Source organism: Coenobita brevimanus, chromosome 104 (assembly GCF_032717465.1).
Source record: "Coenobita brevimanus isolate Jiangsu-jjx chromosome 104, ASM3271746v2, whole genome shotgun sequence".
In the NCBI taxonomy this organism is placed as follows: Eukaryota; Metazoa; Arthropoda; class Malacostraca; order Decapoda; family Coenobitidae; genus Coenobita; species Coenobita brevimanus.
In genome coordinates, this window is record NC_137057.1 from 8,491,784 (window position 1) to 8,556,151 (window position 64,368).

At 41.4% G+C, this 64,368-nt stretch overlaps 1 protein-coding gene across 1 annotated transcript; it reads right to left on the reverse strand.

The window, feature by feature from the left end:
* Positions 1–32,371: 32,371 nt before the first annotated feature.
* LOC145415977 (hemicentin-1-like) lies at positions 32,372–57,851 on the reverse strand. Its single transcript, XM_080285080.1, has 5 exons — positions 57,764–57,851; positions 50,421–50,581; positions 41,081–41,291; positions 33,218–33,514; positions 32,372–32,547 (listed from the first exon to the last, which is right to left on the reverse strand). The coding sequence occupies exons 1-5, from the start codon at positions 57,849–57,851 to the stop codon at positions 32,372–32,374; spliced, it is 933 nt and encodes a 310-aa protein (XP_080141206.1).
* Positions 57,852–64,368: the final 6,517 nt, after the last annotated feature.

A 64,368-nucleotide genomic window follows, 5' to 3' on the forward strand; every position in this document is an offset into this window, starting at 1 on the left:
CTGGTGGTTTAGTGAGCAATTATTGCACTCCAATCGGATTGAGCCGGTGAAGGTTTATATCCAAGGGATGGTTGGGGTTGATTGCTCATGTAATGCCACTCAGGGATGAGTGAGGCTGGTCACTCTCATCTTAAATGTCGGGACCAACTGCTTAGCCCTGGGCTCTTACGCTCCTCATGGGGAAATGTAGGATTGGATGATGGATGGATGGATGGATGGATCATCATTATCTTTATTATTATGATTATGATCATTATTATTATTATTATTATTTTTATTATTATTATTATTATTTTAAATATTATTATCATTATTAGTATTATCATCGTTATTATTGTTGATGTTATTGTTGTTCTTGTAGCTGCTGCTGCTGCTGCTGTTGTTTTTGTTGTTGATGTTGTTGTTGTTGTTATTCTTAATTTTATTCTAGTTTCTTGTAGAAAATTTTTATTCGGGTGTGGAGAGACTTTTCGATCTGGCATGGTTAGAACGGTCTCCATTAGTCCCCTCACAACCTGAGTCTCTCTCTCTCTCTCTCTCTCTCTCTCTCTCTCTCTCTAAAGTTGAAGAAAATCGTCTGAAAGTTGCAAGAAAAAATTGAAAAATGAATGTCACCGAACTGAAGGTATTAAGACGTATATCAGTGAGTTTAAGAGAATGCGGCCAGAAGACAACACGAACTATACGCCTGCAGTGAGTATAATGGACAGTGAGGTGGTGGTGCAATGGATAGAGAAGTGAGCTGGGGACAGTGCTGTTAATGCTGCCAGAAGACAACGCCTGCAGTGAGTATCATGGACAGTGAGGTGGTGGTGCAATGGATAGAGAAGTGAGCTGGGGACAGTGGCATTATGGGATCGACTAGTTTGGGAGTGTTTTTGCGTCTATAACGCTGTGTTCTTTGCCCTTTTACACGATGCCATCGACGTGTCACACAAAAAAAAAAAGAACATCGTAACAATGGTCTGAATGACAACCCTAGCGTATCACAATAATGATGGTGGGTATTAGTGCATCAGTGGTGATGTTAGAAAAGGTTGCTGGGCATTATCCCTCGGATATGTAATAACTGGGCTATTGGACCCCACAGACCAACTTCCTGACCTTTGTTTTGTTTATTTATTTGTTTATTTATTTATAAATATAAGTAGAAGTGTATGCATGTATGCATATTTATTAAAAGGAGAAGAAGGAACCAAAGGCCCAAAACCAGAGAGTTGTTCCTTAAAAAAAAAAAAAAATCCTTTGATTTCGAATAGGATTAATTAAAAAAAATGTATTTGTTAGTTTCCCTCATCAAAACAATGTCAAAATCTAATGGGACTTGGCCCAGCTTGTTAACAGTAACAGTTATAATGGTCGATGCTGCACTTCACAAGATGGAAGGATGTCATAACCTAATGAAATCTTGCTGCACCACCACCAACACCACCTGTTACCACAATGACTATTACTTCCATCTCTTCTAGTGCTGCTTCTGTAACTACCATCATCATCAACACCACCAGTTTTATACTTATACTTTACTTATGTTTCCACCATCACCACCACTATCATAACCACCACCACCACTATCACCAAAACTGTCACTACCATCGCCACCACCACCTGTTGTTGCTTCCGTTACCATTACCACTACCATTTTAACATTTATTCCAATATCACTACTATCATCACCAGGTGCACCATCACCAAATCATAGCTGCAACCACCACTACCATCACCTCCCACCGTCACAACCACCACCATTATCCCAATCAACACCATTATCACACAGCTACTATCATTTCACTACTATCTTACCAACTTCACTACCTTTACCACTACCACCACTACCACCATCACCGCCATTACCCGTTCTCCATACACCACAACAAACGTATCCCTGTTGACCCCAATCAACACATGAAACGTTGATACTCGTAAGCTTAAACCCCCTCGTCACAACACAGTATAACCATCACACAACTTAATCATCCATTCACTCATTCATCCAGCCCTTTATTACCTCACCAGGAGTGTAGGGGCCCGGGGCTAGGCTATTCAGTCTAGATAAACATATTACCCATCCGTCCATCCATCATCCATTCCTCTATGCCTTAACCAGGAGCGTAGGGACTCACGGCTAGGCTAATCCGTCCAGACAAACATTTTACTTATTCATCCACTCATCCGTTCAATCCTTTACTGCCACATCAGGAGCATAGGCGTCCAGGGCTAGGCTACTTTCTCAAGACATAACTCTTCAATGCGATTACGTATTAGTCTAGTCTGTTTTTTTTTTTTTTTTTTTTTTTGAGACGAATTTATTGACTCCTTGACTTCGATTACACATTTCTATTCACTTCTTGCTATCTGCAGACAGTTTTATACAGCTTAGGAATTCTTAGAGAAATTGAGAGGTTAGAGAAATAGAGTGGTAGGTGGGGGCGCACACCATCCACTCACTCGATGTAGTGCAGCTCTCGGGTGTCTGACCTTTCCTTTCCTCCATCCTTCTTTCCTCCCATCCTCTTCTGTCTCTCTTTCCTTCATTTTTTTCTCTTCCTTCTGCCTGTGAGTGACTCTACACTGAGTGACAAGCCAAATGGTTTCCTGTACATCAGGAAACCATTTACTACGCTGGGTGGTAGCAATATCACCAAATTTTGGCGCCTGGTGGTTTAGTTAGTAATTATAACTCTCCAGTCGGATTGAGCCGGTGAAGATTTATATCCAAGAGATGGTTGGGGTTTATTGCTCATGTAATGCCACTCGGGAATGAGTGAGGCTGGTCACTCTTATCTTAAATGTCAGGACCAACTTGCCTAGCCCCGGGCTCTTACGCTCCTCATGGAGCAACGTAGGATTGGATGATGGATGGATGGATAGACAGAGCCTTCATTATCTCCCACACCACAAATGATACTCGTTAAGTTAAATAAAAAAAGTTGGGAGCCAACAAGACTATAACGGAAAGTATGGGCGGCATCAGAAGTAAAATACAAAACTAAAAATAACTCATCACAACTAAATAATAACTAGAACACCGTAAAATTGTCCACCGACAGTTTTGATAAAGAAAACCTTCCAATAGCCATTGCGTACAAGAAGCCGAGCTATAAAGAGATCTTAAGGTTAAGGTCACTGCTCTGCATGTCAGCTTAGGCCATCACAGTCTATAAGTCCACTAAGTTTTGTGGCTTCAGCTTTAATCCTTCATGGAAAATTAGGTGATGTCCGGAAAAGTCCTAGCTATTTACCCCAGGCGATCTAGGAGAATAATCAACGGATTAGATCCATACTCCTTGCCAGACTGTGTCCGCCTTAAGGCTATATTGTAGTAAAATTTCAGCTTCCTTCCATGAGCGGTTCTTGACATTGCGAGGCTGTCTCACATTTCTGTGCTCCGAACAGTATCAGGAAATCCGCTTGATGGACTCCCACCATATTTGACCAAAAGAAGCCGACAGCTGTCTGACTACGCTGACCAAGTTGGAAGGCTCTAGGCCAAATAACCTTTGAAATACCACTGTTATAAAGTAAGTAATAATAATAATAACAACAAAAACATCAACAACAACAACAACAACAACAACAATAATAATAATAATAATAATAATAATAATAATAATCATAATGATGATGATATTAATAATAATAATAATAATGATGATACTAATAATACTAATAATACTAATAATAATAATAATAACTAGAATTCTGAAATTGCTGAAGAAATATTCAAACAAATCCACATTCCAGATGAAAATACGTCTACCATTGACGTCCTCGTATGTAGGGACTTTTAGTAGGACTCAAAACTTTTTTACGGATTTTGACTTGTGACCTTGAGACCAAGGTCAAAGTCATTCATACACGCATGTCCAACTACATTTTCACCGAGTTTGGTCAAAATTGGCAAAATACTTTCAGATTTAGCACTTTCAGGCATGAGGGAGCCATTTTATTTTTCTTCAATATAGACTATCAAAAACTACCTTTTGGGCATCAGTATCAATATGTAGATGCAACAGTATATGTCGACGACTATGTACTGGAACATTTCCAACGCAATCGTTACAGTAGTTTTTGCTGCGCAAGGGAGCAAAAACTAAAGAAAAAAAAAAAACAGAGAAGGAGCAAGTGCGGTGCTAGTGACGGGAAAATAAATTGCCAAAAGAAGCCTGCAACCGTTATACATCACTCCTCAAAATTACAAGTCTATCTTGGACGGCCTTGGAATGCCAGCCTTCTAGATCTCCCCCTCCCTCAAAAAAAAAAAAAAAAAAAAAAAAAAAAAAAAAAAACATTATCAATAACAGCTCAACAGATAAAGTGTGTAACAGTAATAATAATAATAATAATAATAATAATAATAATAATAATAAAAATAATAATAATAATTTTGACTGTAAAATGGTATCCCAGCCTTACAGAAGAGAGTTTTGGGATTCTGAAACATGTTTTTTTTTTTTTTTCCTCCGCAGCTCCACTAAAAACCTAGTTATAAAGGGCCCAGTTTTGAAAGTTTGCAGGTTCATGTGACCTCGACCTTGAGGTCAAAGCCAGCGATCTTGTGCTGGTGACTTTAAGTATCAGGGTCTACAAGTCCACCAAGTGTAGTGGCTCCAGCAGTATTCTTTCGTGGAAAATTATGCGACATTCAGAATATCAAGGAAAATCCCGATATTTGACCCTAGGCAATCTAGGAGGATATTTACCCGATTAAGATCATACTTTTTTCATATATGCTGCCCGGGAAGGGGCATATGCTAGATGAATTTCAGCTTTTTATCTTAAGTGGTTTCTGGGACTGGGTCAACAATTTGGTTTTCCATTTTCGGATAATATCAAGTCATGCTGTTAACCGATTTCCTTCGAATTTTGCAAGGTGAAGTGGCCAGCTGGGGGACTCAGCTGGTAAAGTTTGAAGGCTCTAGAGTCTAGGCTAAATAGCCTCCGAGTAATGAGCATTTACCTTTTAAGAAGAAAAATAATAATAATAATAATAACAACAATACTAATACTGATACTAATACTAATAATGATAATAATAATACTGAAAAAAACTGTGAAACTTCCCGCAGGGATGTGGAAAGTTTTAGTAATGTAAATGCTGATTCTAATGCTGCTGCTGCTACTGCTACTACTACTACTACTGCTACGACTGATAATAATAATAATAATAATAATAATAATAATAATAATAATAATGATAATGATAATAATAATAATAATAACAAAAACGATACTCTCAACCTACCGTATGTAATAGGTAGAGACTACTACTACTACTACTACTACTACTGCTACTGACAATGACAATAATATTGACAAGGACAATACAATACACCACTGGTGTGGTGTGTTATAATAATAATAATAATAATAATAATAATAATAATAATCATAATCGCCAGCAGGAAACAAAAATATAATGAAAATTATAGTAGGCGTCTGAAGTAAATGTAAATAAGTGAATGAATAAACAAATAAATAACTCGTCAGTCCTCATGTCTTTCCTGCTGCTCATTGCTTGGACTTGTGAAAACCAGTGTAGTGAATCCGTAACAACTGACACGGATGAGTTTATTTGGCCTCAAATCAGTATCTGTAGTATTAGGTGCTGTGGATTCACCAGACTGATTTTCAAAGCCCATGGAGAGAGAGAGGCGATTTTTGACGCCATATGTGCGTCATGGAACTGACGGGGTTAAATTAGGAAGCACATCTAGTATAAGGAGTTAATGAAGGCCATATCTAACCCATCCAGTTCGATAATTTGATCCAAAGAATAAAATAATCGTCTTAGGCAGCATGGGTAATGTAAATAAAGTGACTGCATTCAGTGGTCCAGGGACGGGTATTCTCGTCGGTTAACGAAGCTTTGTAACGCCTTTTCCTAAGCGACTTATTTTGCTTATTACACCTTATTCCCCTTGTCCGGGTTATATTCATCGTTGTACTATTGCCATACTCAACATAGAGACCATACAAAGGGATGTTAACCAGCCATATAAAAATAAGTCGCTGAGGAAGAGGTGCTAGGGAGCCTGCTTACCCGATGACAATACAGGCCAGGGAGTGACCAGCTGTTCCCCTGAGGGGCATCATATGAGTGATACAGCCTCAAACATCCTTGGACTTGAAAACCTTATGGGCCACATACAGTTAGAGCGCCTTGACCCACTAAACTACCAGGGGTCATTTGGTTATGTGATGACCATCCGCTGTAGCCAACAGTTTCCTGGGGTACAAGAAACCATTTGGCAAGTCACTCAGTTCAGTCATCTAAAGATAGCACTACATCAAGTGGGTGGACGTAGCTCCTCCCCCCAAACACAACTACAATGAAAAACAATATTGCACAGCATTCTTAGAAATAACCATCACAATACACTACCGTGAATGATGCAGACCTTGCGTGAAAGAGAGAGAGAGAGACAGAGAGAGAGAGAGAGAGAGAGAGAGAGAGAGATGGATGATTGGATGGGTAGACAGACAGACAGGTAGATAGAGAGATGGTCAGATATTGACAGACAAACATGTAGACATTTAGATACTCAAAATTCCAAAGTACTCCACCAACAGTAAATTCCATTACAACACACTACTTGGAATATTGCAATCCTTTCAGCGAAATACTTATATATCCAAAAATGTATGTATATATGTTAAACAACCGTGTGAGGTGTTGTGAAGTATGCAAGACGAAATGGTTGCCATCTGCTTTAAACCAAACTTGTGATGCATGTTAACTCCTCCACTTCACCGCTTATTCAGCTCAGTATAAATCTTTGTCGATATACCTATCTGTCTAAACTACATATCATCTCTATATATCTGTCCATCTATTAGTTTGTCTGTGTGTCTGCTTACCTGTCTCTATGTATTAATCTATCAGTCTCGATATCCATTATGTCAGTCTGTCTGCATAACTGTACGTGTATTTACCTTAATTACTGTCAACATAGAAACATCTGTAATCTCTCTCTCTCTCTCTCTCTTGGGGGCAGTGGTATTGCGCCTGACTGAAGACCGAAGGGTCGAGAGTTTATACCCCGCCCAGGTAGCAGCCGGGCTGGGAGGGGTAGCGCTTTCCCGTCACCCAGTGGAGCTATATGGTCGATCAAAGTCTATCTAGGGGAATTCATCTCTGTCTGTCTGTCTGTCTATCTGTCTCTCTGTCTCTGTCTGTCTGTCTCTCTCTCTCCAATTTTCACAATTATATCTTTCTCATTGCCGCTCCCAAACGAAGCAGATAGGCCTGGATAGATAGATAGATAGATATGTATTTGTATGCATATGTATGTGCATCTGTCTATGTATGTATGTATGTGTGCATGTTGGTGGCTGTATGTGTCTGCTGTATATATCACTAGTGCTTGCCCGACAAAATTGATTTTCCATCACAAAATGTTTGCAAATATTGTTATCTGTTTCCATATCGTTACTGACACCAAAGTGACAAAGTCTGACAAAAATGTCCATTTCTCTTTTCGCATAGTATTGCATGTCGCGCTTTCCGCCAATTTCGCACTGTCGCGTCGCACGAGATGGTCATTTTTTTTTTCTGCTACGTCCTGGACTTACCCCGACCTAATGCAGAAGAAGCAGGTCGATATCTATCACCGTTCTCCTGAAGGAAACAAACAAACTTACAGACAGACATTTACGCGTGTCGACAATTTCGTCCCGTGGCCTGAGGCGTGATCATTTTAATGTTTGGTAATTTTTTGATACTCTCAGGACTTTCTCCGAGCTAATGCAAAAAGAATTAGTTTGATATATACTACCTTTCTCGTGAAAGAAATACACACACACACACACACACACACACACACACACACACACACACAGCTTAACTTTAGTATTAAGATGACTTCACATTGGCTACTTATTAGTGTCCTAACAAACGCACTCAGTGATAGCAAGAGTATATCTGAGAGAGAGAGAGAGAGAGAGAGAGAGAGAGAGAGAGAGAGAGAGAGAGAAACATTAAGAATCAACATATCAGGTGTGAGTGGAATGGAAGGAGGAGGAAGAGGGGGAGGAAAAAAAGGATTTGGGGAGAAGGAAAGTCAACAGAAACAAGAAAGGAAGCGTTTTAGAAAGATAAGGATTGGAGTAAGAAGAGGGTAGAAGGAAAGACGAAAGAGAATAAGGAGATATAACAAAAGATAGAGTTAGATACATTAAACGTAATAATGGAAATTAGTAATGAGGAAGCAAGAATAAATAAATGAAAAGAAATAAAGTAACGATGTGAAAAAAGTAAAGAGGAAAAGAAGCTCGGTCATTATTTAAGTGTTATGGGAGAAAGAATCTAATGACTGATTAAAAGCCTGAATAAATGTGGGAAGAATATTAAAAATGCTGAAGTAGTGAAGGAAGTTGGATTCTCATAACGAAGCTAAGAAAGAGGGGGAAGAGGAAAGAAGAAGGGATCGAGGGGAAGGCATTCGGACGTATTAAATGAGAGGAAAGGATTAAAGTAAATAGAGAGAGAGAGAGAGAGAGAGAGAGAGAGAGAGAGAGAGAGAGCAAGGTGAATCTAGGACAAGAGAATGTAAAGAAGGAATGAGAAAAGGAGGGAAGAAGGAAGGGATGTAGAAGAGATGGGAAAAGGCAGGGAAATGGTTAGGGAAAAAAGAATGAATGAATGAAAGACGAAAAGCAAGAGGACTGAGACAAGCAAGAATGAAGAAAAGCAATGAAATATTGAATGAACGAAAGAACAAAAATGGGAGGAAGAAAGGGAATAAAAAGAGTAAGAAGGAACCCACGACCAGAGAGGAGGAAGGAAGGAAGAAAAGGAAGTCAGGCAAAAAGAATGAAATACAAAACAAACCGAATGAAGACAGCACGGAACGACGGAAGTGTCACTACGTTCATTAAAAGTGAATTTCAATTAACCAAGGAACAGAAGTAAGAGGAAAGAAACGTGCAGGAACTTAACAATTTAAGCTACATTATAGGAAAAATTTATGTCGCGAAGAGAAACTGTGAGAGAATAAAGGAAAGAATGGACGAAGAAATAAAGGTATACGGGAAGGAAGGCGAATCGTTGATGATGGGAAAAGAAAAATGCAATGTTTTAGAGGACTCATGAATAATAGACTGAAATAAGAAAGAGAAAAAAGAAAAGACAGGAAAGAGAGTAAGGAAAGAAGGAAGGAAGGAAGGTATGAGAGAGAGGATGCGAAGAACAAAGGAGGAAAATACAGAGACGGAAGAAGAAAATTCGAGGAAAATGGATAGGAAGATGGGAAGACAGGAGGATAGGAAGGTAGGAAAGCAAATATGATAAAGCAAATACAATGACTGCATGAAAGAGAGAGGAAAAAGTAAAACAAAAAAGAAAGGAATGAGGAGACCAAATAACAGAATATTTGAAAAGCATATGGAAAGAACATATAAATGTACAGAATGAAGGGAGAAAATGAACCAAAGAATGAATGAAGGCATGAAAGTAGGAAGGAAGAAATGAAGGAAGGAAAAATGTGAACCAAGGAGGGAACAAAGAAAGGAAGGAAGGAAGGAAAGATGGACAAGGAAAAGGGCCAACCACAGAGGGTGTAAAATGGAGTAACGTGAAAGCAAAATCGAGGCAGAGAGGGGCTGTTAAATTCCAGTCCAAGGAACATGGGAGGGAGGGAGGAAGCATAGGAAGGAGAAAGGGAAGGAGGAAAAATGTGAGGGAATAAAGGAGGAAGAGTGAAAGAGGAAAGATGAATGAAGGAAGGAGGAAGAAAGGAAATGAGGATGGAAGAAAGGAAGATGTTGAATACCTTCACGGCATTCAATATCTTCCCATTTACTCCATACTCTTTAATTTTTTTCACATTCTTTCTCTATCAACTCTCTTATGCTTTCTCCAAATCCATGAAGACCGCAAGCAACTTCCTTCCCATCTCTAGAAGCTTCTCGACTAAAGACCAAAGGATGAATATCTGATCTACACTACCTCTTCCTTTCCTAAAACCTTCCTGTTGTTCTCCAACTAACTCCTCTATTATTTCGCTAACTCTGTTAGTAAGTATCCTACCATACAGCTTTCACATTACACTAAGAAGACAAATGGCTCTTTGATTACCACACACTTCTATTTCGCCTTTCTTTTTCTACGGGGGAAAAACTATCGTATACCTGACTTCCAATCCTCCGGGTCTCTACCTTCCTCGCAGGCCAATCTGCACATCTTCCATATTCATCTTACTACTATCTTTTCGCCATGCTTCATTATTTCACCACACACTCCATCATTTCCTAGGGCGTTCAGCATTTTGATTTTCTTCATTGCTTCCACTACGTCCATCCTACTGATCTCTTCTTCCCTACTCACCTCCCTCCATCCTACTGATCTCTTTTTCCCTACTCACCTCCCTCAAGCACCTGGACAAACACTCTCTCTTTCACCTCATTATTCGCACCCCTTACATTCGTGTTTCAATCCGTACCATGTCCTTTGTCCGGTCCTTGGTCGTAACCTGTTCGTCTATGCTAGTCCAAGGCATTCTGTTTATATTGTTATTTGGTTGTTTTGCGGGGAGGGGCACTAACCCTCCGCCAACACACTTGACATTTAGGGAACATTATGTTCGTTGCTATATAAGATTACCACCCACTGTACTAAAAGGTTTCTTGGTTTACAGAAATTCTTTTGGCTTACAACTCAGTATAGAGTGACCCTGACATAAAGTATCACTACATTGGGTGAGTGGATGACGGCCGCCCCCTCCGATCACACAAACACGCCTGAAAAATATCTTTGACTAATGGCCAGAATGGAGGTATGATGATGAGGAGGGAGAGAATAGTAAATAAGTGAGAGAGAGAGAGAGAGAGAGAGAGAGAGAGAGAGAGAGAGAGAGAATTATATACCTATGACGGAGAGCAGACGAATGACAAGAAATTCTCAAAGAACAGGAGATGGAGACAGGAAAATAAGATCGATAATGAGGAGTGGAGGACAGGGAATGAAGAAATTACGGAAAACTAAGATAACAATGATAATAAAGAGGAAAAGGAAAGAACTGGGGGAAAATTGTGATATACATGATGAAGGAAAGGAGCAGAGGAGGATAAATGATATGGGAATGGAGGACAAGGAGGAGGAGGAAAGAGGGAAGAAAACTGTAAAATGTGCGAGAGGGACTTGGAGGAGGAGGGGCAGGAGGAGATGGGGGAAGGAAAGAACTGATGGGGGTAAAAGAGGAAGAGACAAAGGGAGGCGAGAAGGAGAGAGAGAATAGGAAGGAGCGATGATGATGATGGTAATGATGAAAGGAAGAGAGATGAAGAAGAAAGACGAGAGGAATAAGAGTAAACCCCGAGGGAAGAAGAAAGAATTTGAGAGAGAGAGAGAGAGAGAGAGAGAGAGAGAGAGAGAGAGAGACTGCAAAATGGCCCCATGGCAGGAGTGAGAGCGGGATGAGAAATGATTGGAGAACCGGGACAAATGGTGGAAAGATGGAGAGAAAGTGGAGAGATGGAGAGGAAATGGAGAATGAAGAGAAAAGAAAGCAGAGGAATGAAAAGAAGAAACGGAGGGTACGAAAGATGATGTGGAGGGAGAGAGAGAGGCCAGGATAAGAGAACAGGTGAATAACATGTAGGGGATGAGAGAAAGAGAGAAGAAAGCAGTAATGGTGAGAAAAGTGAAGGGAAGGAGGGAAGGAGAATAAGATTATGAATTAGGAGAGAAACAAGGAAAATACTGACGAGCTGGAGATATAGAGAAAAGGAATGATCAAGTGGACAAAGAGGCAAAGAGAAAGAGAGAGAAAGCTGAGAAACAGGAACTGACGAAAGAATAAAGAGAAGTGGAGGGAAGAGGAAATTTGGATGGAATAAGAGGAGAGACAATAAAGGGGAAAAGAGTGGAGGGAAAGGGAAGAAGTAAGGAGGGAGAGAGAAAATGAGAGAGGGAGGGAAGAGGAGGGGGGATGAAGAGAAGAGATGGGCCAAAAAAAAAAAAAAAAAAAAAAAAGAGGATTAGACAAATATGAAAAACGATCAGGGAAAAATGAAAGGAGAAGGGAGAAAGAGGAACAGAAGGAGAAAATAAGTGAAGGGAAAGAGGAGGAGGGTGAGAGAAGGAAGGAGGGAAAGACGGAGAACAAGAAGGTTTGGGGGATAAATTGAGGGGAGAGACAAATGGCTTAGTAGTAGTAGTAGCAGTAGAGAGAGAGAGAGAGAGAGAGAGAGAGAGAGAGATGGAAACTGCTGAGTAACTATACTGTATATACTTCACTACTTTCTCTGTGTGTACCTTTCCATTTTTTTTTTTTAAATCTGGAAAAATGTTATAGTGCTCTCGTCACGTGTCAACGTTTCCTATGATTTTGTTAAATAAAATCTTACCTAACATTTTTCCATTCTAACATTACACACTTCTACATCTTAATTTGGATTTTGTTAGCGTAGTGAACTAAAATTTTGAAAAAAAAAAAAAAAACTCTTCACTGAGATGATCACTTATCCTCGTCACCTCCAAAGGACTTTATTCTTTGCTACAGAAATTTAGTTCTAGCGTGACAAGGATCTGCAACCCCTTTCAGCTGAGGTGCTGGCGAATGCAGTTAGACTGAAAGTTAGATGTGACCAATAACCAAGGCGACTCTCTTCTGCCTCATAACTAAGGCTTACCAGATTTCATGCATTGTATCTTAAATACAGACAGAAGCCAATTTTTTCATCTTACAAGAGCAGGCTATTAGTAAAAGGGTGATTAGCCTACTTTCAGTATCACAATGTTTCTTTTTTTTCCTGGTCTACCAAGAGAAGAACTGACGCAGATAAGGGGAGATTCCTTCCTCCCCACCCCCTCCTCCTCCTCAACAACAACAACGAGACGAATCATAAGTACCATATATATATATATATATATATATATATATATATATATATATATATATAAGAAGGCGTACCACCAAACTCTCTCTCTCTCTCTCTCTCTCTCTCTCTCTCTCTCTCTCTCTCTCTCTCTCTCTCCTTGTCATTATTCATCATCCCCAGCATTGCATACTTACAGATTCCGCTCTTTTTAGTCTGACAAGCAAAGTCTGGTTGCTTGTACATTAACTGATCCCACAAACCTCAAAGAAATATGCTGGGAAGTTTTTCTCTGAGCCACTCTCTTTTCTCTCTCTCCCAATACTGTAATCGATTTCTGTGTTATGGTGTGTTTCCTCATTTTTGCTTCTGACATACAATTACATCAATAGCAAAGCCTTGTATTTTTTACTTTTCCTCATCTATCCATTTTCTCTTAAATTCAGCAACAGGGCAACCGATTTAATATATTGCTGTATCATCCTCCATTTTCTTTTTTTTTTCCTTCTTCGACTCCTCTTCCTCTTCCCCTTCCATTTCTTGATTTGAGGATGAAATTCATATCAATGTAGTTTTGTCATTCTTGTTACTTCGCAACCATTTTACTTAACTTTAAAACGGTCTCTTGTACTGATTTTTTTTTTTTTCGGCCTATCAACCATTGGGGCCGAAGCCCCTGGTTATTAAGGCCATATATATATATATATATATATATATATATATATATATATATATATATATATATATATATATATATATATATATATATATATATATGTGTGTGTATATACATATATATACAAACATATATAAATACATACATACACACACACACACACACACACTTCCATGCATACATACAGACACACTTTCATGCAAACGTACATATATATATAATGATTTTAATCTTATTTATTTATTTATTATTTTTTTTTTTTTCTTGTTTTTTTATTTTTTATACCTTATATTATAAAGAAAAACTAATCTAAAGACCCTAAAACTAATCACCTAACAGACAAATCGCTAACCTATACTAAATCCTACAGAGACAAATAGCTAGACCTACACTAATGGTAAAAATACCTCGACTAACAGAACACCATCGACTGCAGATATGTAATGCCTTTCTACATTACATACCTGCACTCATCACTTGGTGACTGTCAGTCGAGGCACAACCTAATATAGGGGACATCAATATATGAAAGGGAACCAGACGAGTCAGGAACATTTCCATATACGTCAGCTGTCGTCCCTAATTAGAATAACTTAAGCAAGATAATATAATGTATTTACATAATTTGTACAAAAAGTGAAGAACCTCGCCCAGCAGACCACCATCGACTGCAAGTGCCCAATACCTTCCTATATTGCACACTTGCACTCATCAGCTGGTGACTGTCAGGCGAGGAACTTGGCTTAATGTAGGGGACATCTATATTAGAAATAGATCGGTGGGAGGGGGAACTATTTAAAATATGTCAACTGTCAACCCTAATTAATATTACAATATATACATATTTACTGTTCATAAAAACCATAACCACGCAGTAAAAAAGTCACATCACTCTGATCAGTCCGGTCTCTCTCAAGAAAGCCATCAATTTATCAGTCATAACAATGTCCCCATCACCCAGGATGGTGGAAAGGGTGAAGGGGACGTCTACTGCGCCGCAGTAATTTATAAGTGAAGCACGTTCACGAATAAATCGCCGACAGCGCAGGATGATATGACTAATAGATAACACCGCATTACAGATGTCACAGTGCGGTGGGAAGCGTCTTTCCATATATGGTTTTATGTGGGTTAAAATGGTGGCATTAAGCCGTAACCGTGCCAACACTTTTTCTTCTAGGCGACTGGGACGGTTGGCAGTGTCCCAGTCGCCCAGGTACGGCTCACAAGTTGGAATATTTAGTCTGGTCCACTGACCTTGCCATAGAAGATTTATTGATTTCTTTCCGAGAGATAGACTCGACCGTAGATCACGAGGAACGTCCCAAGTCTCCTCGAGCTCTACAGCCGACTTTGCAAGTAAGTCAGCCTGCTCATTGCCGTAGATACGACAATGACCAGGCACCCAGATCAGCGTGAATGACTTGTTGCATGAATGCAACTTATTAACGATGCGGCCCTGGATCTCATGAGAGTCCGTAGTGCAAGATGCAATTGCCTGAAGGGCTGATTTTGAATCTGAAAATATGACAAATGAGTCATGCCTAGAACTGAGAGCATAGTCTATGGCTCTGTCAATAGCAAAAAGTTCTGAAGTAAACACAGATGTATGAGTCGGCAACCGATACATGAGGGCACATTCAGTCGACCACACACTTGCACCCACACATTCACTCGACTTGGAGCCGTCGGTGTACAATTGATGGGACCCCAAGTGACGAACAATGATGTTACGAAACAAGTGGTGGACCTCCGCCTCCGGCGCCTTGGCCTTTGGTGCTGGGAGCCATGTAACATCGACTGTAAAACCGGGTGGCTCCCAAGGCGCTATATTTTTAAGCACCAACTTGTCACAGTCACTGGGGTCCACATCAAGCTCCTGAGTCAGTAAGTGGAGGTGAGCAGCAAGTGGCCGACGCACCCCCCGCAGAAGGTGGTGGTATTGACGCAGGGGGGGTACAGGCCACATTGCCGATCTTACTTTTCCTTAACGTCCTTATGCCATAGGACAAGGCCAGGTGGTCACGGCGAATACGGAGGGGAGGCACATTCGCCTCCACTTCCATACGAGTCACACGGGTACACCGGACGGCTCCAAGACACATTCGCAAACATTTATTCTGTAACACATCCAAACCTTTCAGAGTGGCATCGGATGCCGAGCCATACACCTGTGCGCCATAGTCAAGCTTCGATCGAATAAGGGACTTATACACCATTAATAAAGATTTTCTGTTGGCACCCCAGGTAGTACCCGCTACGTACTTGAGGACGTTTAACGGTTTATCACAACGAGCAAGCAAAGTATTAACGTGAAGTTTAAATTCATTCTACGATCAAAATGTATTCCTAAAAACTTTACAGAGTTTTGAAAAGGTACCACCTGATTATCCAAAGTTAAGCACAAATTAGGTACATTACGATTAGTGAAAACTATAGCAGCACACTTACGTACGGAAAACTTAAATCCCCACTGCAAGGCCCATTGGTGGACGGAGTCAAGGGCTGCTTGAATCCGCCCAGCCGAAAATTGTGCATTACGGGAAGAGTGCCATATTGCACAATCGTCAGCGCAGAGCGAGTATTTAAGATTCCTCGGGATGGGAGCTGATGACAGAATATCATTGATCATAATACTAAATAAAGTAGGACTAGGCACACTTCCCTGTGGCACCCCGTTTTCCTGGATAAATATATCTGATGTTACGTTACGGGGCAATTTGACAGAGAAAGTTCTGTCCCTTAAGAAATTTGAAATAAAAACAGGTAAATTTCCTCTTAAACCATAAGCATAGAGCTTCATTAGTATACCGTGTCGCCATGTCATGTCATAGGCTTTATGGATGTCCAAGAACACCCCTATCATGAATTCTTTATTGGCAAATGCCTCTGCAATACAATGCTCCAAATTCATTAAATGATCTAGTGAACTTCTGTATTTACGGAAGCCACATTGTTGATCATTTAACAAATTCTTCGACTCTAAAACAAAAAGAAGCCTATTGTTAACCATACGTTCCATGATTTTACATAGACAAGAAGTCAACACAATAGGACGAAATGAAGTGGGATTCATAAGACGACCAGCCTCTTTGGGTATCGGTATGACGTGCGCAAAGTGCCATGAGTTTGGGAATGTTCAAGACGCCCAAATCTCATTGTATAATGCTAACATCTTAATCAGGTTGTCCTGATTAAGATGCTGGATCATACCGTACGTGATGGTGTCTGGTCCAGGGCTGGTGTCTTTACAGGATTTAAGAGCAAGGAGCAGTTCATCTAGCGTAAACGCTTGGATGTACGGGGAGTTTACGTCTTCTGTGGCAAAGTCTAATATCTGTAGCTCAGCCGTGCGTTTATGATGTTGGAAACGCGGGTCATAATTGGCTGAGCTACTTACATGAGAAAAACTCCTGGCGAGGATGTTAGCAACGTCCACGGGCTCGTCATAGATGTTATTATTTACGTGCAAGGTGGTGACTGGGAAATATGGGCCTTTATTATTTAATATTCTTATGGTGGACCAGACTTTACGTAATGGTGTTGTACGAGTCACCGTGGACACAAAGGACCGCCAGGAGTCACGTTTGGCCCTTCTTATTATTCTCCTTGCCTCAGCCCGTGCCTGTTTGTATGCAATAAAATTTTTGTCAGTGGGCTGACTATCAAAAATCCTGTATCTCCTATTGCGTTTTCTTAATGCTTATCGGCAATCCGGCGTCCACCAATGTGCTCTATGCTTTGCATGAACTGTAGAAGTCTTGGGAATAGCAGCCTCAGCTGCGTGTAATATGGAAGTAGTTATATTTTCGACATTAACATCTATGGTCTCCCCAGATATATCTAAATTGGCGATCCTTGAGAAGGATCCCCAATCTGCTTTCTTATAGTTAAATTTTGGAGGTGGAGGGTCAGAAATGATGTCGCGTGTATAAGAAAGACAGATGGGTAAATGATCACTTCCCAAGGAGTTGTCGTAAGGGTCTCATGAGAGATCTTGATGTATACCAGGGGAGGACAAAGATAAGTCAATGGCCGAAAAGTTACCAGTACGATCATCTACACGAGTCGCTCTACCATCGTTCAGAAGACAGAGGTTGGACTGTAGTATTAGGTCGGCTACTTGCTCCCCACGACCATCAATCCTCAAGCTACCCCGTTGATAGTGATGGGCGTTAAAATCGCCCAACACTAACTTATTCCCAGGGAGATGTTCCACTAGTGAATTTAAAGCATCACTATCAATGGGGCCATTTGGAGGACAGTACAGAGAGCAAATAGACAGATACGTGTTATTAAATTTTACTCTGCACGTGACGACTTCCAGAGTAGAATTTAGAATCACTTCCGTTTGTGGGTGTGATTTGTGGGTGTAAATGGCAACTCCGTGACCTTCATATCTTCTATACGAGTGGTAGTGTCTGAACTGTGGAGGATCAGGATGATCCTCCAGGCGCGTCTCCTGTAAACAAACAACGTCTGGCCTGTGTATTGACAGCAAGATTGCTATATTGTGTAACTTATTCCCGACACTTCTACAATTCCACTGTAATAGAGTGAATGCGGCGGTTTAAGATTTTCGTTGGGGGCCAGTGTGCTTCGTCTTTTTTTTGTCGCCCGCCAGTAGGCGAACGACTACCAGGGGACCTATCATGGTGCTTACTCATGGAAACCTCCATATTCTCATCAATGACAAGGCTCCCAGACTCCACCGAGGAAGAGCTATTCTTTCTCTCCCTTCCTGGACCAGGAGCGGGAAGGACATGAGGACGTGCCGGCTTGGTGAGGGTGGTCAGATTAATCTTATCAGACTTGTTGGGCTTCGATTTTGGCCGCACCGACTGCGAAGGAGCAGCAGCAGCCTGAGAGTAAGAAGTGGCAGCAGGGATGTCTGTAAGAGAGTTGGAACGTACAGGGGGTCTAGACTTAGAGGTAGGGCATGTGGCATGTGGAGCGAAGGTAAGGTCAGTCTGTGTCTCCACGGTGCACATCACGGGGACGGGACACAACCACCGATGCATAGGAGACATTAGGCTTGGGAGTTGCATGCAACTCCTTCACCTTCTTCCTAGCATCGTAAAAGGATATGCCCTCAGTCGCTTTCACTGTGCAGACCTCTTTTTCCTCCTTCCACTTGGGACAAGCCCTAGAGGAAGTTGGGTGAGCATCCTTACAGTGGAAGCAACATTCAGTCTCTGATGTACAGTGGTCAGCAGAATGTCCTACAGTTGCGCACTTGCCACATACTACGTTTGAAGCTCGACAAGCCTTTTCATGATGTCCATAGAGTTGACATTTTCCACAACGAAGGGGATTGGGTATGTAAGGTCTCACATTAACAATTTCATATCCTACTTTCACATTAGTAGGGAGAGATACTTTACCAAAAGTCAAAACTACTGTGGCTGTCTTCGTCCTTATGCCTTCCTGGAAACAGGTTATGAATCGGGCCTCAATTACATCTTGCTGAGCAAGTTCACTGATGATGTCATCCTCGTCCATGACCATGAGGTCCCTGCAGGTGATAACACCTTTACAGGAATTCATGGAGTGAGGGATCGTCGGCACAACATCATAACAGTGGAACTTACTCAACATCATCAAATCTTTTCCCTGACGCGAGTTCACTGTCTTTACTAGAAGGTCCCCACTAGCAAGTTTTTTCACCTGTTCCACCTCACCAGCACACCCGTCAATCACCTTCTTGATAATGAAGGGATTGAGGCTGGACAGGGGAGTGGAACCAACCGCATGTAGTAGGACAAAGGAGGCGTTATTTACGTTGATGTCTAGCGGGGTGCGTGTCTGGGGCCGTTCAGTCTGGGATCGGTCTGTCCGTGGTTCAGTCGGGGGTCGGTCAGGACCGCCTCCCCCCCTGAAGGGGGGGGAGGCAGTAGGGGCGTCCTTCATAGTACCACTCCCCCCTAACGGGAGAAGTGGGAAGAAGGTGAGAAGACAAACAAGGGACAAACAACCAGGGGCAAAACACCTAAATCTGAGGTTGCCCTCTCAAACCACTCCAGGGAGGCCCGACCGTGTCTTTTCACGCCCCAGAGCGATCAGTGGGTGGGACCCTCCGTGGGCGATAAGCAAAGGTAAACTCAGGAACAGACACAAACACCTATTGTATCTCTAAATAGGGAGGGGAGGAAAATGAATACTAGCTATCCTAACTTTATTGAAAAACGCCCTAGTGGCGAGCAAAACAAAGCTAACGCCGTCGAGGCAACCCTATGCTAGAGGAGAGCTCAGAAAACACGTCTGCTCTCTCCGCAACCATTCATGAAAGTCCCCTTGTACTGAAAATGAAGAGGTAGGCTGTATGTAACCCATCTGCATCCTTGAAGGTAAAATGACAATATGTAAGACACCTAATATGTTAATAAATTTCACTCGTGACTCAATCTTTCCTTCCCAGTGGCACATATAACACTCTCAACATAACAAATAAAAGCACAAAGTGGCATACAACAAATTACAGACACAGCAACTATCTGGTAGAAGTTGAAAAATACCTGAAATAGGTAAGCTATATTATCTTTACATAATAGACGAAAGGCAGATAGATAAACGGATAGTTTGATAACTAGATAGACAGATGAATATACAAAGAGAGAGAGATAGACAAATGGAGGTAGAGAGGGAAAGAGAGACAGGGTACCGAGGATAACACACACACACTCACACACACACACACACACACACACACACACACACACACACACACACACACACACACACACACACACACACACACACACACACACACACACACACACAAACACACACACACACACATACACACACACACACACACACACACACACACACACACACACACACACACACACACACACACACTCAAATATTCATACTCATACTTCGACAAACCCAGTATTATTCATCAACTCGAACAGCCCCCAAACACACACGAGAGAGAGAGAGAGAGAGAGAGAGAGAGAGAGAGAGAGAGAGAGAGAGAGAGAGAGAGAGAGAGAGAGAGAGAGAGAGAGAGAGAGAGAGAGAGAGAGAGAACTAAGGTGACAGTGAAAGATGTTGCTGTTGCTGTTATTGCAGGCTCAAATTGACAGAAAACCAATACATTGGAACGTATTGACAAGAACCAATACTTCTTCGCAAATCCCCCTGAAAATGCATTGTGGAAATGAATTTATCATTGTCATCATTATTGTAGTGGTCGTCATAGTCGTATTTCTGGTTAAAATCATCATCATCTTCATCATCATTGTATTAGCCACCTTTTTCATCATCATTATGATCATCATCATCATCATCATCATCATCATCGCCGAAGCTATATCTTCATTTTCATCCCTTTACCGTCATCATCATCGTCGTAGTTATTTTTGTCTTCATCTTCGTCCTCTTTGTTATCATTGCCATTACAATAATCACTTCTCTTCACCTCTCATCTTCGTCATCATCAACTCTACTGACATCACAAACATTATCGTGGTTGTTATCGTCGTCGTCGTTTTCGTTCTCGTCTCCAACACCATCGTCAGTATCATTACCATCAGTAAATCACCGTCCCTTCGTGTGTTGCCAACCCTTCCCAGATTGCTGATAGGTGGCCAGCTACAGATATACAGAAAGACAGGCAGGCAGATAGATAGATAGATAGACATAGATAAATAGCTAGATACATGCATTGATGGACAGATACATACAAACATACAGTAGACACATACATGCAGATATACATATATACAGATATATCACTGCGTGGGTTTGGAGAGGCACAACATTACTCGATGGCAATGAAACTTCCTCAGCTCCTTCCCAGCCTTTGGAAACGAGGATAGAGCTGTGTCAGCCAGCAGTCAACCGGCTTCACGTTCAGATGAGCCTGGAGCAACATTATTATCATTGTGTGTGTGTGTGTGTGTGTGTGTGTGTGTGTGTGTGTGTGTGTGTGTGTGTGTGTGTGTGTGTGTGTGTGTGTGAAAGAAACAATACTCTGACACTGGTTGATTGGAGATTCTGAGTTGGCATAAATGATGACATATGCTTGGCAAAGAAAACAATAGAAAGAGAAGAGGGGATAAGAGGAGAGGATAAGGGAAAAAGGAAAAAAGAAATGACCAACATATATATATATATGGAGCCGCGGACTGGGAGGCCCTCAGGCAGTACTTCTTTGATTTTCCCTGGAATAATTATTGCTTCCATGGCCGTGAGCCATCTGAGTGTGCCTTGCGCATTACGGAGGTTATTCTCTCGGGCATGGAGCATCCATTCCTTTCTCATATCCTTTGACTAACGCAAGAAAGCCTTGGTTTAATCACGCTTGTTCTAATGCTGTCCGCAACAAGGAGAAGGCCTACAAAAGGTACCGGAGCCAACCCACCCCTGAATCACATCATCTTTACGTTTCTGCCCGGAATCGTGCTAAGTCTGTTCTTCGCTCTACTAAAAATAATTTCATCCATACTAAATGCTCTCAACTCTCCAACTCGAATTCTTCCCGCTCCTTCTGGCACCTTGCCAAAAATCTTTCTAACAACTTTACCTCATCATCCTTCCCTCCTCTTTTCTACTCTGATGGTTCTGTAGCTATTTCTTCTACTGATAAAGCAGATCTCTTCACACAGACTTTCTCCTCCAATTCCACCTTAGACGATTCCGGTGCTGTTCCTCCATCACTTCCCCCCTCTGACTTCCTCATGGCTGACATTAAAATTTCTTCAGTTGATGTATTTTCTGCCATCACTGGCCTCAGTACTAACAAGGCATATGGGCCTGATGGGGTCCCTCCTGTTGTTCTCAAGAACTGTGCTTCTGTGCTTACACCCTGCCTAGGCAAACTATTTCGCCTTTGTCTGTCAACTTGTACCTTTCCTTCTTGCTGGAAGTTTGCTCTCATTCAGCCAGTCCCAAAGAAGGGTGACCACTCCCAACCCTCCAATTATCGTCCAATTGCTTTAACGTCCTGTATTTCAAAAGTTTTTGAGTTAATTCTTAATAGAAAAATTTTAAGACATCTTTCCTATCACAACCTTCTTTCCGATCGTCAGTATGGGTTCCGTCAGGGACGCTCCACTGGCGATCTTCTCACCTACCTTTCAGACTCCTGGTCATCCTCCTTTCGGGACTTTGGCGAAAGCTTTGCCATTTCACTTGACATCTCAAAGGCTTTCGATCGAGTCTGGCATAAATCTTTAATTTCCAATCTACCCTCCTACGGTTTCTATCCTTCTATCTGTGCCTTCATCGCTAGCTTCCTTTCTGGTCGTTCTATAGCCGCTGTTGTAGACGGCCATCGTTCTTCTCCTAGAACTATCAACAATGGTGTTCCTCAGGGCTCTGTCCTATCACCAACTCTCTTCCTTTTATTCATCAATGATCTTCTAAGCTGTACATCCAACCCTATCCACTCATACGCTGATGACTCCACCCTTCACCTTTCCATTCGGTTCCCGCAACGCCCGTCTCAACAGTTACTTCAAGAAACAAGGGATGAGGCTATGGCACACCTAATGTCTGACTTGGCTCATATCTCCGACTGGGGTAAAAATAATATGGTTGTCTTTAATGCATCTAAGACTCAGTTCTTACACTTATCAACCCGACAAAATCTTCCACAGGTATACCCACTAATGTTCAATAATATTCAGCTTAATCCTGCATCATCCTTGAACATGCTTGGGGTTTCATTTACTCGGGACTTATCTTGGAAAGATCATATTACATCTCATGTAAAATCTGCTTCCAAGAGATTGGGTGTGCTAAGCCGACTCCGCTCTTTCTTTACCCCTGCACAATTGTTGACTCTATACAGGGGTTTTATCCGCCCCTGTGTGGAGTACAACTCTCATGTGTGGGGGGGCTCCCCACATACAGCTCTTCTCAATAGGGTGGAGTCAAAGGCATTTCGTCTCATTAACTCTCCTCCTCTTACTGACTCCCTTCAACCTCTGTCTCTTCGCCGCTCTGTTGCATCTTTATCTCTTTTCTATCGCTACTTTAATGATCACTGCTCCTCTGAACTGTCTGCTTGCATTCCTCCACCTCTACGACGGGCGCGTAGCACCCGTCTGGCAGCTAACTCTCATCCCTTTTCTGTCCAGCTCTCTAATACAAGAGTTAACCGTTACTCCCAGTCTTTCATTTATGCAACAGGTCAGCTCTGGAACTGTCTCCCTCTGTCTGTATTTCCTGCTGCCTATGATCTCCAGTCTTTCAAACGTAGTGTGTCCAGGCATCTCAAAATGATCGGATCTTGAATTTGGCTCTCTATTGTATTTTGTTTTTCTCTTGGAGGGAACTGTTACTGCGGCTCATGGCCTTTGGTTCCTTCTTCCTCGCATAATATATATATATATATATATATATATATATATATATATATATATACACACACACACACACGCGCGCAGGGGGGGAGGGAGGGAAACAGTGGTAAATTGAGAAGAAGAAGAAGAAGAATAGCTACACAACTAAAAATCCATTATTTATATGTAAATGAAAACTTTTATAGACGTTAATCACAAACACACACACACACACACACACACACACACACACACACACACACACACACACACACACAAATGCCAGCGAGCTTCGATGAAACCAAATCAACCTCTCTCGCTTCACGAGCGCGCGTGTACTACTTTATTAGCAGAGATACGTAGTCCTGGACAGAAGACTGGCACAGTCAAGGTGGAGTTTACAGTCTCCTTTCCACCCCCCAACATGATCCGTTTAACAATCACTATGATATTTCTCGATTTTCAGTTTGCATTGGGAAATGTCAAAGCTTTCCATCCTGGATTAACAAAATGTTTACCTTTTCTTGTTACACAGTGTTTAAGATAATAACACAGATCATGAAATGATCATAACATTAGCTTTATTACTGACGCCTCAGTCTCAGTGGTCGGGGGTGTGTTCAGACTGATTCACCTAAGTGGTACACCCATGAGCAAAAGTTCGCCGACAGTCCCTGCAAGGCATATGTTTCCTCACATAGCCCACAGAGGGAGCTGCTCGTCCACCAGAGTAAGGGAGAAGGGAGGAGATGGAGAGGGGGAGGGGGAGGGGGAGGGGGAGGGAGGCAGAGAGACAGGGAAGGGAGAGAGCCTGTGGCGATGGCAAATGGCACATATCGGGTGTTTTATTATTATTATTTTATTTTTATTAGATAAGTATAAGAAACAAGGATCCAACTTTGGCCCTTAGAGAACGGCTGACGTCTTTTGCATTTTTTCTGACTAATTCTAGACGATTTTTCCTGTGTGACGGAAGCACTAGTGACGTCCAAAGGCTAAAGGTTTGATCAAGTCCAGCAACCCATAAACAACGGTTTGAATGTGAGCCAGACGATCAAACAGGCCACTAGAAAATGCCCATCGTTAAGGGTTAAGGAAGTAAGACATTAAATTTATCGTGTTAGGTAATGTGAAGGAGGACTGGCAGGAAGAAGGACGTAAACTAAGAGGAGAGAGAGAGAGAGAGAGAGAGAGAGAGAGAGAGAGAGAGAACAAGGCTTTTGCAAGTGAAGCACGTAAAGGGCAATGCCTAGTTTGGTAGTAAGTATTTGGGAATAATATAACTGCATACTTCAGAAATGAAAGAAGCTGATATATACACTGTTATGATAATTACTTTCCAAGGGATTAAACATAATAATCTTTATTATTTTGATGACGAAAAAGCAGGGTCAGTGCTGCAATTTACTTTACTGATGTTACACACATATATACTATCTCTAGTGGATCAATGGCGTTGCCATGCTGCGATGTGATCAACCAATCCCTTCCGTCGGAGTGCCAATAATACATAATATATGTCAACAATAAAAGTATTGTACTACCTTTCACCCTCCCATTTCTGAAGTATGCAGTTATATTCCCAAATACTTAATAGGCATTGACCTTTACTAGTTTCACTTGCAAACGGCTTTTCTCTCTCTCTCTCTCTCTCTCTCTCTCTCTGTATGCGCCAGTGTGTGTGTGTGTGTGTGTGTCTCTCTCTCTCTCTCTCTCTCTGTATGCGCCAGTGTGTGTGTGTGTGTGTGTGTGTGTGTGTGTGTGTGTGTGTGTGTGTGTGTGTGTGTGTGTGTGTGTGTGTTTCTGTCTGTTTGTCTGTCTGTTTATGCGTGTTTTATTTCTCTCTCTCTCTCTCTCTCTCTCTCTCTCTCTCTCTATTTCTGTCTGTCTGTCTGATTATCCGTGTTTAGTTCCTCTTAGTTTACGTCCTTCTTCCTCCCAGTCCTTCACATTACCTAACACGATAAATTTAATGTCTTACTTCCTTAACCCTTAACGATGGGCATTTTCTAGTGGCCTGTTTGATCGTCTGCCTCACATTCAAACCGTTGTTTATGGGTTGCTAGACTTGATCAAACCTTTAGCCTTTGGACGTCACTAGTGCTTCCGTCACACAGGAAAAATCGTCTAGAATTAGTCAGAAAAAATGCAAAAGACGTCAGCCGTTCTCTAAGGGTTAACGTTGGATTACGTCCTTCATTCTTATACTTCTGATAATACTGCAATAATTATAATAATAATAATAATAATAATAATAATGATCCATTCATCCATCATCCAATCCTAAGTTTCCCCATGAGGAGCGTAGGAGCCCGGGGGTAGGCAAGTTGGTCCGGATATTTAAGATGAGAGTGACCAGCCTCACTCACCCTGAGTGACATTACATGAGCAATAAACCCCAGCCATCCGTTGGAGATAAACCTTCACCGGTGTATCATTAAATCGTGGGGACCGTGAAAACCTGAGGACGAGGGCACCAGGCACACCCCAAAAATTCTCTTCTCGGCTAATTTTCACCATTCATAAGTGTATTCATCGCCAGAAAACCTACATCATCGTCTTTGTCGATGTTTTTTCCAGCTGATAAGCATGAAAAAAAGTGGGGGAAATCAAATACTAGCACCTTAAGGCGAGGAAAATATATACTCACGCTCAGTGTATTATTAAGGTCTTAGTATTTGATTTTCCCCCCCTTTTTTTCAAGCGCGGCTCGGAATATGACCCTGACCTTGACCTACTTTAACTAATTTCGAACTCGTAGATTTTCATCCGTACTACACACCCGTAATATTTTTTAATGATGTGAGCAGCTGCGAAATTATCGTGGTAACAGACACAGACCTTGGCCTACTTTCACCAGTTTCGAGCTCGTGATAGATTTTTCCATAATACACACCTGTAAAATTTTGTGATGATATCTCGAGCGGTTGCGAAGTTATCGTGCTAACACACACACACACACACACACACACACACACGCACACACACACACACACACACACACTGAAAGCAATACCAGCTTCGCTATCGCAGCTGGTAACAAATATTTGACGGAAAGGGTTAAAAACATGGCTTTAAGATGCTGCTTCACCACAAGGGACCTGAGGAATATCAGCTGGTAGTACTGTCGGTAGGTTTTCATCTGACTATATTCTCAGCGTGTGAGTCTGAAGTGTCGTGCCCTGGCAACCTACCCGTGAACAGTACATCCGATTTCGTGTATAATATGATACGCATGTGATTCACGTACAATATGTTCGAGTATAATAATTTTCGTGTATAATATATCCGTGTATAATATACGATATCAGAGGCACTGGTGACTGGTAGGTTGCAAGGATACGAGAATGACACCTTGAGACTCATGTGCCGCGTCTTTATAATATCATTAACCCCTGTGTAGTTCAAGTGATAGCCAAGTGTAGTTAGAGTGGAGGGTGGGTCTGACTATCAGCCATGGACATAAAAACTCATCCAATTTCATGCATTCATCATTATTTTCATATTCAACTTGCAAGAGTAATCTCAGTCCACCAGAAGATAACGAATCATCTGTATTAAGAATGTAGATAAACCGTGTCGTCATAGTGAAGCGATAAATAATAATGATATTACTACTAATATTACTACTACTACTACTACTACTACTACTACTACTTCCACCACCACCACCACAACTAGTAATACTACTACTACTGGTACTACTGAAAGTACTAATAGTACTACTACTAGTACTAATTATTATTATTATTTTTTAATGCTATTATTATAATTGTTTTACCTCTAGATTATTATACTCCAATTGAAATTGGCGGCTCATGCCACCCAAGACTTTTTGTTAATGTAATTGTGTTGCTTATATTGATGTCATTGTTGATGTTACTGTCATCGTTGTGGCTGAAGGCTATTGTGATTGTGAAACAGGTGGACTGCAGACCGCAACTGTCCTTCTCGTCCATTTCTTCTTCCTTCTATTGGGGATAGAGAAAGAACTGTAGGACGATTGTATAACATGGAAGCGGACCCGCCTCGTTATGTTAGTGGCACCGCGGGAAGGCGTCCCTCTCCAGCACCAGTGTAGTCTATAGTCAGCAATATTCTTTGTCAAGAGTCGGCTAACAGAGTTCTAAAGTGATGCACAGAGGCATAAGTGAACTCGTTATAAGTGCTATTAAACCCCTGGTGGGTGGAGGAATACTATGCCTTTGTACTTGCTTTCTTTTCACCTGACTAAACTGGACCACCTTCTTAACTTGAAATTTTATGATCCTTGGTTGTAAGGTTGGAATGAGTCTCCTTGGTTCCGTCAGATCTGTTTTCCAGCCTAACTACACATGGCCGTCAGTTGAGTATGAGGGTTAGCAGTCTTTGTCAGATTATTATAAACTCTGTGTAATGTTGTTCCGCCATCAGCACCACTGGATCCATCGCCACACATCACAGTGTATGAAATGGATGCCGTATCTCAGCAACCGGGCCATCTTTGTCTGTGCAGCTTTAATCACACATAATAAGCATATGGTATAGATGGAGCCTGTTGATTTTCAAGACTCCAGAGCTCCCCTCCTCCTGCTTCTCCTCCTCCTCCTCTGCATCCAGGCAAGTTTATGAAAGTCGTATCCTCATATCTGAACCATTTTGGATCTAGGTAACTTGTATTGCCACAATGAGATATCAGCTGATATTTGTCCATCCGTACCATGCTAGGGATCTAGCCACAGGCCGTCTTACTGTATGACAAATAGACGGATTGACACTGCACCACGATCAGATAAAATAAAAAAATTACATCTTACTGTTATGTGCTCCTTTTGGTATTCAAGGCGATAATAAACGGCGTTCTTGATGTCGACTGCTTTATTGCTGAACAGAACAATACGTGTTTCCCGTAGAAGTATCAGCCCTCAACTAAAACATGAACGGGATAGCGAAGGCTGCTGCTTACAGACGATCTTATTTAACACAGGAAATGTTTCTATAGTTTATTCCCTTTAACTTGACCAGAATTTAAACATCAATGGCAGCTTATATTTCGTAGCCCAATGTCAGAATGAGACAATAATACAGGTCCCTGGCCTTCCTAGAGCCATTCTTTGTCACTAACGTCGTTTTCTAGTGTTAATGTATTATTACCGCTTGGAAATCAAGACAGAGAGTCATTTTTCGCCTGCATGGGAGGATCCTGCATTGGCGGTATCTTGCCTACAGTTGACGGGTCTGCTCGGCTGGGGGAGGCGGTGGCTCAATCGGTAGAGAGGTGGCCTGCAGTTCTAACGGACCCAGGTTCGAATCCCGGCTGGGGCAGGGAACAGTTTAAGGATTTGAATTTCATTAAATCAGGCTTTACTGATCTACCAGGAGACCCGCCGACATGTCGTAAAAATACCCCCGCTAATACCAATACACCAGTCCTGTATGAGGCAGCCCTAGCATGTATTCAATATGGACGGTGGGTGTTAGCGCCGAAGTGGTGACATGTAGTGGTGCATGGTATGTAGGAGGACTGCTGGGCCTTGATAGCAGGCTGTGAAGCCTATGCCCACAGTCGGACACATAAAAAAAAAAAAATAAAATAAAAAAAGATAGACTGAGGTTGATCAACAAGAACAACAGATTCATGCAGGTGGCATACAACTTTTTTTTTCTTCTCTAAAAACTTTTCCACGAAACATCTCAGAACGAATATCTTATATTCACACCCAGCCCACTTCTAAAGCCCCTTTGTTCCCCACCAACTAATTCCATAAGTATCTACCCAGCTTTGACAACAAGGATCCATCCATGTATCTATCCTATCACACAGACAACATACACACCAATGACTGCCACACACTCTTCTCTTCCCTCTTTTGCATAGGGGAACCATTGTAGCTGACTTCCAATCTTCTGGAACTTCACCTTCCTCTCAGGCCAATCTGCACACCTATTGTTTGTTCAGTTGCTTTCTTTACCCTATAATATATTCGAGCATTTCGTCACACATTCCATCACGTCCTGGGGTTTTCACAATTTATAATTTCTTGAAGTCTCATATACTTCCATCCAACTGATCTCTTCCTTCATTCCCACCTCTTCTCTTCTTTCACTCTCTTGTGTCGTCTCTTAACCCCGCCTAGTACCTCACATGATTTTGGGAATTCATTACACATGCCTTCTGCCTCTTCCATCAGAATCAGATCATATCTGCCAGTTGCCCTTCCGGTTTTCTCTTGCTCCTCGCCTTTTATTCTTCCTCCGTCAGCTTTTCTACTCTCCTTCCAGCAAGCGCCATCTCCTGTCGCCCTCTGCCACTGTTCACCATCACATCTACTTAGGAAAATAACAGAAATTGCTATACAAAACCTTATATTCATGTAAAATGCTCAGTGTGTCCAACATTGTTCTAGAAACCTTGCTCCAGACGAGATAGTCACTCGGAGGCTTGGACCTGCAAAAAAGAAAAATATATATATATATTAACTAAAAATACGGTATTTCTGCATTCTTAAACACACACACACACACACACACACACACACACATATATATATATATATATATATATATATATCGTGGTAGGTGGGGGCGCTCACCATCCACTCACTCGATGTACTGGTGCCCTCGGGTGTCTGCTCTTTCCTCTCCTTCATCCTTCTTTCCTTCCATCCTCTCCTGCCTTTCTTTCCATCATTGTTTCCTCTTCCTTCAGCGTGTGGGTGACTCTACAACGACAAGCCAAATGGTTTCCTGTACTCCAGGAAATCATTTACTACTCTGGGTGGTAACCATATAACCAAATTTCGGCGCCTGGTGGTTTAGTCGGTAATTACGGCGCTCCAATCAGATTGAGCTGGTGAAGGCTTATATCCAAGGGATGGTTGGGGTTCATTGCTCACGTAATGCCACTCAGGGATGAGTGAGGCTGGTTATTCACATCTAATGTCAGGACCAACTTGTCCAGCCCCGGGCTCCTACGCTCCTCATGGGGCAACGTAGGATTGGATAATGATGATGATGAATTATATATATATATATATATATATATATATATATATATATATATATATATATATATATATATATATATATATATATATATATATATATATATTACTAGATAACAGAACGGAGGAAGGAAAAACAAATGGGTAAAAAAAATAATCCATACACCAGATTACTGGTGTCCTCTGTTCATAAAATATCTGTAACAGTTAGACTTGAACAGCTGTGGGTTGAAATTTGGAGGAAAACAACTCTGGGGAAGCGAGTTCCAGAGAGATGCAGTTCGGGGAATGAAAGAATTCTGATAAGCAGAAGTTCTGCAATATGGTTGAGTGACATTCCAGTCATGAGCGCTACCAGATGCCTGTGTAGCACGAGGGAAGGCATGGAGAGGTGGCACCATGGACGCAACTTCGTCTGAGCATTTGCCAAAAAAATATCTGTAAAATAATGCAAGGGAGGCAACATTCCTTCTTACTTGCAGGGGAGGTAGTTTATATGTAATGGCAAGGTTGTTAATGATTGTAACAGCTTTATTCTGAATTTTGTCTAGTTGTCTTAATGCAACCTCTCCACAACCATTCCACAAGGGTGAGCAATATTCAAGCTGAGAGCGCACATGACTCTTATAAATTATAGCTAACTGCTCATCGGCGAAGAAGTTACGGACTCTGTACAATAATCCAAGTTTCTTTGAGGCGGTTTTAGCAAGTGATCTGACATGAGAGGTCCAGCTGAGGGCACTGTTAAGTGAGACATATAAATATATATATATATATATATATATATATATATATATATATATATATATATATATATATATATAATTGTTTTTATTATTATTATATTATTATTATTATTATTATTATTATTATTATTATTATTATCAATCCACCGTGGCAAGAAGGTGTCATTTTATGTATCCCGCCCTTTACCACTACGCGAGATTCATCCTGTGTGTGTGTGTGTGTGTGTGTGTGTGTGTGTGTGTGTGTGTGTGTGTTTGTTTGTTTTTTCTAACTGCTCCTGGGCTATTTGGTGGATTTGAATTACTCTTTCCAGGTGAGTTCGTCTGGTTACTGGGAAGGTTTTTCATTATAAACAATATTGCAACTATGACTTTTATCGGGTCCAACCCCCTCACCAAATCAAACAAAAATCTCAGAAACAGTGAAAGGAGGACATACATGGCTTTGATATCTTAGTACCTGGTGTAAACCGGACTCCCATCAGTAATGCGACATTTAAGGAACGTGAACATCACAGTGAGTCTTTGGGGAAGTAAGCCCCCCTTCCCAAAAAATAAAATGTTCAGAAATAAGGAAATGAGAGCACATGGATTTCAAAGAAATCAGCATAAATAACACAGAACTGAGTCTGCAGTCTCCATGCTGTCTCTGAATGCAAAGGAAGATGCTCCACATCTTTGGTATTAAAGTAATGCAGCTAGTACTGCCTTTCGTTAATTCTTCTCAGTACGCATTCCTGTCAATCAGTCTGTTTGCTTAGGCATTACAGAATTCCTCACCTGTGTTAAACAACCTTAACCTTCCCATGCCATGCCTCTCCCTGCTTTTCCCTGCCTAAAAGTCGGAGGGTGCTAAGGCACGGTATGACAGAGACAGGGCAGAGTGCAGCTCCACGCTGGCGTGACTGAAGGAGGCTCCGTGAGCAGCAGCAGTAGGGTGGCGGAGGCTATTAAGTAACAGGCCAGGCTGGTGGACAGGCATAGTGGGCAGGAGGTGTTGTGGTGCTGCATGGCGGCCAGTTCCTCACCTGAAAATTTCTTCATGCAGTGTGGGCAAGGTAAGAAAAACACTTTGAAGGCTTCCAGAATATAAGACAAATTATTGACGTCATAACCCTTCCTTTACAGTGAAGCCTTCCTATTTATTTTTGCTATTCAATCAGATATCTTTAGTATAAAAATGGGGGGGGGGGTAACCTTCCGTGGTGATGTGGTTAGAAATAATCTTTATTAAGCTTTTCCTCGAAAAATGGTTTTCCAAAGTTTAATAGTTCAACTAGTGGCAGGGAAAAAACAAACAAAAAGAACTTGAATTTATTGATGGGGTTAATAAATGCAATGAATATATTTGCAAGTGTCATGTTTGAAAGTAGGTCTGGAGTTATTACGCATTTATTTAAGAATATTGTTAAAGACTGGAGTCCCCATGAATTGTACTTAGTAATGGATTATGCTTGCAGACGTCTCTCTCTCTCTCCCTCTCTCTCTCTCTCTCTAAGTAAACGTTCGGGGTTGTCACGAAATGTATGAAGCGTATCAAATATGAATTAAATCAAAGTCTTCTCACGTGTAGTGCATCTTAGAGTCGTCATGAATAGATACATTCAATATTATCCCTTAGTTGCTAGAAGTTCTCCTTGAGGTGAATAAAGATGTCTTTTGGTAGTGAAAATTACGAGTTACCTCAGACAATCTCACCTTTTAACACGTGCACTGTAACATTCAGCGGCTGTGTACAGGTGGAAGTGCACGTGTAGGTGCCAGAGTCTGTGGGTGTGGCGTGGGATCGAGCCAGGGACAGTCGAGACACAGGCGTGGTCTCATTATTATTGGTGACCTGGAACTCGTGTGCCTTTGGGGTAGAAACGGGTTGGCCTTCTCTGCTCCAGGCGAGGAAGGCTGGAGGTGGACATCCCTGGACTTGGCACACCACTTCCAGGCGACTCCCAAACTGCACGTACACCTCTCTGCTCGGCTGCACTGTCGCTACTGCTTCTATTAATGGAAAGAAATGCTGTAAGAGTGGATATTGTCCTAAAATAATAACTCCATTTTCCTAAACCGAATACTTATCTACTATAATAGAAAGGTATGTTATTAGTGTGACCCCAGGCTCATCTGAAATGTAAACCCAGTGGACTGAAGGCTTAAGTTGCCTTCTCTTGCAGTCCATCGTCCTCCTTCTGGGGCACAAGGAAGTAGCTGAGGGACGTTTGTGTAGACAGGTAATGGAGTCGCCTAATTATAGCCTATCCATTCCATCACATGAAGGCGTCCCTCCCGAGCACACACACACACACACACACACACACACACACACAAACACTATATAGGAGCCAGTTATGGTAACATTATTGCCACAAAACTGGTTAACACTACTGTGCACATTCAGTGCCCGGGGCTAAAGCAATAGTAATTACAATACTGAGGTCGTTCTTCAGCAGACAGTGATGTCTTCGTTTGGTGGAACAAAGTGATTAGAGTTTTTTTTTTTTTTTTTTTTTTTTTTTTTTTTTTTGGTGCTGCCTCCGGACACTCTTACTCAGCTCTGCTGCCATGTTTCAGTGGGTAATGATGCCATACTCGATTCTGGATTGATTGCTTGACTGACTGATTGATTGGCTCATTACACTAAAAAGATAATGGCAGTGTACCAAGAGGTCATTGCCGCCGTACAACAGAAGTAAAAATAAAACAAAGAAAACTAAACTTGCACACGCGTGCACACACACACACACACACACACACACACACACACACACACAACACACACACACACGCATATATATATATATATATGCCTGTCTTGAGACCGAAGAGTCGTGAGTTCACACCGCGGGCGGGTAAGCTGCCGTGCCGGGAGAGGTTGCGCTCTCCTGTCACCTAGCTGGTTGTAGCAGCCGTGTCTCAGTGGTTTAGAGCGCTCTGACCGAAAGGTCGGAGGTTTGAGTCCATCCAAGGGTCATTAGTTGGCAACAGGAAGGGCATCCGGTTATAAAGTACTACACACTCCAAATCGAAAGTCCTCTGTCCAGGGGCAACGCCATAGCCCAAGGAGAAAAAACAATACAACAGAGAACCAAATTCAAGATCCATTCATTTTGACATACCAGGACACACTGTGTTTGAATGACTGGAGATCATAGGAAGTAGGAAATACAGACGAAGGGAGACAGTTCCAGAGTTGACCTGTTGCATAAATGAAGGACTATGAGTAATGGGTACCTCTTACATTAGACAGCTGGACAGAAAAGGGATGAGAGTTTGCTGCTAGACGGGTGCTACACAACCGTCGTAGAGGTGGAAGGATACAAGTAGACAGTTCAGAGGAGCAGTGACCATGGAAGTAGCTACAGAAAAGGGATAAAGATGCAACAGTGCAGCGAAGAGACAGAGGTTGACGGGGCCAGTAAGAGGTGGAGAATTAATGAGACAAGCCTTTGACTCCAACTTGTTGAGAAGATCTGTTTGTGGGGAGCCTCCCCACACATGAGAGTTGTACTCTACCCAAGGTCGAATGAAAACCCGTGTATAAAGTCAGCAACTATGTAGGGGTAAGGAAGGTGCGGAGTTGGCTTAGCACACATAATCTCCTGGAAACAGATTATACATGAGATGTAATATCATCTTTCCAAGACAAATCCCAAGAGAATGAAACCCTAGGTATGTATAAGGATGATGCAGGATTGAGCTGGATATTAACATTAGTGAGTACTCCTGTGGACCATAATGTCGGGTTGATAGGTGTAAGAACTGAGTCTTTGATGCATTAAAAACAACAAGATTATTTTAACCCCAGTCAGTGATACGAGCCAAGTCGGACATTAGGTGTTCCACAGCCTCAACCTTTGTTTGTTGAATTAATGGCTGAGATGGACGTTGCGGAAACCGAATGGAAAGGTGAAGGGTGGAATCATCAGTGTATCAGTGGAAGGGGTTAGATGTACAGCTTAGAAGGTCATTGATGAATAAAAGGACGAGAGTTGGTGATAGGAGAGAGAACTGTGGAACACCACTGTTCATAGTTCTAGGAGAAGAACGATGGCCGTCTAAAACAGCAACTATAGAACAACCAGAAAGGAAGCTATGGATGGAGGCACAGGTAGAAGAATAGAAACAGAAAGAGTGCAGTTTGGAAATTCAAGATTTATGCCAAACTAGATCGAAAGCCTTTGAAATGTATCTATCTATCTATCTATCTATTTATGTTGGGAAGAAGGAACCAAAGACCAGGAGCCCGCAAAAACTGTTCCATCCAAGAGAAAAACAAAAAACAAGAGAGAGCCAAATTCAAGATCCGATCATTTTGAGATGCCTGGACACACTGCGTTTGAAAGACTGGAGATCATAGCTAGCAGGAAATACAGACAGAGCGAGACTTTCCAGAAATGACCTGTTGCTTAAATGAAGGACTGGGAGTAACGGTTAACTCTTTCATTAGAGAGTTGGACAGATAAAGGATGAGAGTTTGCTGCTAAACGGGTGCTATGCGCCCGTCGTAGAGGTGGAGGAGTGCAAGCAGACAGTTCAGAGGAGCAGAGACCATTGAAGTAGCAATAGAAAAGAGATAAAGATGCAACAGTGCCACGAAAGTCAGAGGCTGAAGGGAGCCAGTAAGTGGAGAAGAGTTAATGAGACGAAAAGCCTTTGACTCCACCCTATTGAGAAGAGCTGTATATGGTGAGCCTTCCCACACATTAGAGTTGTACTCCACACAAGGGCGGAAAAAACCCGTGTACAAAGTCAACAACTGTGCAGATGTAAAGAAGGAACGGAGTCTGCTTAGCACACCTAATCTCTTGGAAGCAGATTTTACAAGAGATGTAATATGATCTTTTCAAGATGAGTCCCGAGTGAATGATACCCCAAGCATGTTCAAGGATGATGCAGGATTAAGCTAATATTATTAAACATTAGTGAGTACACCTGTGGAAGATTTTGTCTGGTTGATAGGTGTAAAAACTGAGTCTTTGATGCATTAGAAACAACAAGATTATTTTTACCCCAGTCAGAGATACGAGCCAAGTCAGACATTAGGTGCTCCATAGCACCATCTCTTGTTTGTTGAAGTAACTGCAGAGATGGACGTTGCGGGAACCGAATGGAAAGGTGAAGGGTGGAGTCATCAGTGTACGAGTGGATAGGGTTAGATGTACAGCTTAGGTCATTGATGATTAAAAGGAAGAGAGTTGGTGATAGGACGGAGCCCTGAGGAACACCACTGTTGATAGATCTAGGAGAAGAACGATGGCCGTCTACAACAGCGGCTATAGAACGACCAGAAAGGAAGCTGTAGACGAAGGCACAGACAGAAGGATAGAAACCGTAAGAGGGCAATTTGGAAATTATAGATTTATGCCAGACTCGATCGAAATCCTTTGAGATGTCAAATGCAATGGCAAAGCTTTCGCCAAAGTCCCGAAAGGAGGATGACCAGGAGTCTGAAAGGTAGGTGAGAAGATCGCCAGTGAAGCATCCCTGACGGAACCCATACTGAAGATGAGAAAGAAGGTTGTGATAAGAAAGATGATTTAAAAATTTTCTATTAAGATTTGACTCGAAAACTTTTGAGACACAGGATGTTAAAGCAATTGGACGATAGTTAGAGAGTTGGGAATGGTTACCCTTCTTTGGGACGGGCTGAATGAGAGCAAACTTCCAGCAAGAAGGAAAGGTACAAGTTGATAGACAAAGGCGAAATAGTTTGCCTAGGCAGGGTGTAAGCACAGAAGCACAGTTCTTGAGGACAACAGGAGGGACTTCATCAGGCCCATATGCCTTGTATGTATTGAGGCCTGTGATGGCAGAAAATACATCAGCTGAAGAAATTTTAATGTCAACCTTGAGGTAGTCAGAGTGGGGAAGTGATGGAGGAACAGCACCGGAATCATCTAAGGTGGAATTGGAGGAGAAAGTCTGAGCGAAGAGATCTGCTTTGTCACTAGAAGAAATAGCTACAGAACCATCAGAGTAGAAAAGAGGAGGGAAGGATGATGAGGTAAAGTTGTTAGAAAGGTGTTTGGCAAGGTGCCAGAAGGAGTGGGAAGAATTCGAGTTGGAGAGTTGAGAGTATTTAGTACAGATGAAATTATTTTTAACTGAGCGAAGAACAGACTTAGCACGATTCTGGGTAGAAAAGTAAAAAAGATGAGATTCAGGGGTGGGTTGGCTCTGGTACATTTTATAGCCCCTCTCCTTGTTGTGGACACCATTTGAACAAGCATGATTAAACCAAGGCTTTCTTGCATTAGTCAAAGGATATGATAAAGGAATGTATGCTTCAGTGCCTGAGAGAATAACCTCCGTAATGCTCATGGCACACTCAAATGGCTCCTGGCCATGGAAGCAATAATCATTCCAGGGAAAATCAAAGAAATACTGCCTGAGGACTTCCCAGTCTGGAGTTCCAAAGTGCCACGGTCCACAGGCCGTACCGGAGTGATAGGACAGGTTAAGGTAATAAGGCTCTGATTGGAGGAGCCCAACTGAGAGGAAAGATTAACAGTGTAAGAGGAAGGATTAGTTGTAAGGAAGAGGTCATGTATGTTGGAGCTCTCTCCAAGGAGGTCAGGGATATAGGTAGTGTGCTGTACAAGCTGCTCTAGGTCATTAACACGTTAAATGTGTTTGGAGGTGTCCGTGGTGCGCAGACATAGGGGTAAAAGTGAAACTTTCCAAAGGCCAATTTTTTTTCTTAGGAATTGAAAGAACACATGCCAAAGTATATAGTAACGAAATATTAGCTCAATATTTACCTTGGTAAAGCCATGGATGAACATCGAAGTGTCTGATTCCCTATTTGAAAGTATGGTTTTCGTTTTCTTCGGTTTCGGTTTCGGTTTCAGTTTTTAAGGCTCAAATATGCTTGCATGGGTCGGCCTTGGTCACCATGGCACTATATTCGAAATTCACCTGCGCAGCGAGGGCTGTATTGAGCAGTCGCACTCAGAACAGCCCAGGCTGTATAGAGCAGTTAACGGGTTAATGATAGAAAAGATGTAGGTTTGTTCACCAGGTGGATCAGTGAAAGGAGAGGAGAGCCAAAGGTGGTGGTGAACATTGACATCTAGAGTGGAGATTTCAGAGAAAGGAGAAATGGATAGAATGAGTTCCATTGTAGAAGTATGATAGTAGATTAATTTTTGATAATCAGTAGAATTAGGGGATAAGTAAACAGCACAGATATATTTAGTAAGAGAATGACAGGAAAACCGAAGCCAGAGCGTAGAGCATTCAGATGAATCGAGTTCAGAAACATGAAAGCAAGATTCTTTGTTGCATATATATACACAACAGCCACCTTTGGCTTTGAAATGAGTATAGAGAAAGTAGAAGTATATATATATATATATATATATATATATATATATATATATATATATATATATATATATATATCCACTCACTCGATGTAGTGCTGCTGTCGGGTGTCTGCCCTTTCCTCTCCTCTGTCCTGCTTTCCTTCCATCCTCATCTGTCTTTCTTTTCTTCATTCTTTCCTTGTCCTTCTTCCTACGGGTGGCTTTACACTCCCTCTTATGTCTTTCTTTCCTTCATTCTTTCCTCTTCCTTTTGCCTGTGGGTGACTCTACACTGAGTGACAAGCCAAATGGTTTCCTGTACACCAGGATACCATTTACAACGCTGGATGGTAACCATATAGCCAAATTTTTGCGCCTGGTAATTTAGTGGGTAATTATTGCGTTCCAGTCGGATTGAGCCAGTGAAGGTTTATATCCAAGGGATGGTTGGGGTTGATTGCTCATGTAATGCCACTCAGGGATAAGTGAGGCTGGTCACTCTCCTCTTAACTGTCGGGACCAGCTGCCTAGCCCCGGGCTCCTACGCTCCTCATGGGGCACTGTAGGATTGGATGACGGAAGGATGGATGGATGGATATCTATATATTATATATACCATATATATATATATATATATATATAAAATCATATATGACAGATAAAAATAGTTTTATATATATACACATATGACAGATAAAAAGTTATATATATATATAGATAGATAGATAGATAGATAGATATAGATATATAGATAGATAGATATATAGATATATAGAAAGATAGATAGACAGATAGATAGATATGGATAAATATATGACAGAATAAAATAGTCATTAGACATATAGATTCATATAATACGTCAGTAACAATCCATAGATCTATGCATAGAAAAACAAAAGTTAATCCAATATATAAAAACAAGCGCTAACTTAAGGAGCCTTCTTCCTCAGCAAACGTCATACGTGTACATGCTTCCTCTCCAAGAACTGAGGATAGGAGGTAAGACCCATCGCCAGTTCTAAACCTGGATAGATGTCAACGGCGGGCATCCCCTAGGGCCTAGACCCTTACACTCAAATAATAGATGCTACACAGTCAGTGGGACCAGGCAGTTTTCACAATAACTAGGGAATATTCCCTCCAGGAGATGGCAATGCGTCAGGCATGTACGATCGATCCGTAGGCAGGTCGAGACAACTTGCCAAGGACGGGGTATGGCTGTGTAGCCCCATGGTCGAACTAAAGACGTCACCTCCCGTAGCTTGCTTGGAACAGGAAGTGTATCCCATGCATGTTGCCAGGAGGTCCGGACAACAGCTTTAGTCACAGGGAAGTATTCCCTGTAGGAAAGAAATTTGACTTAGGCGTCAAGGGTAGCTGTTGCCCTTGCTGCCTCATCTGCGCATTCATTTCCCTGCAGTTCAATTTGGCTTGGCACCCAGCAAAACGAAATAATCTGGCTACGAAGGCCCACGAGGAGAAGCCTATCTAAATTTTCCCACACCAAGCGGTGGGGAGATTGAAATGCACAAGAACAGACAATGGTGCCTTAGAGCAGCTAGAAATAGTAAAACTAATTACAGTGTACGTAAGGATGAGTTGAAGGCTCGGTTCTGCAGGAGTCACACATTTACATTTCTTTGAATGTACTGATCAGTGGTATGGCGTAAAACTAAATGAAAATGATAAATGCTTCCTTAGGCTGAGTCATATGAATGTTGTCGATTTATAGTACTACCCAAATGACCTTCCTTTAATATTTTTCTTGTCTTCGTCTGTACCACCAGACGATTCCCATAAGTTTACACCAGACGTTCATAGTGAAGGGAATAGAAACAAAATCGGTGGCCCATTTCTCACTAACAGCAGACACACATTACCACTACCTGTGTTGGAATGTAGTGACCAGGAACTGAAGTCTGTCGCTTCAATAACATCCCCTCCCATCATTTTTTTTTTTTATTCTGGCTGTCTCCGGACGACTGTACTCAGCTCAGAAGCCACTTGGGAGATGTTGCGATATTCGTTCAAAATGTTATGGTTTATTAACATTAACTAGATGGAGATTTTTTTGTCATTTTACAGCTTATTTTCTGTGCCTCAGTGGCAGGATAAGACAATACTGTGGCTTTACATCCTTTCAATTGCACTTTCTCATGGCTAGGATCATAATCTATTGTTAATCTATTGGTACAACTTGGGATTCGAAGTGGAGAGATGGCCATTTTATGCCTTCTTAAAGTGAACAGGGATTAGTCACCTTGCACAGTGAGGTTGACGGTGTGTGTGATGGGCGGGGTGGTGGAGACCTGACACAGATAGGAGCCCGCGTCGGTCTTCCTCACGTAGTGTATCTTCAGAATCCACTGCTGCCCTCCCGCTGGGTTGACCGACACGAACCTGGCGTCTGAGGTGTACGTGACGGACTTGGTGGTCAGGAGGCGAATGTCCCGCCCACGCACCCACGACACCTGTATGACGGAAAGTAATTGTGGTGAAGTGCTTAGCGTTATTGGCTGACTGGAACCTGACATATGAGGTGTTGGTGCCAGACTTTGTGGTTTGGATGCAAATGTCCTGCCCCCGCACCCACGACACCTGTACTAAAGAAAGTAAATAGTGGTAAGTTGCTTAGCGTTCTTGGCGGGCTCTAACCTTGTGTCTGGAGTGTATGTAGGTGACAGACTTGGTGGTTAGGAGGCGATTGGCCGGCCCCCGCACCCATGACACTTGCATGGAAGAAAGGGTAATGGTGGTTAAGCGCTTGGCATTCTTAGCTGACTCCAACCTTGTGTCTGAGGTGTAGGTGATTTTTTTTAGGCTTAGCTGTCCGTTCCATTTAGTCCAGCTGTCTTCGACATACAACACACTTTTACATGTTACCATTTCGGCGTTAATACCCACTGTCCATACTGAATACATGCTAGAACTGTTTCGTTCTGGACTGGTATATTGATATTAGCGGGAATAATTTTACGACATCGATGGGTCAGTAAATTCTATTTTAGAATTCATTTCATTAAATTGCACCGTGTCCCAGATTGAGATTGAACATAGGTCATTTCAGACAACAGAGGACATCTTACACCACTGGACCACCACCTCCAGGGGTCAATTATTATTGTACCCATGACACCTGTATGAAGGAAAGGTTAATGGTGGTCAGATGAAGCACTTTTCATACATGGTTGGCATGAACGTACAGTAGTATTTAAAATTTGTACTGTGGGTCTGGCGGTCAGGACTCAGTTATACTTACCGTGGCACCACAACACCTGTATGTTAAGGAGAATTACTGGTGGTCCAGTGCATAGCCTTCCAAGACTCAGGTTATTAATTCAATAGTCTCGAGTCTAATACCACGCCTGCCCACTGATGACATCTGATGGCATCCGTACAGGAAAGTGAGTGTTGATTGTACTCGATAGAGAGAGAGAGAGAGAGAGAGAGAGAGAGAGAGAGAGAGAGAGAGAGAGAGAGAGACGGGGGGGGGGTCATCGTCCTGGAGTTGAGACTTAAATGTCAAGTGAAAGGATGAGTGAATCACTATGCTGCGTATGTTAATGTGTGTGTGTGTGTGTGTGTGTGTGTGTGTGTGTGTGTGTGTGTGTGTGTGTGTGTGTGTGTGTGTGTGTGTGTGTGTGTGTGTGTGTGTTGTTGAATCTTTCCCACTTCTAATTTTATAAGGGTTAATTTGGTTAGGTTGATGAAGATGCTGAAGGAACTGAAGTTTTTAATTCTTGAGATTTGTTTCGTCTTAATAATTCCTGTTATACATAAATGAGTTGCTGCTGTATGTTTTAACTGAGAGAGAACGAGTTACATAGCATTGTTAACCTACAGAGCTCGGAGATGTCATTTTGGTTTAATTCCTGTGCCCTCGTGAAAATTTTGGTTCAGCTTTAGTGAGACTTTTCGAACTGGAGGCGTTAGATAAAGTAAAAACATACCCCGCCAGCTCAACAGGACTTTCCTTAGTTAAATAAGATCATCTGATGCAGAGAGATTAAGACAAACAGACGACATCAGTCGCATTTAAAATGTTAATGAGGAACACTTACAGTAACATCTTCAGTCCGAGTGTGTCATTTCTACTCAATTTCAGCTATTCACTGACCTTTTTTTTAATCCTCAGAGTTTAGATTTAGATGAGTAGGATATCCTCTTCATCATCATCATCATCATCATCATCATCATCATCATCACCATCATCATCATCTTCATCCATTGCAAGTCCACTGGTGATCAGAGGCCTTCCCAGTTTTCTCCACGAATTCCTTAACTGAGTCAGTCTCTGCAAGGTTTAGCCTGCAACATTTTTCATCTCATCTCTCCACTTCCTGTCTGGCATTTTTCAGCTACGCTTGCAATCTCTTGAAGTCCATTCAGTCAGCCTCTTGCTCCATCGGTTATCTCTTATTCTTGCTACATGACCTGCCCATCTCCATTTCTGTTCTTTTATAACCTTTATAATGTCTTTGGCTTTAGTCTGCTCTCTCACCCAAGTTGATCTCTTTCCGTCTCAAAGATATTCTCAACACTGATGTTTCCATTGCTCTTTGAGAACGGATTACAGTAGTTGATTTTCCATCAATGTTGTCAGTTTCCAGGTCTCACAACTGTACATCGTTGCTGTGATTATACATTCGTCATATACTTTTTCTTTCATACACCCTGGCAATCTACTTTCCATGATTCCTCAATGTTTGCCAGAAACTTTCCATTTAATTGTAATACATTTCTTTTCTCCGTTTTAATGATCTTTCGTTAGTTTTAGTGTTTGCCTCAGGTATTTGTTCTACTCAACCTCTTCAAGATTGTCTTCATGTATTTTGATGACGCTCTTTAATGTATTTGGATTAAAGATTGAAGGATTTATTAATGATGTATATAACCTTTCCATCTCAAATATATTTCCTAAGATGTTGCATAAAATCATGTAAATATTTCAAGAATACTATGATAAATACATATCGGACTGGAGTGTGGTAGAGAACTCTAATGCAGAAAGACCTAGAAACAATCACCATTAACCCATTCACAGCAATGACAACTCTACAGACTCTTCTCGAACATGCTAATTGATTTTTTTTTCGGTTTCCCAAAGGATCTGTGGAGGTGAAGTGATGGAAGTGTAATATAATTATGATAATGGATTGGCCTACTATACACCTGCTTACTTATCAACTGCCATTTGCCAACTTTCATTTCGAAACCAGGAAACAATCCATTTCAACAGTATACATAACTTGTTTAAGATATAGTTTGCCTGTGTCCTGGCAATGTAATCTATGTTTTTTTTATTTAAATAACTTAACTTAGGAAGGTAAAACAAATTGGAATAAAAATAATAATCCATACACCAGATTACTGGTGTCCTCTGTTCACAAAATATCTGTAACAGTTAGACTTGAACAGCTGTGGGTTGAAATTTGGAGGGAAACAACTCTGGGGAAGCGAGTTCCAGAGAGATATAGGTCGGGGAATGAAAGAATTCTGATAGGCAGAAGTTCTGCAATATGGCTAAGTGACATTCCAGTCATGAGCGCTGCCAGATGCCCGTGTAGCACGAGGGAAGGCATGGAGAGGTGGCACCATGGACGCAACTTCATCTGAGCATTTACCAAAAAGAATCTCTAAAGTAATGCAAGGGAGGCAACATTCCTTCTTACTTGCAGGGGAGGTAGTTTATTTGTAATGACAGGGTTGTTAATAATTCTAACAGCTTTGTTCTGAATTTTATCTAGCTGTTTTATTGCAACCTCTCCACATCCATTCCACAAGGGTGAGCAATATTCAAGCTGAAAGCGCACATGACTCTTATAAATTATAGCCAACTGCTCATCAGCGATGAAGTTACGGACTCTGTACAATAATCCAAGTTTCTTTGAGGTGGTTTTAGCAAGTGCTCTAACATGAGAGGTCCAGCTGAGGGCATTGTAAAGTGAGATGCCAAGAATTTCAATACTTTTGGAGACGGGAATATTAGTGGCACTGAAGGTAATGTACGAATCTGGCAATATCTGTCTATTAGTAAATTGTATATATTTAGTTTTACTAGCATTAAAAGAGACTAGGTTGTTTTGTCTCCATCAATTGATTGAAGATAGGTCTTGATTTATGGAGTTGGCTGTACTGAGTTGAGAGGTAGAGATATTAGCCTTTGTATATGGGTGTCTGAGTGTGAATGAACTATGTAGTGTTGAGTCATCTGCGTATGAATGGATGGGATTGTGGGTGGCAGATAAGAGATCATTAATATGAACCAGGAATAGAGTTGGCGCCAGAACTGACCCCTGCGGCACGCCGGCGTTGAGTGGAAATTGGAATGTACATCATCTACTTTTACTCTTATTTTCCTGTCACTAAGATATGAAGTAATCAAAGGAACGAAAGACGTTAGTCCCTAGCAAGGAGTTTGGACAGCGGGGAACGGTGCCATACCCTATCAAAAGCTTTAGAAATATCAAGAGCTACTGCATGAGTTTCTCCATGTAGATCAATTGATGGATGGATGGTATGAGTTAAGAAATTGAGTATGTCAATGGTGGATCTTTCGTGGCGAAAACCATATTGTCTATCACTAATTAAGTTGTTGGATCCAAGATATTTGACAATGTACTTATTAATTAAAGTTTCAAATACCTTATCAAGAGAAGATGTGACAGCTATTGATCTGTAATCAGAGGGGTCAGAGGAACTTCCTTTCTTCGGAATTGGGTGGATATTGGCTTCTTTCCATGAATTTGGGAATAAAGAAGTACGTTTGCATAGTCTGAATAATTTAGCAAGAACAGAGGCAAGTTCAGGGGAACACTTTTTTAAAACAATTGGCGGAATTCCATCTGGGCCTGGAGCTTTGTTGGTAGGTAGATTTTACGTATCTTGTCTGTATTTTAAGTGGGGCAATTTCGGGAGAGTCAAGTTCTAGTACTGGGACATTCTGGCTGGTATCGTCTATGGTAGAGTTTCTGGCAAATGTACTGGCAAAAATATCTGCTTTCCCACAAGGGTCACTTGTAATGTTGCCATCTGAAGATTTTAGTGGGGGAAGGGAAGATGACTTGTTAAAGTTATTATTGAAAGAAATAAGAGTTGGACAGAATATTCTATTGTCATTAGGGTTGTTAAGTAGTTTTGATGCTTGCTTTTGAAGAAAGTTTGATTTAGCTAGATTTAATAGAGCTTTTGCATGATTTCTAGCAATTTTAAATTGGGAGAGTGATTCAGATGTTTTTGATTTTAAGTAAGAGTTATAGGCTAATGACTTTTGGGCTGTTGCTCTGGCACAGTTGCCAGCAAACCATTTTGGAGAGTTTGGTCTTCTAGTGAACTGTTGACTTGGTATGAATAAATCCATACCAGCTAGTATTAAGTCGCAAATGTGGGACTGGGTAGAATTGGGATCACTAGAGAAGAAGGACTGCCATGGAATGTCAGCAAGATAATTTCTAAATCCATCCCAGTTTGCCCTGTCAAAGTGCCATCAGGTCACCCTGACAGGATCAGAACGGGGAGGTGTTAGGGGGTTACTTAACTAATGAGGTTTTGATGAGATTGTGATCAGAGGATCCAAGTGGTGACAGTACCTCTATCCTGTATTGATCTGGATTATTTGTCAAGAATATATCCAAGAGATGGGCATTATGGTCAGGATTATCAGGTATTCTGGTTAGTTGCTTTACCAGCTGGGTGAAATTAAATGATTCTGCAAACAGCTCGCACTCTAGACCAGCGTCGTCAGTCCTGGCAGAATGCAATAACCATTCAACATTATGTATGTTAAAATCACCCAAAATGGTTATTTCGGTGCTAAGGGCAAGGTTAAGGTTACTCAACTGTGTGGATATGGAATCAAATACACTGGGTTCCGAAGAAGCATTGGGGGAGCAATAAACTACACAAATATATTTGGTAATATTTTGACAATTTAGTTTATATAATGAGTAATCAAAACTGGATGAAGTGAAGTCTGAAAATATTTCAAAATGGTTGCATTGGATAGAACCGAACTACCGGTATTTAAGTAATTTACATCTTTCGGCTCTCCTATTTTGAATAATTCGTCTTGAGATATCAAAATAAGTTTTACAAGACGTCACGGTGTTGGAGAGGGACTCCTTCACGCTGCACCACCGACATAACTGGGAGGCTACACTGCCTGGTTTTACAAACCCCTCAACTCACTCCCAATCGAGTGGACTGCAGGATGAGGGCAGCTTCAACCTGCAGTCCACCGGGTTCCAATTTCATATGAACATGATGCTGCTGTTGCTGCAACATGTCACCCAGTTCAATGAGAAGATACAATTTTAACACGACTCTTTAGTAATTCTGCTTTCTACTTCAGTAGCAATACCTATCTATCTATCTATCTATAGCCCGACGCCCTAATCCCGCAAAGGGTGGCCGCAGACAAAACGCCTCCAAGTCACTCTGTCACCCAATACCACAGGATCATAATATTCAACTTAGGGAGAACCTCCTCGCACTCAAAGGTTCTCTAACAGTTCCACAAATACCTACCGCTTTCCAAATAAATTTAGCACATTTCTAGTAGTTTACCACTGCATGTGATCCTCTTAAAGGTAAAAATGTAATTCACTGTGTAAGTTATTAAGATTCTAAATTTTTCTGAGATTGTAGCCACAGTTAACACACACACACACACACACACACACACACACACACACACACACACACACACACACACACACACAAACCCTAAGACGAGAGCATGGAAGGATGACGAATACCAGGAGATGTTGTGAGATATGGCTAGCTATTTACAAAAAATAATTGAGAAAAGCAATAATATAATTTTGGTGGGTGACTTTAACTGTAAAGAGGTGAACTGGGAGGAATGGTACTCGGGAGGCGGCGAGGATTCGTGGGGCACTATGTTATTAAATATAATAATGAATAACGTGATGATGGCAATGGGTCAAAGAAGAGACACGGTTTCGAGGTGAGGACACACCAGCAAGGTTAGATTTACTGTTTACCAAAGAACCCGATGTAACAGAATCATTGAAATATCTCTGTCCTTTAGGAAAAAGTGATCATATGGTCATTGAGTTCCAGATGATAATAGGGAACGTCGAGCCAAGAGACGAGTTTCATGGACAGGGAAGATACAACTTTGTGAAAGCAAATTTTACAGGATTGAGAAACTTTTTTGAAAATGCGGATTGGAGAAAATTCAGAGAAACAAGAGAGATACAGAGAAAGTGGGATATCTTTCTAGACCTCTATAATTTGGGAGTGGAAAAATTTGTACCAAGAGTAAGAGGGAAAGAAAACAGGAAAAAGGAGTGGTTTAATAGAAGGTGTATGATAGCAAAAAAAGAGAGAGATAAGGCGTGGAACAATTGGAGAAAGAGAGGTAACAACAGAACAAAGAAAGAATATAAAAGAATTAGAAATGAATACACAAGAATACGTAGAGAAGAAGAAAGGAATTTTGAAAAAGGTATAATAGACAAATGGAAGGATGAACCCAAACTGTTTTATAGATTTGTTAATGGCAGACTGAAACAAAAGGAAGGGATCACCAAACTGAAAGTAAAAGGAGAGGTCTATAAAGATGCAGCAATGCAAACTGAAATAATGAACAAATGTTTCCAATCAGTTTTCACGAATGAAAAAGAGTTTGTAGAAGGTGAAGGAGTGATTAGAAATGTACCGGCGATAAAAGGTATAAAAGTGGAGGTACAGGAAGTGTATAAATTACTGGAAACTCAAGGTGTAAGGAAAGCCCCATGACCTGATGGAATTTCTAATTGGGTACTGAAGGAATGCAGAGAACAACTGGCGGATAAAATTCACAGTTTAATTGTGTGTTCTCTGGAAGAGGGGAAAGTGCCACAAGGATGGAAGAGGGCAAATGTGGTACCAATTTATAAGGGAGGAAACCCCTGAATGATAGACCAGTGTCTCTAACCAGCATGGTCGCAAAATTGTGCGAGAGAATCCTGAAAGACAGATGGATAAAATATCTAGAAGAGATGACTATTTTGGCTGAATGTCAGTTTGGATTCAGAAGTGGAAGGTCATGTGTTTCTAACTTGTTGAGCTTTCACTGAAGAGCGATTGACGTGGTACAGGAGAGAGATGGTTGGGTGGATTGTGTGTACTTAGACTTAGAGAAGGCCTTTGACAAGGTACCTCATAAGAGACTAATGTGGAAACTTGAATATATAGGAGCACTGAAGGGGAAACTTCTGGAATGGATGAGAGACTTTTTGAGAGACAGACAAATGAGGACAGTAATAAAGGATAGGATATCTGGATGGAGGGAAGTAACAAGTGGAGTCCCTCAAGGCTCGGTGTTGGCCCCAGTAATGTTCCTGATTTACGTAAATGATATGGTAGATGGAGTGAACAGTTATGCAAGTCTGTTTGCTGATGGTTTAAAGATCTTGAGGAAGGTAGAGGTTGAGGAGGGTTGTAAAATGCTGCAGGAGGATATGGATAGGATAAACGATTGGAGCCGGACGTGGGAAATGAAATTTAATGTAAAGAAATGTAAAATATTGGAAATGGGTAAAAGTACCAGGAGGCCATCACTGAATTATTTCTTGGGTAATGAATTAATCACAAAAATGAGAGAAGAGAAAGATTTGGGAGTGCTAGTCCAAGATAGTTTGTCACCAGAAAAGCACATTAACAAGATAGTTGGAGAGACTTATGAACTCTTGACTAACATAAGAGTAGCATGTCATTATATGGATGAGGAGATGATGAAAAAATTGACAGTGGCCATGATCCGCCCCAGGTTAGAATATGTAGCGGTAGTGTGGTCCCCACACAAAAGAAAGATATAAACAAGACTGAGAGAATACAAAGAACAGCAACCAAGATGGTCCCCATTATGGCTGACCTGTCATACAGAGAGAGGCTGGAAAAGCTGGATTTGCCTTCCTTAGAGGAAAACATGATTGCGGTGTTCAGGATCATGGTGGGAGTAGATAAAATTGACAAAGAAGATCTGTTTGTATGGGATAAGAGAGCAACAAGAGAACACTGAATGAAATTGAAAAAGTCAACCTGCTTGAAGGATATCAAGAAATATAGCTTTCCTTACAGAAGTATAGACTTATGGAATAGTCTGGACAAAGAGATTGTCCAGAATAAAAACTTAAAAGAGTTTAAAGCTAAATTTGACTTATTGAGAAACAGCGACGGAAACCAACGAGCATAGCATATTCCGTGTATATCACAATTAGGTATATTAGGTAAATACATAAATATTTGGAACGACTTAGACAAAGAGGTGGTGCATGAGAAAAACATTCATGTGTGTAAAAGTAGACTTGATAAATGTGGATTTGGAGACAGGACAACACGAGCATTGCTCAATTCCTGTATACTACAAATAGGTAAATACAAATAGGTAAATACACACACACGTGTACGCTCACACTTACTCTTTCTATGCCTGTCTATCTATTTTGGTCTATGTGATATCTGTCTGCTAGTCTCTCTATCTCTCTGTTTGTATATCTTCAAGTCTATTAAAGCCAGCCTTAGTGTTTCAATCACTCTGATCCATTTCCCAACATTTTTAACTGGTGGCCAATTAGCGTGTGTCAACTCACGGTGTAGTTATGCAGGTTCCTAATACCACACGGCAGCATGGCGGTGGTACCAGACACACCCGTGACCGTGGTCTCTGTGGAGTTGGTGAAGGAGGGTCCGCTCAGGGTGGAGTACTGGATGGGTGGGGCTTCCTTCAGTATGTCCTTCCATACTGACCTGTCTGTGACAGAGGAGAAAAGGGGGAAAAAAAGAAAGAAATTAGTACGTGATGAAGAAGACCCTTTTTTCTAAAAGTGTGGGAAGGTTGGGAGAAAAACATTACACACACGAAAACTCAGAGATAGATGTCTGTTTTGTGCTAATCTTGCCTAACTCATGTTCGTAAGAAATACGAGGTAATCTATCTCCCTATCCCCAGAGAGGAGGAGGATGGACTTCAAAAGGGTGGCGACTAAAACCTGCAGTTCACTTGGTTCACACTTCAGATGGGCCTGGGATTGCAACTATGACAACTTGCGGGTAGTTCGGAAATACTGTTCTGCTATAAATTCATCCAGTTGTAGCTCATGTGTTTTGGTGACGTCTCAGTCAACTTGTAACACTTGGGTGTTGCAAAGGGAGTAGTAAATTGATAAAGCATCGAGGGTGGACGTTGATAAAACTTACTGATGTTAATGAAGAAGCAGGCAATACTGAATAGGCACTGTTTCCTTCACTATTTCCTGCTGTGCTGTGTTTTCTGACAGACTAGAGACAGAGTGTGATATTATGTTGTTAGAGGAAGCATGGGAAGAGAAGAGGAAACCTGACATGAAGGAAGTTGTTTGTTTGTTTCTTTGTTTGTTTGTTTTTTCTTTTACAGGGGAAGGGGGAGTAGAGAGAATGGGTGAAAGACAAACTGTGTTCATTTTCACTTCTGTAGTTTTATCTGTGGAGAAACTAGGGAGAAGAGTGTAACACTAAGACGAGTGATCAATGGCAGATTTGTGCATTTTTATGTTTGTCGTGGGTGTTGGATGTTTAGGAAAATGAGAGTGCATACAGTATACCATACTTACACATGCGTGGCCAAGGCCATCATAAAACCAGACGTTGACGTACCATTGCTGTTAGAAACGGCCTCTATATTGCTTAAAGTTTTCGTTTTATTGTAATCACTGAGTATGGAAGTTAAGAAGTCACTGCAGGATGGTATTGTGATCCCTACCCTGACGTATGGAAGCGAGACGTGGACCTTGCAAGAGGGGAACAAGTCAAGAGTGAGAGCAGTGGAAATGAGTTACCTGAGAGGAGCATGTGGAGTGACGTGGAGGGACAGGTTGACGAATGAAGAAGTGAAGGAACGTTGTGGGGTAGATGTGGATGTGGTTGAAAAGATTAGGAGAAATACACTGAGGTGGTTTGGACATGTGGAGAGAATGGAGAATGAAAGACTGACTAAGAGGGTGTATGTAGGTGAGGTGGAGGGAGGGAGAGGGAGAGGTAGACCGAGGATGAGGTGGAGGGATGGAGTTGAGAGGTATATGAGGGAGGGGGGTGAGTTGGGGGAGGGTAGTCAAATGGTGGGTGACAGAGTGACTTGGAGGCGTTTTGTCTGCGGCCACCCTTTGCGGGATTAGGGCGTCGGGCTATAGATAGATAGATAGATAGACTGGCACATGATTTAGAAACTGATACAAGTAAAGAATCCTGTGATGCGGTAAAAAGAATGAGATAGCATCAGGTATTCATGACTTGTATGCAGAGATGACTGAGTGCCGTGACGAATGGAATGAAGTATTTGCTGGAAACAGGAAACATATATATATATATATATATATATATATATATATATATATATATATATATATATATATATATATATATATATATATATATATATATATATATAAACTTAGAAGAATGGATTTCTTAAAAAAACAAGAAAGGGGGGAACCAAAGGGCAGAAGCCCGCAAGATTATGTCCTCCAAGAAAAATATAATAACAGAGCTAAATTCAATATCCACTCATTTTCGAGATGGCTGGATATATTGCATTTAAAGATTGGAGTTCATAGGCAGAAGGAAATACGGGCAGAGGAAGACACTCCCAGAGCTGACCTGCTGCATACATGAAGGACTTAGGAGTATCGGGCAACTCCTACATTCGAGAGTTGGACAAAAAGAATTTAGAGTTTGTTACTGGAAGGGTGCTGTGAGCAGAGACAGTTCAGAAGAATGATGGTCAGTAAAGTAGCGATAGAAAAGAGATAAAGGTGCAAGGCGCGGCAAAGAGAGGTTGAAAGGAGTCTGTAAGAGGAGGAATGTTATTAAGAAGAAAAGCCTTTGACTCCACTTTGTTCAGAAGAGCTGTATGTTGGGACCCATCCACCCCCATACACAAAATAGTTGTACTCTATGCAGGGGCGAATAAAACCTCTGTATAAAGTCAAAAGCCGTCCATGGTTAAAGAAGACACAGTTAGCTTCGCACACCTAATCTCTTGGAATCAGATTTTGCAAGCAAGGTCATATGATGCTTCCAAGATAAATTCCAAGAGAATGAAATCCCAAGTATGCTCAGAAATGTTGTACAACTGAGTTGGATAATGTTAACTGTTAAAGGATATTGTTATGGAAGATTTTGATGAGTTGAAAGATGTAGGAACTGACTTATTGATGCATTAAAACAACAAGGTTACTTTTACCCCAATCATAGACATGAGCCAAGTCTCCAATTAGGTGTCTCATAGCCTCATTCTGAGTTTGTTAAAGTTACTGCTGAGATGGATGCTGTGAGAAGCAAAAGGAAAAGTGAAGAGTGGAGTGTTCAGTGTATGAGTGGGTAGGGTTAGATGTACAGCTTAGAAGTCATTGATGAATAGAAAGGAGTTGGTGAAAGGGCAAAACCCTGAGGAATTCTACTATTCATAGCACAAGGAGAAGATCGGTGACTGTCTACAGCAACTATAGATCGACCAGAAAGGAGGCTAGAGATCAAGGCACAGATGGAACTTTTCGCTGAAGTCCCAAAATGAGGATAACGAAGTCTGAAAGGAGAGTAAGATCGCCTGGAGCATCCTTGGTAAACCCAAACTGACAATTGGAAAGGTTTTAATAAGAAAAGTGTTTTAATATTTTTAAGAATATATTTTAAAATATTTAGAAATGCATGAAGTTAAGGTAACTAGGCGACAGTTAAACGACTGGGAACTTTCATCGTTCTTTGGAAAAGAACAGAGGAAGAAAAAACAGTTCAATAAAAAAATAATAATCCACACACCAGATTATTGGCATTCTCCATTCATAAAGAAATCTGTAACAGTTGGACTTGAACAGCTGTAGGTTGACGTTTGGGGGGAAATAACTCCGGGGAAGCGAGTTCCAGAGAGATGCAGTTAGGGGGAATAAAAGAATTCTGATAGGCAGAAATTCTGTAATATGACAGTGTGACAGTCCAGTCATGAGCGCTACCAGATGCCCGTGTAGCACGAGTGAAGGCATGGGGAGGTGGCAAAATGGACGCGACTTCGTCTGAGCATTTGCCATAAGAGTATCTATAAAATAATACAAAGGAGGCAACATTCCTTCTTACTTGTAGGGGAGGTAGTTTATTTATAATAGCAGGATTATTGATAATTCCAACAGCTTTGTTCTGAATTTCATCTAGTTGTATTAGTGCAACCTCTCCACATCCATTCCACAAGGGTCAGAATATTCTAGATGAGAGCGCACATGACTCTTATAAATTATGGCTGACTGCTCGTCAGTGAAGCAGTGAAAAGATTTTATCTAGGCAGGGTTTAAGCAGAGAGGCACAGTTGTTAAGAACAACAGGAGGTACCCCATCAGACCAACATGCCTTGTTAGTTTTGAAGCCTGTGAGGGCAGAAGGTATATCAACCAAAGAAATTTTAATATCAGTCATGAGGAAGTCAGAGGGGAGAAGAGATGGAGACATGGCACCAGAGTCATTCAAGGTGGAACTGGAGAAAGTATGAGCAAAGAGTTCTGTCTTTCCAGTAGAATTAACAGTGACAGAGCCATCAGACAGGAAAAGAGGAAGTCAAACAATTCAGAGAGCTTGGAACAACTTATATTCTTCTTATCAGTGTGAAGAAAAAGACTTGCAATGATTCCGGCAGAAACATACGAGATGTGTGATTAAGTGGTATGTTGGCACTGGTACCTTTTGTAGGCATCCTCCTTGTTGCTGACAGCATAAGAACAAGCATGATTTCAGTGCATTAGTCCAATGATGAGAAAAAGGAATGTATGCTTCCATATGCAAGGGAATGATCTCCATAATGTGGAAGGAACACTCAGATGACTTGCGGCCATGAAAGCAGTAATCATTCAAGGGAAATTCAAAGAAATACCGTCTGAGGGTGTCCCAATCAGCAACTCCAAAGTGCCTCAGCTGCTACATCTTGGGAGGGTTCACAGGCCTTCCTGGAGCAATCGGACAAATTAGATTATTAGGTTGTGATCAAAGGAGCCCAACAGAAGGAGAAGATTGCCTGAGCAAGTAGAAGTAATTATAAGGAATAGGTCAAGTATGTTGACACTCCTTCCAAGGCGGTCAGGGGTATGTGCAGGGTGGTGTACAAGCTGCTCTAGGTCATTAGGGATCGGAAATATGTAGTCTGACACAGCTGGATCAGTGAATAGAAAGAAGAAGCGAAGGTGGTAGTGGACATTGACATCACCTAGAAAGTAGTTTTATGAGAAGGGAGAAGTTAATAGAATGTGTTCTCTCTCAGAAGCAAGATAGTCAAAGGATTTTTCATAGTCAGCAGAATTAATGGGAAAGTACACAGGACAAACATATTTAGTCAAAGAATGGCAGGATAGCCAAAGTCAGATGCAGAGAACTTCAGAGAATTCAAGTTCAGGGACACGTGAGTAAGATACGTTGCTGCATACATACACACAACAACGGTCCTTGGCTTAACGTGATTATACAGAATGTAACCTCTGACTGCTGAGCTTATGTGAGGAAGATGTGTGATTTAACGGGAGAGAGGTGGTCTACAACAGCAAAATTAGGGGAGGGCCATAAATGGTGCAGAAATTAATAAAGTTTGAGCCACACAATGGTTTCATTGATCTCACTTGCTCATCACTGGAAGAGGGGCTGCTGGTGGGGGCATTTATGGCATCCCTCCTCCCCCACAAGTACTCAGCAGGTGGGTGTCGAGATGCCATTTTTGCAAATTTTGGAACAGGAAGTGTGGTATTATTATTCAAATATAGTTTCTTGTTGAAAGTTAAATGAAAAGGTATAGGAGAATACGCTGGCTTACTCCCTTGTTACTGAGACATTGAAAATGTTCAGTAAAGAGGGATGGCCAGAGGCTAGTCTTGAGGACTTTTAAACAGGAGCTCCAGCTCTCCTTGTCACCGGCTTTCCGTCCTCCACGGAAGTGCTGACCCATTTGATTGGTGCTACAGTGTGAAAAAAAAGTGGAAGATGGCTGTGATTGCCTTTGTGAAAAAACATAGGTGAATGTTGGAGTGCATCAGGGATCAGTCTTGAGCCCTTTATTGTTTGTCATGGTGCTTGAAGCTCCCTCACGTGACTTCAGAAATTCACTGTCATGGAAATTGTTGTATGCTGATGACTAGTTTTGACTGCAGAGAATGAAAGGGAGGCAGAGGAAAGATTTGGAAGTAGAGAGACGAAATGGGACGTAAGGGTTTGAGAGTAAATTCAGATAAAATAACAGTGATGATATCAAAGGGTGGTGGTGGTACTATCAAAGCAGAGAGAGTGGTCACGTTCAGTTTGCCACTCAGATGTGGAAACTAACTCCATCTTGTGCAGTATTTGTGATAAGTGGGTGAATAAGAGATGGAGTGGTATTAGAGGCAGACTGTCAGATAATGTAGATTTCGTGTGTGTGGTGTGTCGGGGAGAGCATGTAGAGATTGTCAGGCATGAAAGGAATGATTTTGTTGGTCTCTTTGAGTTTGTACAAGAGTTTTATTTGGGGGACATGTTATATGCTGGAGGTGGTGCTGGAGCTACCTTTGTGGCTAAAGTATGGAGTGGTTAGAGGAGGTTCAGGGAGCTGCCTCTCCCTCAAGTGCTAAGGAATCTTTGTGACGTGTGTTAATGTCACGGCGCTTGACTCTGAGATTTTCATTATCGTACCCTGGCGTCCTACCTGTCAACAGTGCATCCGAATTCATATCATATTATACATGAATCATATTATTACACACCAATATATTACACATGAGTATTATTATACACGAACATATTTTACATAAATTACAGGCTTATCATATTACATACGAAATCGGACGCACGACAATGACAAACTCAGAGTCGTACGCCAGGGCTATAGCAGCGTAATGCTGTATGGTAGTGAGACCTGGACAGCAAAGGAAGCGGATATTCGTCGACCCAAACGTACACAAATGACATTGATTTGGTGGATGTGTTGTACATCCTTGAATATCAGGCCTGGCTCACTAGATTTAAGAATGAAGTGTTAAGAGGAAGGATGGGATTTGATTGTATTGCTGTTATAATGAAGAGGGGTAGATTGAGATGCTTTGGGCATGTGGGGAGGATGAAAAGTGAGTCTTTTCACTGAGGGCCACTGGAAGAGCAAAATTAGGTTAGGTCAAGTTTGGTGGTTCTCAGTGGCCCTCGGTTAGACCGACCCCCGAGAACCACCAAGGGCCACTTTGTGGCGCATCGAGAGCCACTGTAAAAGCAAGGCTACGTTAGGTTAGGTTAGGATGCTCTCGGTGGCCCCTAGTGAGAAGACCGAACTGAATGGAGAATGACAGTTGAGTGTGGAAAGTGAAAGTGTGAACGTCAGGGGTAGGATTGCGAGAGATATATCGAAAAAGGCCTGAGATGAGGTCATAGGGTTTGATGTTAAGGATAAGGGACTGAACAGAGAGGTTGCCAGAGATAAAGCAGCATGGACAGTCACTATTTGATGACAAGACCGATGCATGGAAGAATGTTAGAAAGATACGAAATGGTCTGAGTGCTTTTTACTGAAGAAGTATCATAGAGTAGATGAAGAGTATATGAGAATGACTAGTCAGAGATAGACAGGGTCGTTTTAGCAGTGGGACTGACTCTGTCCTGAGGGTAATTATGAAACTACATGCAAAGAGGGTGCCTGTGGGTTGGAACCATGGATTTTGGACTCCTGAATCGTGAGCGAATGGGCAGATGACTCATTTCCCAGAATATGCTGTTGATTAGATCTCCCACTATCATATTCATTCTCCTTCCATACTTTCTTGATCATACCTTATCCCGCTGAACATGGCTAAAAGACGCTGAGTGATGATGATGTTTTCCATTTGCGTACTGCCTGTGGTGTGGTAACTTTTTGTTGGTTGTTTTTGTTGTTGTATTGCCTTATGCATTTATTTCGTCGTTACTTACATACCGTCCATGGTTGTGGCAGGAGCTGTGAGGACGAACAATAGCACCGCAAATGAGACCATCAGTGTTGATTGGCAGGACTGGAAGGCCATATCTGCTGAAGATGAGAGAATAAATGAATACAGGATATCACATAATAGATACCGGTACATGAATAAACAAGAAAGAGTGGAAAGGGAGGAACTTGGAACACATTTTTAAAAAGTACTTATAGCACTTTCATGTGATGGTTTAAAGCCTTACAGAGATGATGGAGAATGAGAGATTGACTATGAAGGGTACGTGAATGAGGTGGAAGGGGTAAGGGGAGGGTGAGACCAAGGATGAGACAGAAGGATTAATGTAGGGGGTGAAATTTTTAGATAAGGTAGCCTGTTGGTGGAGGATAGAGTGACATGAGGTGATTTACTTGTGGCCAACCTTTATGGATTAAGGCGTCTGCGACAGACAAATGGTAGATCTTTTTTTTTTTTTTTTTTTTTAATCGAATTATGTAGCACTTTATGACTAAATGACCCCTGTGTGCGACTGAAAGCAGAACCACTCGGGACTATACCTTTCGTGGCATATGAGGCTTTGTATTGCTTTTTTGTCAGATATATTTTGCACATTATGCATATTATCTTCCAATATGATACTGAGGCATGGCATGTCATTACAAAAAATATTCAAATAGCATAAAAGAGAATATGGCAGCATAATATGCATGATGAGAAGTTTAGATAAAAGTCCGTGATTATTCCAGTGCCAAGACGAATGCTAATCTAGTCAGTTATGTAGGCACCACCCACCTACATATCAATTACCCATATGAGTAAATGGAAATTAAATGGCACCAGCATCATTAAGAACAAAATAGAAGAGAACCCAGAATTTAGAAGACGATGTTTAAAAACGCAAGAACAGAAAATAATCCTCACACGGAAGGCTTAGTAGAAGGAAATGAGATACCACAAACAAAAGAAATAGAATAGAAACTATAAATTTTCCGAGGAGAAATAACTAAAAAAAAAATACATTTAAATAGAAGTTTTCAAAAATAGATGCAGTACTCAGAAGGCAACACCCTCCCCCACCAACTAACCGAACTGCCTGATATTTGACTTTGCCCAGTGACCTTGACTTTCAAGTTCAAATCCCCACTGGGGCAGGGAACAGTTTAAGGATTTGAATTTCATGTTAAGCAGACTTTACCAATCTACCGGAAGACCTGCTGACATTTCGTAAAAATACCCCCGCTAATATCAATACCAATACACCAGTCCTGTATGTGACAGCCCTAGCATGTATTCAATATGGACGGAGGGTGTTAGCGCCGAAGTGGTGACATGTAAAGGTGTATGATATGTAGGAGGACTACTGGGCCTTGGGAGCAGGCTGTGAAGCCTATGCCCAGAGTCGAGCACACACACACACACACACACACACACACACACACACACACACACCAATATGGACGGAGGGTGTTAGCGCCGAAGTGGTGACATGTAGAGGTGTATGATATGTAGGAGGACTACTGGGCCTTGGGAGCGGGCTGTGAAGTCTATGCCTAGAGTCGAGCACAAAAAAAAAAAAAAAAAAAGTATGAGCTGACTTTGGCCAGTGACTCTGACTTTTGACTATCCTCTGCAACCTTGAACTTTGAGTGATTGCTTTGAAGGTTGAATCTCCTTATCCTGGTGTTAAGCTGAACCCTTCCACAAAGTTTAGTCTAGACTCGATAAAAACTGCTAGAGTTATGCTTGCCATGTGACCGTCATCACTGACCTATTGTTCTAAAAACAATAGGTCAAACTTTGGGCAATCCTCAACTCAATGAGAGAGTTTGATCCAATTAAGATCAAAACAACTAGAGTTATTTTATTTACACGCATTCACATGAATCAAAAATTGACCTTGTCCTGTGACCTTGACCTTAGATAGTTGTCAAAATTTTATTCTTTCATTACTGCCTGATTCTCAACACTTCCACGAAGTTTAGTTCAAATCATATTAGAAACTATTTTAGTCGACATTGCCCTATAAACCTTTCCTGGTATACTTAACCTTTGATAGTTCTAAAAATCAAACCATTTTATTCTAACCCTATCCCAGCCCATCCACAAAGCTTGGTCTAAATAGATGAAAAAACTGTTTATCCCATTAGTAACAGTTGATATATGTGGGCAATCTGCTCAGGTTAACATGACAAATTTAGGGCAGAGATATATTCTGTCAGTTTAAAATCTTTCACAGGTAACTTTTCCCCCTTCATGTTGTTAAACTTAGGGTTTTTGTGCACTCAGAACGATTATATTCAGTTGTGAGAAAAACGTATCACGGAGTGCAGTGACTCTTTGTAAGTAGGAATGGCACAGACTCAAAATATTGTCTTGTATTATAAGGTATAGGAGCATTTGTGCAAAAATGGTTGCAAAATCCAGTTCTAAGCTTACGAACTAAAAGACCTTCACTATTTAAGTGCAAAACTACTCACAAAGTATTGCTAACCTTCATAGTTGCAAAATTAAACCGCAAATTCAGTAGCCTAATCTCCGTACTTTCCAGACGCCCACTTTCCGGACACCCCACTTTCAGGACATTGTGGGCCTGGACCTTCAGAACCCAAAAATGGCCAAAAAAAAGAAAAAATCCCCCCAAATCCGAATTTTTTCCCACCCGTAATTTGAAATTGCTGCACGGCACTGAACAGCTGGTTTACACCATGGCCCCTTCACCCCTTCCTTCCTCTCCCTTCTCCCCTCCCCTGTCAGGGTTGCCATTTGGTATTTTTCATTACCAAATGTGGGCCACTTTGGTAATGAAAAATTCGTTTGGTAATGAATCAGAATAATGCATTACCAAACGGATTTTTCACATGTATGAGGATACACAGGATGGAGATGGTGGATTGTTTGCTCTCTCTGATTAATCTGCTAGCCAACATAGCGTGAAAATGATCAACATGCTGTTAAGTAATTACATGTATTTCCACTTGTATATATAATTAGTGAAGAATAAATGCTAGCTTTACGAATTTGGTAATGAAAAGTTAAATTTGGTAATGAAAATTCAGGAGTTTGATAATGTGGCCGTTGCGATCTGGCAACTCTGTTTCCCCGTCACCAGCACTCCAACAGTTACTGTCTAACTTCGATGGCAGTAGAATTGCCACATGGATCGCAGTGGAAGCCACACGTGCTCAATTTTTGTGAATACAGCAGTGAATAGAACTGCAATACTTCGCCACTAGACCACACGGGAATTTAGAATGGATATTGTGCAGTGTTAGGGAAATTAGAATTTAGAGTGCAAAAGGATTAACTTGTGGAGTACAAATTGGTGGTTGAAACTGGCAGTTATGAAACTGGCGTGGTGCAGTTAAAGAACAATGTGCAGTGTTAAACAATCATAACCTCACAGTATGCAAAGAACTAAGTGCAGCACAACACTGGATTACTGTACGTGCTTCGAAGAACATTTTTCACCACTGCCAACACCTTAGAAAAAGCTTCGGCCACAAAATGTGCAATGCTAGAGTACTCCTGGCTGAGGTACAGTCACTTCTAAAGCTGTCCTCAATTCTAAATTGGTTCCTTTTCATTTCATTTTCAAGTGCTTTATGTCCATTATTGGTGTGAATAGTGGTCTTGTAAATAGGTTTAAATAGGTGCTATGCATATCTGGTAGGGGAGTTATTAAGATGGCTTTCTTGAAAGTTAGGCTGGTTTAGGGTCCCTTAAGTATCAGTCCAGGAGCTAGGGGCCCACTTTCATGATGAGACCACTTTCCGGATATGCCTTTGGCTCTATTACTATCGTGATAGTAGAGGGATTACTACTTCGATTTTGTTCTTTCTTTTCTTTCTTTCTTTTCATCAGCCATAATTCCAAAAACACAAAGGTGTACTTGGTTAAGCTGCTTGTCAAGTGCAGATGTTTCTTTTCATGTTTTAAAAAGCATTCACCTACGGTTCATGGGCTGAGGCCTGAGAACTGGCATTGCAGGCACCTGTCAGTATGCTATTTTGCACAATACTGGTTAACTACACCTCACCTAGAGTTAAAGAGACTGTACCAAAACATCTGCTCTTCACCCTTACATGTTAGTCTTTCAGTATGCTATGCACGTAAAATGACAATCCAAAACTAACACATGCTTTATGCATAATTACACTTCCATAAAACGACCATAAACTAGAAACCAAAAATTTCTTCTAAAATTATTGTTAAGAAATTGGAATGACAAAAAGTATACAGATATGAGAGGTAAAAAAGCACAAGAAACAAAAGAAAGCATGCCCAGGGCGTGAGGAGATATGGAAACCTATGAAATGTCATTACTACATTTTGCACTGTTAGCCACAAAAACTTGTGGTAGCTGGTGGAATATAGCAATGGGTATAGGGTGCTCCAAATCTCCTCCCATCCTGAATGACCTCTTGTTTCATTTTTTTTTCTTTATCCTGAGCACTTCTGCCATTCCTACTTCTTAATCATTGTAGAATAAAAAATTGTCTATTTCTTGTAGTCCATAGTGAGTTAAGTTGGTCTTGGCCTGTGATTCTGACCTTCTGGAACCTACATCGTATTGTTTCTCAAAAAGCATTAATTTTACCCCTTGGCTGACCTTTCTCACTCTTCCATGTCTAGGTTTCGTAAAAATGGAAAAAAATATATTTTTGATACACACACACACACACACACACACACACACACACAGGCCAAAATTTCACTTTGTCCCTTTGACCTTCCTTCTCAAAACAGAATCACTGTTCCTAGCAAACCCTTCCTGCAAAAATTGGTCTAAACTGGATAAAAACTGTTGAAGAGTGACTTTGGTAGGTCACAATTTGAATTCCATCCCTGTGACCTTGACCCTCTGGAACTATTGTGTTAAAAAAAAAAAAAAAAGGTATTTACTGGCTGCTCATCAGCACTTCATCACCAAATTTGGTTTAAATCGGATACAAGCTGTTTGAGTTATTTTGCTAGCCCAGCTCATGGACACCTGACCGACAGAAACATACACACCTATCAAAATATAACACTGTGCTCTCTGGTGCACGAGCATGGGTGTGTTAATGTCAGCTTCTCAAAAGCAACACCAGACTGAGCACAAAATAAGAGAAAAGTTCATATTCAAAACTGAAATTAAGGAATATTGATCTTTAGTTTTTTCTGGACTTAGTGAATATGAAAATATTAAGATTACAGACGCCAGAATTTAGTCCTTCTCACTACGTGGTGACAGTCTTTTCCCCATATTACTCTTCCTTATATCCAAGCAATTATTTTGAACTTAGTGGATACTTTGAACCTTAGTGGAAGTTGCTGAGGATACTTAGTGGACACAGGGAGGTTTTAGGAAGGGAAGAGGTTGTGTGGATCAGATATTCATTGTTAAATCTTTAGTGGAAAAGTTTCTAGAGAAGGGAAAAAAGTTGCATGCGGCCTTCCATGGATTTGGAAGAAGAAGCATATGGCAGGGTGGATAGACAAGGATGCTGGTGAAAAGTATTATCAATATATTGAGTAGATGGGAAGATTGTTGAATGCCTTGAAGAAGGTAATGTATCGAGGATACTAAGGCTACAATGCGTGTGGATGGTGAACTAGAGTGAATTTTTTTTTCTGTTTGAAGGGTTGGACTGAAACAGGGATGTGTCATCGTCTCCACAGGTTGTTCAACCTGTATGTGGATGGGGTTATGAAAGAGATACAAAGTAGGACAGTGGATGTGGAGCTAGCAGCCTGTAGCGAGAGAAGGGCAGTGTTTGGAAACCTCCCTGTACTGTTGTTTGCAGATGACACTGTGTTGTGGCAATGCAAGTGAAGGCGAGAAGATGACGCTGCAAGGCTTGTTGGATGAGTCTGGGAGAGCGTGTAAGAAGCTGAATCTGAAGGTAAATGTAGGGAAGACCAAAAGTTATGGAGTTCGAGAGAAATGAAGTCCCGTGAATATACAATAGAGGTTGGATGAAGGAGGAAATGGAAAAATGTAAGTGTATTTAAATACCTGGGTAATGCTGATGAGTAAGGATAGGAAGTTCAGAGAGGTGAGAAGTGCATGAAAGGGTACAGCAAGGTAGAAAGGTTGCTGGTTCCCTTGAAAGCAGTGATAAGGAAACAGGGAAGTGAGCATGGAAGTGAAGAAGTTATTACGTGACAGTATTGTGATACAAACTCTAGTGTATGGAAGTGAAGCTTGGACCGTGTTTGGAGGGACGGAAGTCAAGAGTAAGAGCGGAGGAAATAAGTTATTTGAGAGGAGCATGTGGTGACACATGGAGAGACAGCACGTGACAAATAAGGAAGTAAAGGAGCGCTGTGGTGTGGATGTGGATGTGATAGGAAGTGTTAGGAGAACTACTGGTGGTTTGGCCGAGTGGAGAGGATGGAGAGTGAGAGACTGACGACAAGAGTGTATGTGAGAGTGAGGTGCAGGGGGGGAGAGGGAGGGAGTGACCAAGGATGAGATGGAGGGATGGAGTAGAGAGGTATATGAGGGAGAGAGGGGTGTGAGCTGGGGAGCAGGGCAGTAAAATGGTGAGGGACAGGGCAACAATGAAGGCGATCTGTTTGTAGGTCTGCCTTATGGGATTAGGACATCTGGCAACAAATAGATAGA

Bases quoted from the DNA above. Each gene is read 5' to 3' on its own strand.
- LOC145415977 (XM_080285080.1), bottom strand. From the start codon at position 57,851: ATGGCCTTCCAGTCCTGCCAATCAACACTGATGGTCTCATTTGCGGTG. The intron at 50,582-57,763 runs GTATGTAAGTAA...CCTCTGTCACAG, and splicing joins TCCTGCCACAACCATGGACG to ACAGGTCAGTATGGAAGGAC. The intron at 33,515-41,080 runs GTGACTAATCCC...TTCCATTAATAG, and splicing joins CGTCAACCTCACTGTGCAAG to AAGCAGTAGCGACAGTGCAG.